General features: G+C 40.9%; 1 long non-coding RNA gene and 1 pseudogene across 1 annotated transcript; one reads left to right on the forward strand and one right to left on the reverse strand.

Moving 5' to 3' along the window:
• Positions 1-7,779: 7,779 nt before the first annotated feature.
• Positions 7,780-19,267, forward strand: LOC132539302 (uncharacterized). The gene is made up of 2 exons (XR_009550558.1): positions 7,780-7,927; positions 19,141-19,267. It is a non-coding gene; the product is annotated as an uncharacterized LOC132539302 (long non-coding RNA).
• Positions 19,268-30,075: 10,808 nt separating this feature from the next.
• On the reverse strand, positions 30,076-30,614 carry LOC103108017 (ATP synthase-coupling factor 6, mitochondrial-like; annotated as a pseudogene).
• Positions 30,615-72,089: the final 41,475 nt, after the last annotated feature.

A 72,089-nucleotide genomic window follows, 5' to 3' on the forward strand; every position in this document is an offset into this window, starting at 1 on the left:
GTGCTTTGCGCCACCTGCGCTTAACCCGCTGCGCTACAGCCCGACTCCCCAGATAATCTATTTTAAAATGTCATTTCAAGGTTATTTTACAACTTATTTGAAGGTGCATACACTAAAAGTCAAAAGTGAGGCATCATATGTTGCAATGAAAATAATGTTGCGGAAGTTGGGCTGTAGTGCAGCGGGTTAAGCGCATGTGACGCAAAATGCAAGGACAGGCATAAGGATCCCAGTTCAAGCCCCTGGCTCCCCACCTGTAGGGGAGTCACTTCACAAGCGGTGAAGCAGGTCTGCAGGTGTCTATTTTTCTCTCCCCCGTCTTACCCTTCTCTCTCCATTTCTCTCTGTCCTATCCAACAACAACAATAATAACTACAACAATAAAACAAGGGCAACAAAATGGAATAAATAAATATTTCAAAAAAAGATTAATAATAATAATAATGATGTTGCAATTATTCTCCTAGAATGGAGGAGAGATGCAAATGCTCACAAGACCACCTCCTTCATCCTCTGGGTAAGCACTGGTAAGCTCTGGATGGGTCTGCATTTTGAAAACGTGGACATGAGGGGGGCCAGGCAGTGGCACCCCTGGTTAAGCACACATAACACTAAGTGCAAAGATCCACAAAAGGACCCCCCCCCCCGTTCAAGCCCCTGCTCCCCCTCTGCGTAGGGGATGCTTCACAAGCAGTAAAGTAAGGAAGCAGGTGTCTTTCTCTCTCTCTCTCTCTCTCTTTCTCTCTCTATCTCTATCTCTATCTCTCTCTCCTGATTGTCCCTTCCTCTCTCAATTTCTCTCTGTCTTATCCAATAAAATGAAAAAACAAAAGAGGAAAAAGTGACTGCCAGGAGCAGTGGATTCATAGTGCCAGCATCAAGCTTCACTGATAACTTTGAAGGAAAAAAGAGAAAAAAAAAAGAGTAAAAATGAGGACATGGTCGTCTGGGAGGTGGCGCAATGCCTAAGGCACTGGACTCTCAAGCATGAGGTCGCGAATTCGATCCCCGGCAGCACATGTACCAGAGTGGTGGCTGGTTCTTTCTCTCCACCTACCTTTCTCATGAATAAATAAGTAAATTCTAAAAAAAAAAAAAAATGAGGACATGGTTGCTAAGGTAGCTTTTTGCTTTAAGCATTCTACATTAACCACTACTATATATCTGCATTATTAACCATCAGCACTAACCTTTATTATTCAGAAACAAAAACAAAGTTATTATGTAGAAGTAGAAATAAAATACTGTATGATGAATAAAAGTGATTATGTATTTTTAAAGAACACACAACTACTAAATGCAATCAAATTTAGCTGCTACTATATATTGAATTTAAGAAAGCAAATGAGAAAGAAAGAAAGAAAGAAAGAAAGAAAGAAAGAAAGAAAGAAAGAAAAGAGGAAAGAGAGGAAGGAAGCAAACGGGGGAAAAAAGTTAAACTTCATCAAAGGAGAGAAACTCTTGCAGGTCAGATAAATTGTTCTACAGAGAGGCTTGTAGATATTTTTATTTGATAAGAAAAACAGTATTTAGAAAGAAACAGGCTCTACTTTTCATTTATAAGAACAAGCAACTGTCAAAAAATAACTAGTGGTGACAATGTAAACATGTTCAGTGTTGTTCTCCCGAGACTTTTGATACATAGCAAATGCTGAGGTCAAGTGTCCAGGTGTGATCTAGAGTGCACTATTCACTGTCTTAAAGCTTCTTTAGAAAACACAAGTACTAGCTTTGCCAAGCTGCAGTCCAAGTTACATCTAATACTTTATGGGTAGAAGAGGAGGTGTAGAAATGATTGCCCTCTGAAAGGCAAACTTCAGCGGATGAATTCTTTTTTAGCTGTCTTCCCCCTCCCCAAGTCCTCTTTAAGAAATATTATGTGTCTTGGTAAAATGTCTTGTCTTTCCCTGATCACTTTCTGTAGTCTGCTTTCACCCAGCAATCAGCAGTGGCAATTTGCTTTGTGCTGTCAGGGAGTCCTGTCATCTCTCAAGGCAGGGGAATCATCAATGGCATCTCACTTCAACAAATTAGCCACAGTGTTTACACTGCAAGTCCTGAGGGCTGAGCTTTCTTGCATCTCAAGAAATTCCCAGGATTCTAATGTTGTTTTTTTTCAAGTGAGTACATTTTTTTTTATCCAGTGCATTTTACTTCTTTATTTTAGCATACATTATTCTCTGAGATCCTAAGCTATTTCTTTTTTTCTGTATCTCAGTCTATGTCTCTTACTCTCGCCCTCCCCCTACCTCTTCTCGTCCCGCCTATTGAAGCAAATAAAATTCTGAAAGTCAGGAGGCGTAAGAGAAATTCTGAAAGTCAGGAGGTGTAAGAGACATGCATTCTAGTTCTAATTCAGGCAAGTTAAGTCATTAGTTGTTCATCCTGAGGTGAATCACTTCTCCCTGAGAATCTTTTTAAAATGCAAGTGTAGAGGATGGGACAGAGAGATAGCTCATGTAGCCTGAGTGCCTTATCTTGCCAAAGTTCTGGGTTTGAGCCTCAGAACCACAAGGGAGCAGCAGGACACAGAGGAAGGACTCCACTGGATGATGGAACAGTGCTATAGCCTTTCTTGTGCAAAATCACAAGAATGAAAAATCAGCCCAGGAGCAGTAGACTTGCATGTGCACGAGGCTCTAATACCACAAAAATAAATAGAATAAGATTTATGTAGTACACCTTACTGTGAAGGTAAAGATGTAGGGAATTGGGCTTAGATTATTCCTAATCATGTCTGTAGTCCCAGTATATACCACTTCAGACTTCTCCTTGGTCATGAGTAGATAGGCATGAACTGTGATGAGACTTGGTGATACAAAACCAGTATGAATCAGTTGATTGATCCACTTTCAAGCAGGTTTTTTTTTTTTGTTGTTGGGGGGGGAAGGTAGAGCAGGAGTGGTTGGAAAAAAAAAAAAGATAGCCCTGAAACCCAAAACCTCTGCCTCAATTCCCACACAGAGCTTCTAATCCAGCTACAAAACTGTGGTACCATGAGACTCTACAAATGCCAGCACTGTTTTTATTGAACTGGCCCTTAGAACTAAAAAAAAAAAAAAAAAAAAAAAAAGGATGTGGTCTCAGCATTTGAAGCATTCATATTATGGGGGCCAAGGCTAAGGGAACAACATAGGAAAACATCACAGTCAGGGGTGACCTAAATAACTTCCTGAGGTTCCTTTTAGGTCCATGAGTCAATATATAGGAAGAATGAGCTTATTAATCAAAAAATGCTGATCTGCTCAATGTCTAATTATACCTGTCACTTTTGTAGCACACAACCCCAGCCTGTCATGGTTTCTCTCTCTGAAGTCCCATAGCTGTGTTTGCAGAGCAGTTTTTAGTTGATCTGTGTATTTTCTGTGTGACACATCTCTTTCACGTGACAGTTCAAAATTGTCCAGAGAAATACTAAAACCTCACTATAGAACAACCCATCAACCCAGACCACACAAACCCTCTCTCTCCTTCTCTCCCCCTGAGCCTCCTGTAAAAATTCCCAGCCATCTTTCAAGGCCAAACTTGAATCTTTCCTTCTCCAAGAAGCCTTTCTTGATCCCCTTCCCATCAGGCTTAATCCTTCCATTCCTTAAAATCCCCAAGCACTTTGTACCTTTATTATTTTAGCACTTACTTACCTGAGTCTGTCTTTTATTAAAGTTATTTTATGCATCTGTCTTTTCTATGACATGTTGAGCTTAGAGGGAGCAGTCTTATTTTTCTTTCCATTGTATGCATCAGCCAATAAAATGTTTTGCACACAGTAGGCACTTAACATTGCTGCATGAAGTGTGAAGTTGGAAAATGGGTGAAGCAGAAATGATGCATTATTCTTTCTCTTAGTTTCAATAGCAAAAAGTTGCTTTTTTTTTTGTATAATGGATTCTTAAAATCATGGGATCACTTATAAATACATTAAATAATGCAAAAATACTAAGACAGAAAACAAGTAGGTGGGGGTAGATAGCATAATGGTTATGCAAAGAGACTGTAATGCCTGAGGCTCTAACATCCCAGGTTCAATCCCCTGCACCACCATAAGCCAAAATTGAGCAGTGCTCTGGTAAAAAGAAATAAGAGGAAAGGAAGAAAGAAAGAAAGGAAGGAAGGAAGGAAGGAAGGAAGGAAGGAAGGAAGGAAGGAAGGAAGGAAGGAAGAAGGAAGAAAGAAAGAAAGAAAGAGGACGCAAATTAGCTTTGTAATTTGTTCGTATTGCACATTAAAATAAATTCAGCCTATTTAATTAGTGTCAAGAATGAAATTTGCCGGTAATACTCATTTAGAAGTAAATGCTCCTTTCATTCACCCAATGAATTTATTTATAACGAGTCACTACACACTTTAATTTGGAAGGAATGCATACTTTTAATGAAACACTCAGAGTATTTAATTAATCATTTACAACAAGCCATAAAAGACATGAAAAAACCATCTCTCCACTTAAAGGACTATTTCCTAGTATAACAAACTTTTCCATTCCTACTCAAAGCAAGCTGAAGTGATTTCTGTTACAGTATTTCATATTTGTCACTTGGTAATTTCACCATCTCCTCATTCTTAATTTCTCCCCTCTCCCTGTTTTTTTTTTTTCTTCTCTTTTGCGCTCAATCAATTAAACTAAATCAAAGGCTCTTAAAGTGATCTTGGTGTCTCTCAGCGTCTCTCCCCCAGTTCTGCTTTATCTAATGTCATAACATCATTCACATACACTTCTAAACATTCTCAGAAGTATTCTTTTAGATTTCATTTTTATAGATTTATTGAAAATGATAACATTTTTCCAAATTGTCTTTTTTTCACAGCTCTTTTGCACATAGACTTCTAAGCTGTTTACTAATGTCCCGTCTCCTTTGGATAAGCTATATTCCTTGAGTCAAGTTAAGAGACATGTTCGTTGTCCAAAATAACTCTTCTTTGTCCCTAGCCCACACACACAAAAGATGATACAAGTCATTTTCCTACAACCTAGGGTTTTTTTTCTTGTTTTTTAAATTTCTATTTATACTTTTTTATTTTCCCTTTTGTTGCCCCTTTTTTTATTGTTGTAGTAGTTATTGATGTCGTTGTTGGATAGGACAGAGAGAAATGGAGAGAGAAGGGGAAGACAGAGGGGGGAGAGAAAGATAGACAGACCTGCTTCACCGCCTGTGAAACTACGCCCCTGCAGGTGGGGAGCTGGGGGCTGGAACCGGGATCCTAGCAGGTCCTTGAGCTTTGTGCCACATGCGCTTAACTCACTGAGCTACCTCCCGACACTCACAAACTTGGTTTTAATCTGCTAGTTTAGAACAGTTCCATTTGGGGGGCCGGGCAGTAGCACCCTGGGTTAGTGCACATGACATGAAGTGCAACGACTGGCATAAGGATCCCAGTTCGAGCCCCGGCTCCCCACCTGCAGGGGAGTAGCTTCACAGGCGGTGAAGCAAGTCTGCAGTCTCCTCCTCTCTCGATTTTTCTCTGTCCTATCCAACAACAACACAGCAACAATAATAAGGGCAACAAAAGGGAAAAAACAGCCTCCAGGAGCAGTGGATTCATACTGAGCTCCATAAAGGGAAAAAATAGCCTCCAGGAGCAGTGGATTCGTACTGAGCTCCATCAATAACCCTGGAGGCAAAAAAAAAAAAAAGTTCCATTTGGGAATAATTCCATTTTTCTTTAAATCAAAGACAAAGGAAATGCACTTCAAATTTCTGACAGTGACCATTCATTCCACAATTACTTGCTGCTTATTGATCATCTGTTATAAGATAGGTACTGTCTTAAGTGGAGTTATATTTCCTGTTAGAGAAATCATCATTAAAATTTTCGATAAGATGCAGTCAGTTCTATGTCAAAAGTTTATATTAAAATTGCACATGGAAACAAAAGTTAAAATAATCTGTAGAATGTGAAGAAAGACTCATTCAGGATTTTTTCTTTTTTTTTAAATGTTTTAAACATTTTAAAAATATTTATTTATTTATTTATTTTCCCTTTTGTCGCCCTTGTTTAACATTGTTGTGGTTATTGATGTCATTGTTGTTGGATAGGACAGAGAGAAAAACAGACACCTGCAGACCTGCTTCACTGCTTGTGAAGTGACTCCCCTGCAAGTGGGGAGCCAGGGCCTCGAACTGGAATCCTTAAGCCGGTCCTTGCACTTTGCGCCACCTGCGCTTAACCTGCTGTGCCACTGCCCAACTCCCCTCATTCCGGTTTTTATGGAGAAATTTTAAAAAATAAACAGAGCTTCCAGCATTGAGGTTATAATAGGTGATTTAGAATTTGTGCCTGTAGAATGAAGTGGTCACCTTATTGAGCACACATACTACAGTGCTCAAGGACCTGAGTTCAAGTCCCTGCTCCCCATCTGCAGGGGGAAGGCTTCACTGTGAAGCTGTACTGCAGATATCTGTCTCTCTCCCTATATCCCCCTTTCCTCTCAATTTTTGTCTGTCTCCATCCAATAAGTAAATAAATCTTTCTTTAAAAAAAATTGTGCCCGCATAACAATTATATAGTATAGACTTTATGAGAGGAATGTTATAGCTGTGCTATATAGTTGCTTTCAGATGGAGAGGTGAGAGCAATCTTCCAGGAGGAGGTGGCACTAGAGGTCAGCCTGGAGGGGCAAGTAGAGCAAAGATGCAGGAGGACTGGGAGGGGGAAAGAAAAAACGAGAATGTGAGTCTTGATGAAGGTAAGATAGCACATGACGGTCTCCTTTTTTAAGCAGACATCAGATACTATAATGTTGCCTTTTGCTTTTTTAAAACTTTGCTCTACTACTAAATAGGCATGACCTAATCAGCCCTTGGTCTCTCCCCTTTGACTTTCTCATCTGGTACTAATTGGAAGAAAACTTTCCTTAGAGATAGAGCTTTCTTTTGGTCCTTCTTAATAGCTAGGGATTAAACAGGGGAATGACACCATCTGAGTGACGTGCTCATTTTCTCACATAAACGTGCATCTCACATTGTTTATCATGATGAAACAGCAAATGCACCAGGCAGGAATTCAGTTTTACAGAGTAGTCCCTATGCTCTTGGTCTTCACTCCCTGGGGGAGGGGGGCATAACACACTAATATAGATAGCTGCGGTGCTGATTACAATTCCCACTAGCCAGCCACATGTGGCTCCTTAAATTTAAACTAATGAAAATCCAGGACCAGCAACATAATTCACCTGAATAATGTGACTGCTTTGTCATGTGCGTGACTCAGGTTTGAGTCTGACCTCCACTGCATTGGGGGAAGCCTTGGTTCCATGGTCTCTTGCCTTTTCCCCTTTCCCCTATCTATCTATCTATCTATCTACCTATCTATCTATCATCTATCTACCTATCTATCTATCTATCTATCTATCTATCTATCTGGAAAAGTCAGCCCAGAGCAGTGGAGCCCCAGTGGTGACAGAAAAGAAAAAGTAACAAAAGAAAAATCCAATATAATTAACGCCCAGTTCCGTAGCCTCACAAGTCATGTCTCAAGCCTAGGGATCTACCTCAGTGGAAATGTAGATGTACGGCACGTCTAACTTCAGAAAAGTCCCATCCAGCAGCACTGTAATAAAATCTTACCACTTGGTGATTTCAGACAGATTATTCTATACCTCAGTTTCCTCGTCCCTAAATGGAATAATAAATAGCTCCTATATCAAAGGAATCTGATGAGAATGAAATGACCTAACAATTGTAAAGAGCTCCACACAATGGATTGCACAGTAAGCCCTCTATAAATGTCTTTCCATTTGCATATCTGAAATACGACAGACAGCCAAGTGCAAATAACATCCAACATGAGCCGTACAAGGGTGAAGTGATCAATGCCTCTGTTTTCCCACCAGCTGAGGCTCTCTTCCTACCTCTTCCCTTGGCCTCGACTTGTGTTTGTTTTGTTCAGCTGGGGAGACCACCAAGCAGGAGCTCTTCTCTATTGCACAGTGAGTGCTTGATAAATATTTATACTAGAAATAATAATGATGTATATGGAAAAGAATCGCTCCATCATCCTGGAATCGCAGCCACTGCCAAAAAGTAGATGACTTCAAGCAACTCGGCTGTGCTCCATGGCAGATTAGGAGAGGAAGTGAAAAACTCAACTTGTTTGGGAATTTATGATGAGAAATAGTTGTGGTAACCAAAGTCTCTTGGATTCCACCCAGACTGGTAATCCAACTTGGATATATTTTGGGTGTTTTATCATAATTTTTTTTTTAAAGTCTCTGCCTGAGATACTAAAAGTGTATGTGTTGCTGAATGGAATTCTTCCTCACTTTGTATCACATGGGGTTGATGGGCAGATTGTAAAGAGAGAAGCTGATGTCACTAGGGTATGTACCCAAACTACAGACATTAATTTCTCCTAGTGTGGGAAATGTTTGTACCTGTGCAGAATATATTATGTGTCAATGACAAGCATGACCCACATTATCAAATACTAGATGCCTTTTCCCATGCAATCTCGAAGCCAAGTTTGCTTTCTGTGTCACCTCTTACTGTCAGATTCTTATACTTCTCAAGCCTTGTAAATCACCCTTGCATCCAGGGCCCCTTCTATGGTCATCCCAGCTGGGCATTCTCATGTCCACTTCTGAAATCTTTGTGTCATGACCAACTGCCACCATACAGAATGTCTATGTGCTTGCATGTTTGTTTTTCCTGTTGATCTAATACATTAGCATCTTCTGCACCCAGCACAGTAGTTTAAACATTGCCTAATGTCTCAGGCTGCTGGTTGCCTACTCGAATATCTTTCTTCCCTTTTAGCTTAGACACAGAATCATGATCTTCAATTGGATCCTTCTTTCCTTTTTTTTTTTTATTATTTATTTATTTATTTGGGGAATTAATGTTTTACATTCAACAGTAAAAACAATAGTTTGTACATGCATAACATTTCCCAGTTTCCCATATAACAATACAACCCCCACTAGGTCCTCTGTCATCCTTCTTGGACCTGTATTCTCCCCACACGCCCACCCACTGCCACCCCAGAATCTTTTACTTTAGTGCCAATTCCATTTCAGGTTCTACTTGTGTTTTCTTTTCTGATCTTGTTTTTCAACTTCGGCCTGACAGTGAGATCATCCCATATTCATCCTTCTGTTTCTGACTTATTTCACTTAACATGAATTTTTCAAGGTCCATCCAAGATAAGCTGAAAACTATGAAGTCACCATGTTTTACAGCTGAGTAGTATTCCATTGTGTATATATACCACAACTTGCTCAGCCACTCATCTGTTGTTGGACACCTGGGTTGCTTCCAGGTTTTGGCTATTACAAATTGTGCTGCCAAGAACATATGTGTACACAGAACTTTTTGGATGGATGTGTTGGGTTCCTCAGAATATATCCCCAGGAGAGGAATTGCAGGATCATAGGGTAGGTCCATTTCTAGCCTTCTGAGAGTTCTCCAGACTGATCTCCACAGAAGCTGGACCAATTTACATTCCCACCAGCAGTGCAGGAGGGTTCCTTTGACCCCACAACCTCTCCAGCATTTGCTGCTGCTACATTTTCTGATGTATGACATTCTCACAGAGTGAGAATGTCTTTATTTGCATTCCTCTGACAATCAGAGACTTGGAGCATTTTTTCATGTGTTTCTTGGCCTTTGGGATCTCTTCTATGGTGAATATTCTGTCCATTTCCTACCCCCATTTTTTGATGGGGTTATTTATTGTCTTGTTGTTGAGTTTGGCAAGCTCTTTATATATGTTGGTTATTAAACTCTTGTCTTGTGTATGGCATGTAAAGATCTTCTCCCATTCTGTGAGGGGTCTTTCAGTTTGGGTAGTGGTTTCTTTTGCTGTGCAGAGCTTTTTAATTTGATGTAGTCCCATAGATTTATACTTGCCTTAGTCTTCTTTGTTATTGGATTCGTTTCATTGAAGATGTCTTTAAAATGTATGCCAGAAAAGAGTTCTGCCAATATTTTCCTTTAAGTATCTGATAGCTTGTCGTCTAACCTCCAAGTCCTTGATCCACTTGGAATTCACTTTTGTATTTGGTGAAATACAGTGGTTCAGTTTCATTCTTTCGCATGTTTCAACCCATTGTTCCCAACATCATTTGTTGAAGAGACTCTACTTTCCCCATTTAATAGTCTGGGCCCCTTTGTCAAAGATTAGATGTCCATAGGTGTGTGGGGGGGTCACTTCTGGGCTCTCAATTCTATTCCACTGGTCAGTGTGTCTATTCATGTTCCAGTACCAAGCAGTTTTGATGACAATGGCCCTATAATACAGTTTGAGATCTGGGAGTGTGATGCCTCTGGTTCTGTTCTTTCTCAAGATTGTTTTGGCAATTCTAGGTCTTTTCTGGTTCCATATAAACATTTGTAGCATTTGTTCTATTCTCCTAAAAAATGTGGTTGGGATCTTGATGGGGATAGCATTAAATTTGTAGATGGCTCTGGGTAGTATATTCATTTTGATGATGTTAATTCTTCCAACCCATGAACATGGAATATCTTTCCACTTCTTTGTGTCTTTTTCAATTTCCTTGAGTAGTGACTCATAATTTTCAGTATACAAGCCTTTCACTTTGGTTAGGTTTAATCCTAGATATTTTATTGTTTTTGTTGCTATAGTAAAAGGAATTGATTTCTGGATTTCAGTTTCTTCTAACTTAGTGTTTGCATAGAGGAATGCCACTGACTTTTGAATGTTAATTTTGTAGCCTGACACCTTACTGTATTGCCTGATGATTTCCAAACGCTTCTTGCTGGATTCCTTAGTTTTTCTATGTATACTATCATGTCATCTGCAAATAGGGAGAGTTTGACTTCGTCTCTTCCAATCTACATCCCTTTAATTCCTTGCTCCTGCCTGATTGCTAAGAACTTCCAACACTATGTTGAATAGTAATGGTAACAGTGGGCAGACCTGTCTAGTACCTGATCTGAGTGGAAATGCTTCCAGTTTTTCACCATTGAGTATGATGTTGGCTGTAGGTTTGCTGTCTATAGACTCCACTATCTTCAGGAATTTTCCATCTATTCCCACTTTTTGTAGTGTTTTGATCATAAAGGGATGTTGTATTTTGTCAAAGGCTTTCTCTGCATCTATTGATATGACCATGTGGTTTTGGGTCTTGCTTTTGTTGATGTGGTGGAACACATTGATTGATTTACATATATTAAACCAACCTTGCATGCCTGGAATAAACCCCACTTGGTCATGATGAACAAACTTTTTAATATACTGCTGTATCCGGTTGGCTAGAATTTTGTTCAATATTTTAACATCTGTGTTCATCAGAGAGATTGGTCTGTAGTTTTCTTTTTTGGTTGTGTCCCTGTCTGCTTTTGGTATCAGAGTGATGTTGGCTTCATAGAAGCTGTAAGGGAGTATTACAGTGTCTTCAATCTTCTGGAAGACTTTTAAAAGTAGACGTATTAGTTCTTCTTTGAAGTTTTTGTAGAATTCATTTGTAAAACCATCTGGTCCAGGACTTTTATTTTTGGGAACATTTTTGATAACTCTTTCAATTTCATTAGCTGTGATAGACCTGTTCGTGTTATCCGCTTCCTCTTTACTTAGTTTTGGAAGTTGGTAGGTATCTAGGAAATAGTCCATTTCTTCCAGGTTCTCTAGCTTGGTGGCATATAGTTGTTCATAGAAGCCTCGCATGATATGTTGAATTTCTGCATTGTCTGTTGTGATATCTCCTCTTTCATTTAGTATCTGATTTATTTGGGTCTCCCTTTTTTGTTTTGTGAGTCTGGCTAAATGTTTGTCGATTTTGTTCACTCTTTTGAAGAACCAACATTTACTTTCGTTGATCTTTTGTATGGTTTTCTCATTCTCAATGTTATTTATTTCTGCCCTAACTTTAGTGATTTCTGTCCTTCTGGTTGCTTTAGGGTTCCTTTGTTCTTCTTCTTCTTTTTTAATTAATGAAAAATCAGAGTTAAAAATAACTCTTTTTCAGACCACATATATCATGGCTTGAGCTCTGGCAATTGCATCAGATCATGTAATATTGGCTAAATGCTAAGGTTAGAGCCTTAGCAACATCATAAAGCTTAGTTAGCAAAGTCTGAGTACTGTCACCACTCTAGTCCAGGACTGTTGACTGGAGATTCCTTCTACATGAGAGAGAGATACATACCCTTCTATCTTGTCTTGGCCACCATTTTGATGGTATTTCCAAACACGTATGGTTGAAGTTCATCCAATCTGGGGCATACATCCAACTGTTATTTTTTTTATTAATTTGCTAATAGTTACTGTTGTTGAGCCAGATGTTGTTGTGCGCGGGCCGCGGAGAAGAGAGAGGGGGTCTGGAGCGAAGAGGAAACACAAATCTTTATTTGCGCTGGCACCTCAGAGATGGGTGCTAGAGAAGCAGGTTGGGCCACATGGAGGTAGCGAAAATGGCTGCCTCACGCAGTAACCTTTCCTGCGTCTGAACACTGGAGTGAAGCGCTGGCAAGAGAGTGAGGTGCGGAAAACGAAGGGTTTTTATAGGAGTAGCTTTCGCGAGAATGGGAAGGGGGAGGAGTAACCATAGCACTCCAGGATAGGATGATAACTCTCATGAGAATGGGAGGGGGGAGGAGTGACCAAAGCTCTCCAGATATCTCGGGGATCTAGACAATGCCCTGAGGGCACAACATGGCTGAACAGGAACTCCGAGAATGTCCCAACTCTCGCAGGAACTAGCAGTAGCCTGAGGGGACAACATGGCAGATGTGACTGCATCTGCACAATTTCCCAGCAAGTTACTATATGACTGCACCTACTTTCTGTTTTGTAGTAATTTATATTTTTAATCATTTGTTTGAATTAATGAAACTTATTTCAGTAAAAGTTTAGGTCCATAGCAACATTGAGCAGAAAACCCAGTGTTTCCATATAACCTTCCTCTCCCTCACCAAGAACAGCATCCCACACTGGTGTGCTATAGTCAGTGAAGTAGCATTGATGCATCTCATCAATGAAAGTCCACAGTTTCTATAATGTTTCATACATTCATATTTGTTTATACATTAGTCACTGTATTCTATAGATTTTGACAACAGTATGATGACATATATCCATCCATCCACATAGGAGTTTTACTGCTTTAAAAAACAAGTTGCTGTGCTCTCATTAATCTTTCCTTCCCTTTCCCAAGTCCCTGACAACCAGTAATCTTTTCACTGTGTCCATAATATTACCTTTTCCAAAAATCTCGTCTATTTAGACATGTAGCCTTTTCAGATTGACTTCTTTTATGTAGTAATATCCCTAAAAACTTCTTCCATGTCTTTTTTCTTTTCTTTCTTTCTTTCTTTCTTTTTTTTTTTTTTTTACAGAGCACTGTTCAGTTCTAGCTAATGGGCCTTTAAACCTGGGACTTTAAAGCCTGAACCTGGGACTTTAAAGCCTCAGGCATGAGTCTCTTTGCATAACCATTATACTATCTACCCCTGCCCTCTCCATGTCTTTTCATTTCTTCATGAAGCATACCATGGTCTGTTTTGTTTTGCTTTTTTGTCTCTTTAACTTTTTCCTTTTTTTTTTTCTTTCTTTTTTCTTTAGATAGCAATAGAGAGTTAGAGAAGTGAAGTGAAAAAAGCCACAAGGGTCTCTCTCTGCCAAAGTGGGTCTGCCAACATGTGAGTAAAAAGGCTCTCACATTCTCTTTTTCTTTCTCCCTCCCCACCTCCCCTGGTGTACTCCAAACATGTGGATGCTCTCAATTTTCCTGAATAGAGTTTAAAACCCCTGAAAAAAAGAAAGAAAGAAAGAAGGCTGCCAGGAACATATCAAGCTGGCCAGAGCCACACTTGTTTATTTTCAGGCAAATCTCTCTTTATCTAAGCAACAAAAGCAAAAAAAGTCATAGACAAAACACAATAAAAACACATAACAGGGGTCTGAGTGGTGGTGCACCAGGTTAAGTGCACATAGTATGAAGCACAAAGACCCACACAAGGATTCCAGTCCAGCTCCCCACCTGCAGGGGGTTTGCTTTACAAGCATTGAAGCAGTTCTGCAGGTGTCTATCTATCTTCCTCTCTCAATTTCTCTCTGTCCTATACAAAAAAAAAAAAAAGGCCACTGAAGCAGTAGATTTGTAATGCAGGCACCAAGCTCCATCGATAACCCTGGTGGCAATAAATAAATAAATATAACAACCATATAACACAAATCATGTTAAGATCCCACATAATAAACCACTTCTAGAGCACCCAGCAGACTTTCATAGCTGAAAAAAAAAACTTTTTTTCTGGCAGTATATTATTTCCTCTAACACATCTCAGATGTGAAAGCTAAAATTTTGTCCTCCAGAAGAAACAAATTTCCTACACATTATTTTCAATACTAAAGTCTGAATGTGCTGGCTGCATATCAACTCTGATTCTGTGCTTTGAGTTCAAAACAGCATTACTATTGATCAACAAGATGATAACTGTAATTTTTTAAAACTTTATTTACTTATTGGGTAGAGACAGCGAGAAATCAAGAGATGGGTGGGGAGAGAGTGAGGGAGAGAGACAGAAAGACACCTGCAGCCCTGCTTCATTACTTGTGAAGCTCTCCCCCTGAAGTTGGGGCCTGGTGGGTTGAATCCGGGTCCTTGTGCATTATAGTATGTACATTTAACCAGGTGTGCCACCACCTGGCCCCCAGTTTGTTTTTCTTTTTATAGAGACAGAGAAGTTGAGAGAGAAGGGAGAAATAGAAAGAAGGAAGAGAGGGGGTGGGATGGGGTAGATAATATAATGGTTATGCAAAGAAAATCTCATGCCTGAGGTTCTGAAGTCCCAGGTTCAGTCCTTCTGAACGACCAAAAGCCAGAGCTGATCAGTGCTCTGGTAAAAAAAAGAAGAAGGAGGAGGAGGAAGAGGAGGAGGAGGAGGAGGAGAAGAAGGAGAAGGAGAAGGAGAAGGAGAAGGAGAAGGAGAAGGAGAAGGAGAAGGAGAAGGAGAAGGAGAAGAAGGAGGAGGAGGAGGAGGAGGAGGAGGAGAGTAAGAAGGAGGAGGAAGAAGAAATCCGTAGCACTGCTTCATCACTTGTGAAGCTTTCCCCCTGCAACTGGGGACTAGGGACTTGAACCAGAGTCCTTGTGCATTATAATGTGTGTGCTCAACCAGGTGTGCTGCCAATGGACACTTCAACTATAACTTTTTTAAATATTTGTTTTAAAATAAGTTAAGTCACAAAGTATGATATGTGGGAGTCGGGTGCTAGTGCAGCGGGTTAAGCGCACATGGCACAAAGCACAAGGACAGGAGTAAGGATTCCAGTTCGAGCCCCCGGCTCCCCACCTGCAGGTGAGTCGCTTCACAAACAGTGAAGCAGGTCTGCAGGTGTCTATCTTTCTCTTCCCCTCTCTGTCTTTCCCTCCTCTCTTCATTTCTCTCCTATCCTACAACGACGACATCAATAACAACAATAAAAAAAAAACCAAGGACAACAAAAGGGAATAAATAAATAATAAATAATTTAAAAAAGCAAAAAAAATAAAGTATGATGTGCATTGTAAGCAATATAAGCTTATGGATTAGAGACTTCAAAAGAGAAATCAGAACAGGAACTTTTGAAATAAGCCACAACAAAATGTGAATGGCTGTGTTCCCACGGAATGGAATTTCTCCCATTCCTATTGTTGTACCATTTTCAGTAATCATTGTTTGGGTTTTTTAGTTTAGGATATTCAAGTAGATGATATATCAGCCTGGGAAGTCACTTAGCTACTAATGTGAAAAATGTGTGATGATGGTGTTGGGGATGTGGAGGCATTGAATTCTTCTGGAGAATAACTAAATTTCTTCCTATTTGATATAGTATGCTCTAACATTCCATACACATAACTGTTGGCATTGCTCCTGGTCAGCTAGTTGGGTTTCTTTTACCATACTGTAAAAAAAAGCACCAATAATTACAAAAACAGAAAATTACAAAATAGTAAAGTGAATAATGCTCTCCAAAATCAAGGTAAACAAACAAAAAGGTTGCAGCAAGTCAGAAGAAATATTGTGTGAATTAGAGAATCAAAATTCTCCTTTTCTTTCTTGTGCTGAATTGTAACATCAGTGGCTGTTACTTCCTGTCACAAGAATGGATGCTATAATACTTCTGACAGGTCATAAGATCTGTGTCCTGGGGGGGCAAGCGGTATCACACTGGGTTAAGTGTGCATAGTGCTCAAGGACCAGTGCAAGGATACTTGTTCAAGCCCCGGCTCCCCACCTGCGGGGGGGGGGGGGTCACTTTACAAGTGGTGAAGCTGGTCTGCAAGTGTCTTTCTCTCCCCCTCTCTATCTTCCCATCCTCTCTCAATTTCTCTCTGTCCTGTCCATCAACAACAATAACAACAACAATGGAAAAAAGAAAGGATGGTCAGGAGCCATGGATTCATTGTGCAGGCACCAAGCCATAGCAATAATCCTAGAGACAAAAAAAAAAAAAAAAAAAAATCTGTGTCCTAACATTGTAATAACCGCAGCTGATGAAAAGATGGGGACCTCTTAGCCAGAGCATTGATATAGAAGTGGAGGCAAGAGAGAAAGTGACTTATTATCAAAAGCACAGACCTGTTAAAGAATTAAGTAGGGCTGCATCAAAATTAATTCACAGATGATCCTGCTAAGATTCCTCTGAAATCTGTTAGCAATTTGGGCATAAGATGGAGCCAGATTTGAGGTTCCTTGTGGATGCCACCAGGGGCCCAGAAGCCTTCTTCTGCAATGAGTGAGAACTTCTCAGGATTCTTGGGCAGAAATGGCTCCTCTCTCCTGTCCAAATGGAAGCAGAAGGGAAGTCTTCCAGCACAGACAGCCTGCCTCCACTTGCCCAGATGATAGTCTCCCAAATCAGTGGCATAGTGATTCATATTCCCTTGATACTAACTGAATGGTATGCTGGTATTGTAATGTGGATCACCCCTGCAATGAAATCACATGGCAATTTCATGCAATGAGTTGTAAAGTGAAATCTGTCCACATAAAAGTGTCAGTTGGCCCACTTGAGATCTAACCCGACATAAAATGTGTTCAGGACTTCAGGCTCTGCCAGCATTAGCTAGCACATTCTCAGGCCACAGTCAAGCAACTGTTAGGTTTTCTACTTTTCACCAGGAAGCATAAAGCAAACTATATTTGTGAATGTCAGAGATGCAAGACAATCAGAGGTCACAGGCTATCTGTTTCTTCATGGTTCTGTGCTCGGTTAGAACACACGGCTATCATTTCACCAGATGCATTTAATGAGACAATTTTAGGTTGTAATGAAACAGCTATCTACAAGTGGTGTCAACCAGAAATCAACAGATTAACAAAAACAAAACAACAATAACAAACATGGGCCAAACAATATCAGCACAACTTCAAAATCTTTCTGACCTCCTACTTTGTAAATCCTACCACAGTGCTTTTGACTCTCAAGTTTGTCATTTCATAGCTGCAATCCAGCTGCCACAATTCTGGCATTATATTTACTCTGCTTTTTAATGTTTTAAATATTTATATATATCTAGATAAATAACATTTGTTCATTTATTGGACAGAGATAGCCAGAAATCAAGAGGGAAGAGGATGATAGAGAGGGAGAGAGACAGAGAAACACCTGCAACACTGCTTCAACAATTGCAAAGCTTTCCCCCTGCAGGTGGGGACTGGGGGTTCACACCTGGGTCCTTACACATTGTAATTTATACACTCAACCACGTGCTTCACCACCCACCTCCCCACATTATATTTATTTATACTTAGACCTATATCATAAAGCAGAAAAAGGGGTATCAGGAAAATTAAGGGAAAAAAAAAGATTTTCCAAATATCTATCCTCTTATCAAAAGGGCAACAGTTTCCAAAATGTCCTATCCCTAGGAATGACTCAGTAGGGATAGTGTAGGGATAGCTTGGTGTAAGACTGGAATACAGAACGAATATCTGAACATTTTAGTTTATCATGGGAAGTGTATTCTTCCAAGGAAGAGAAGGAGAACGGAGTTGTATAAACTTCAGTCTTTGCTATTGCCATTAAGTGCAAAAAAGATTGATGGAGGTCAAGAGGAAAAAACCTTCCTGACACAAATGTAATGTATGGGTTTTATTAGGATGTAGGTTTATCCATACCCTTGAGAAAAGATTCAACGTATGTTCTACAATGGGAAAAACTCACTGATCTGGTTGGTTCTGTCTCAACACAGACTATCATAATATGAAGTGATCAATACATTACAATCCACGACTATCTTTATATACTGCATGACAGGATTTGCTATTCTTTTTCTTGACCAACTCTCACAGTTCTGCTTTTTTAATTCTTCTGGTCCCAGATGGGACTCACACCATAAAACTTAGTTCTCATTCATTCCCTGGGGCCCAAATATTTTTCACTGACTAACTGGAGTTGAATATTTTCACAAAATTTCCCATAGAAAGATGAATAGTGAGAACCCACCCAGCTCAATAAAATCTGCCATCTCCTTTTCCAGGACCTTCAGTCATCACCAAGCTCAGAATACTGTGGCTGAAAAACACATTTTATTTTTCTGCTCAAAATGCAAGGAGCATTTAAAATAGCTGTTACTTCAAGACTGGGTTCATCCTCACTCAAGAGTCTCAATAAGTTAAGATGACCTTACCTTACTTACCTCTGGCTCTTTTTCATTTGCTTGAACAATGTGTTGGTGGAGAATTTTAAAATTCTTCCCATGCTAGGAATGCAAATATTCTTAGTTCTCATAAAATGATCTTCCCTTAATAAAAGAACAGAGAGATCACCCACAAAACAAAATACTTAGCCCGGGTTCAACTTGAAGAATTGAAAATATTTGTGTTATCTTGGTTTTCAATAGGAGTTGCCCTGTGGGATCAAATCACTATTTGTCAGAGCGAATATCCCCACCTCCTGTTTAGCCAGAATCAGATGTACCAGAGAAAAGGAAAAGGAAAATAAAGAGGGAAAGTCAAGCCTATTGCACCTGGTCCATTGTGTAATATCCCACGCTGGACTGAGAGGTGGGAATTCTTGCTCGCTCCTCCTTTCACATGTGATCAATTTACATCCTGGAACATGAAACTTCATTTTCTTGTGTCTTTTTTGTTGTTGTTGTTGTTGTTGTTGTTATAGTGAACATAGCTTTCAGTGCTAGTTACACTCACAAAATTGTCTAATCCTTCTTCAAATCTTACTCTCTTGTCTTAACAGCCCCCAGTGGTAGCAGATGTCACAGGCTGACTTGCTGGCTGCATTGAATAGAAGTTGGATGATTTGTGTCTCTTTTCCTCCTGTTTGGATACTTGCTATCTGTACTGTGAAAGACATTTGCTATCTTCGAACTGTAGTGAATCTGCTGTCTTCTTATCTGGAATAAGTTAAACAATAATAATTCTTCTTCTAGCATTTGCCAACAACAATAATAATAATAAGCATTAAAAATGTCCCCTGTAAGTCCCCTTGATTTTTGGGTAAATGGGTTTGAGAGTTTTGCGCACACCCCCCCTACCCCCTGACTGTCTCCCACTCACAAGCTGAGAACTGTGGTCTGTGAGGAAGTGAGCAAAGTGAAGTAGAAGCCAGATGCAATAAGCAAAATAGAAAGTTATTGAGATCAGCCTTGCCTAGGGTCTGTTTCAGCATAGTCTACTTCTTTTTTTTTTTGTTTTTTTAATTTTTTATTTAGAAAAAGGAAACATCGGGGTAGTCGGCCAGTAGCACAGCGGGTAAAGCGCACGTGGCACAAAGCGCAAGGACCAGCTTAAGGGTCCCGGTTCGAGCCCCGGCACCCCACCTGCAGGAGAGTCGCTTCACAGGCGGTAAGCAGGTCTGCAAGTGTTATTTTTCTCTCCCCCTCTCTGTCTTCTCCTCTTCTCTCCATTTCTCTCTGTCCTATACAATAACGACATCAATAACAACAACAATAACTACAACAACAATAAAAACAAGGGCAACAAAAAGAAAATAAATATTTTAAAAAATACTTAAAAAAAAAAAAGGAAACATTGACAAAACCATAGGATAAGAGAGGTAAATCTTCGCACAGTTCCCACCACCAGACCTCCATATACCATCCCCTCCACTGATAGCTTTCCTACTCTTTAACCCTCTGGGAGTATGGACCCAAGATCATTGTGGATGCAGAAGGTGGAAGGTCTGGCTTCTGTAATTGCTTCCTCGCTGAACATGGGCCTTGACAGATCGATCCATACTCCCATCCTGTCTCTCTCTCTTTCCCTAGTGGGGAAGGACTCTGGGGAAGTGGAGCTCCAAGGCACATTGGTGGGGTTGTGTGTCTAGGGAAATCTGGTCACATCCTGCTAGCACCTGGAACCTGGTGGCTGAAAAGAGAGTTAATATACAAAGCCAAACAAACTGTTGGACAATTATGGACCTAACAGCTGGAATAGTGCAGGTGAGGCATTGGGGGGTCCTCCATTTTGTAGATAGCTAGTAGGCATATTTTAGTTATATTTCAAAGGGCCTGTAGCTATACTAGTGGGGTTTTTTTTTTTTTTTGCCTGAACCTGAAATCTGATATGCAGGTGAATCCTAATTATTGTCTGATGAGATGATGTTATGGCTGGGAAAAGGACTAGAAAGCTGGATCAAGGAAGAGAGTAGCTCCCTAATATGGAAATAGGTATAAATATTACTGTAAATCCCATCAACTTAATGTGATATGGGGCCCATAATTAGCTTAGGAGCCTGTGTGACCTCTGCATCCCTCTAGATCTGAGCTCACATTCTGTGGTCATGAATAGGAACATTCCATGCTGCCCCAGTATCGACCCATCTTCCTCAGGTGTAGCATAGAGTATGTTGTTCATCCTCCCTTTGGAAGATGGAACATTCTCTACCATTGTTGATCCAGGTTGAGGGCAAGGTCCTATGGGGCCCCACAAAGGGGTCTACTTTGTTGTCCCTGATAGAGATGACTAGAAACAATGGAGAGAGGGATTTATTTGAGGTCTAGGCCCATCAAGTCTGTTTGGGAGACTCAGGACTCCCCGATTAGGGCCCCAAGCATATTCTACCTCTAATGACTACTCTGCCGTAGAGGAGTTCTATAACCAGGATCCAGGCACATGCTGCATACCACACACTTGTGGACTTCCAAAGTATATGTTTAAGACTCTAGGAGCTTTGTAAAAATTGAAAACTCCTGGTTTAACCCAATGTTTCTCAAACCCATTTATCCTTGGAACTATATTTGTTGGAAGACATTAACTTTTCGTGCAGCCAACGTTTGAGAAGTGGGTAGAAAAACTTCTTTTGTCTAAGTAGTTTTTAATCATTAGTTCCTGTTCTGAACTAAGTCCTATTTATGCCTAAAGGCCAAGAGTCGGTATACAATAAACCAAAGAATAGGGGCTGAGGGGACAGCATAATGGCTATGCAAACAGACTCTCATGCCTGAGGCTCCTAAGTCCCAGGTTCAATCCCCCGCACCACCATAAGCCAGAGCTGAGCAGTGCTCTGGTGTTTCTCTCTCTCTCTGCATCTCTCTCAATAAAATAAAATAAATAAAATAAAAAAATACTTTAAAAAACAATAAATGAAAGAGTAGTGTTCTTTCTTTATTTTAAAATATTTTATTGTTTATTAATGAGAGGGATAAGAGGAGAAAGAAAGAACCAGACATCACTCTGGTACATGTGCTTCTGGGGATCAAAAACAGGACCTCATGCTTGAGAGTCCAATGCTTTATCAACTGTACCACCTCCCAGACCACAAGAGTAGTGTTCTTGAAGTTAGAAAATCTTGGATTTAATTTAAGGCAAAGGATCAAGTTTAGTTTCTTATAGCATGACACAAAGGTATAAATATTCCTATCCATCAAGATTTTTCAGAAAACTATGCAAAAGTACAGAGAAGAGGATCTTATGAAAAAGTAAAACATTAGACAACTTTTTTCCCCATTAAATTCTATTTATTTGGCATTTTGAATATTTTATCTGGAATTCTTTGCTACTTATATAATTTTCTGTATTGGTTGAGAGAAGGTTATTGTAGAAACAAACAATCCTCAAACCTCAATGTATTTATTGTTTTATCTTTCCACGGACACTATTTAATCTAGAAGTTTCTGCTCAGATAGTTCTCTTGGGTAGTTCTCCTCTAAGCAGAAGCTTGGGAACCTAGGTCCTTTTTTGCAACTCTATCATATTGTAATTTCAAGATCACCCCCTCTTATGGATCAATATGGTAGAGTTGCAAGAGAGAGAAAGGACCTGGGTCAGTGGAGAAGCAATTACGAAAAGCAGACCTCCCACTTTCTGCACCCCATAAAGATCTTTGGTCCATACTCCCAGAGGGATAAGAATAGGGAGACTTCCGACGGAGAGGAGGGGATGTGGAACTCTGGTGGCGGGAATTGTATGGCATTGTACCCCTCTTATACCACAATCTTGTCAATCATTATTAAATTACCAATACAATAAAAATAATTTTTTAAAAAATCACCCCCACACTTTCTAAACAGCACTACCACACTTCTCCCATTTTGTTGGTCAGAACTAGTCATGTGACCCCCTCTGAGTACAATAGCCTTGGAAATGTGGCATTTCTGTGTCGTGGGGAAAGATGAGAAAGCTGCATACATTGATAGCATAATGTCAGGCACAAGGCATCATTTCCAATGGATCTACAACCCCATCCCTAACATTTGAGCCCTAGCACCCAATAAACGTTAATGCTAATAATGAAGCAATTTAAGTAAGTTTGTTTTTTGCCCTGAATTATTTACAGTGACCTCAATCAGTTAGCATTTGGGGTAAAGCACTCCTAAGTCAGTGCCCACAGTTACAGGGAAAATTGTCTTGTGGAAATACATCTGATGAAGGAGCAAGAACCCACATAAATATATCTAAACATCAACTACAGACTCTGCCAAATATTCAAAACCAATTGCAGCTGTGCAGAGGAAACATAAATCTACAGAGAATAAGAAAGGCAGTAAAGGAAGGGGATGAGCTGGACATCTGAATTAATTGGAGCCAGAAGATCATCAGAGGAGGCTAAACTTTAGACTGTGCTTTTCAATAGCATGTAATTTTCCCTATTACAAAAGGACAAAATGTAGAAAAATATAGAACGTGTTTTTTAAATTGTCCATACTCTCAATATCTATCTACGCTCATAAACATTGTCTCTTTGTAGATGGCTACAATATATTGTTTTGATAGAGAATCTTTCAGTCCTTTCCTATGCATTATCCCTCTGAATATGATATTCTACAGGCCTTATCTGTCTTCATTTTTTTTAAAAAAATTACCAGTATAGTTGAATAGATCCCTGTCTTCAGAATTAACTTACAACTAACTGGCTGCAGATTCAACTCTGATCTGGCATAGATGGCTTCTCTTTTTTTTAACCCCTAAAAATAGTATGTCATACATCTCTTCACGTTCATTATCTGTGTGGTTGTTCCATACTCCAAAAGAATTGTGATAGCGTAGACCAGCATTCACTGAGTTTTATATGAACTCACACAGAATCAAGTCCTTTAAATGCATCATCTCATTTAATCCTCAGAGCAACTGTTATACTGGTACTATTACTATTATCATGTTCATTTCATAGGTGATAAATCAGTGATTTAGAAGGGTTAAATAGCTTTGACCAGCATGGCACAGCTAGAAAGGAAAGAACTGGGAAGAGAACCTGAATTGGCTAACTTTAGAGCATAAACTCCTTCGTCTGTGAGGATGATCAGCCCTAGGAGTGCACTTAAATTCTCACTACTAGATTAGCCTTCATGGGAAGTTGACAGAGTAATGGATATGGCATGAGAAGAGACATGTATAGTCAGGAGGAATGGTTTATGTGATGGCTTAGAATAGAAAGAGTAAAGTTTTATGAGGGCTAATAACTTTTGTGAAGTTAAAATAAAAAAAAAAATTATGAGCTAGTATGTCCAGGGAGGTAAATTGGTTTAAAATGAGGAGCTTCAAGACTAAGTTCAGGATGTTTAAAAAAAAATTCTTTAAGGAGACAATGGGAGTGCTCCCTGATCATACAAAGAGGAGGAATGTCAAAACAATACTTGATACAGATGTACTTTGTTTCATCCTTTGATTTAGGAAACTGATTTTAGCTTACAGAATAAAGCTAAGATCCAAGTTTTAAAGGTCCTTCTGGAGACTTTTTGTCATAATTTTCTTCCAGTGCCATGTGTTCTCTGTGGGAATGCAAATTTCTTCACTGTAGTTTTAGAGCTTAAAGGGAATCTGAAAGGTGTGAACAGCCTCCACACAAGGCCACTTCTCAGAGTGTATTTCAAATCCCAGGTGAAGTCAGGGCAGGAGTGATGGTTGACAGGTAACAATGTTGACCAGAAATGTCAGGATCAACTATAACATGAGGGTTATGAGCACAAGTCTTGTCCTTAGACTTCCTGCTTTGAAGTCTTATCCTCACCATGTACTAACTGTTTGGCTTTGGACAAATGACTTCTCTGTGTCTCAGTTTCCCAGCCTGTCAAGTGGGATGATAGAAATACCTACTTCTTCAGGTGGCTGTGAAGATCAAGTGACTAGAAACAAGTAATAAATGTTATGTGACTAGTACCCTCCAAGTAAAGGGTATCTGCTTGATCATTTTTTACCTTCTACCCCCAGCTCTTGGACTACTGTAGGCACTCAGGAAATGGGTGTTGATTCAAACTGATTTGCCAAGGTCATATAACCGGACCCAGAGGAGCAAATACCTATTTGCTGCATATCCTGTACAGCATACACTCAGAGAGCACCTCTAACACCTTCCTGTTCCCCTTTGAAGTTTCTAGACAATTACACAAAGGTTTGAGATCAACATGGTCTTTATGGACAACACAAATGACTCTCAGACCAATGTTCCTTCCCTCCCCTCTCTTTCATGTACTTTTTTTTTTTTTTTTGCCTCCAGGGTTATCACTGTGGTGTGCCTGCACTAAGAATCCACTGCTCCTGGAGGCTATTTTCTTCCTTTTGTTGCCTTTGTTGTTTATCATTGTTGTTATTATTATTGTTGTTATTGCTGTCATTATTGTTGGATAGGACAGAGAGAAATGTTGATCTTTCAGAATGTTAGCACTTCAAGTAATATATGGATCAACCCATTGCTTTTGAGTCAGTTAATTAGAAACAATTTTGCCTGGGAGCATGGATCGACTAGTCAAAGCTCATGTTCATCAGGGAAGCAATTACAGAAGCCAGACCTTCCACCTTCTGCATCCCACAGTGACCTTGGGTCCATACTCCCAGAGGGATAAAGAATAGGAAAGCTATCAGGGGAGAGGATGGGATATGGAGAGCTGGTGGTGGGAACTGTGTGGAGTTGTACCCCTCTTATCCTATGGTTTTGTCATTGTCTCCTTTTTATAAATAAATTTTTTAAAAAGAAACACTTAATTTTAAGTTATCATTAGAGGTGCATATTAGGAGAAGATACCTGCTTTTGCTAGATATGAAATTAGGTTCAAGCCAGCCCTGGCCCCTACCACACTGGGGGGAAGTTTCAGTACCGTTCTATCTTGTTCTCTCTCCCACTGTCTGATTCTCTCTCTTTTATTATGCAGGCCTTAGCCTGGAGTGGTGAAGCTCCAGCAATGTCAAAATGATAATAAGTACATAGGGGTCTGCGACACCATGGGTTAAATAGTGCTTAGGCAATAGTCTGGGAACCAACTCCTATGGGTGACATTGTTTCTATGGGAAAATGCACTCTGAATTCCAGATAACCCAGTTTACCCACTAACTTTGGGGATATGATTCTTTCATAAATTGAAGGATGACTAAAAATACCAAATATTTTTCTGTATTTTTATTAATGCATTAAAGACACATTCTTTGGGTTTTATCTTAATCCATTGAAGTGAATTCTAGACTCTTCCTTAAGTATTGTTTTCCTGACCTGGAAAGAATGAAAAGAGGACTTGGGGCGGGGAGGGTTCTCCGTGAAGAAAGGGCCTGGCTATTTTAATTAGCTTAATATATGTAAGTTCAACTATTCTGAGACAGTAGACAAACAAAATCACTCATTTCGTTGACAGGTTTGCACAAATGATTTCGTAAGAGTAAACTGCTTTCAGGTTACATAGGACAGATGCATGTAGATTATGTGAAAACATTTTTTCCAGGACACACACTATGTGGGGATTTAACTGGAATATGTTCCATTATTCTTCATCCTCCACACAAAAAAATCATGGGTTCCTATTCACAGGATGATAGACAATTACATGTTATCAACTTTCTTTTCCTTTTGAGCACTTATTTTTAAAGGAAAGACAGTATTTTCTTTTACCATCAAAAGTTGGGTCCCTTGTGATGTTTTACACGAGAGAATGATGACCTGAGGAAACACATTTATGGTGAATGGTCCTTTTGAAACTTATTTGAATGTGGGCTCAAATGAACCCGGAACTGACCTGAAAACTTGAGTTTCAGCCACAGCTCCTAATTTGAATGGCTTTGTGCAAGTCACTCACCTGAGTCACATTACTTTTTATCTATGATACACTGAAGACTTTGGCAGCTGTGGTATGAAGTTCTCGTTCCAGCTCTCTGCTTTGTTTCTCGTGGAGGGCAAGTGTAGGGGTTTGGGGACACATTCTCCCAAAATCTTGTCTTCCCACCTCACATCAGTTAGGTGGAATGCAAAGAGAGGCTGCTAATAGGAAAGTAACATTTTCCCAGTTCACGTTAACAGAAAAGTTCCTTTCAACAAGCAGCAAATTAGGCATCTGTGAGCAGCAATGTATATAGCCCCAAATTGTTTCACTTCTTTCTCTCCTTTGTTGTCTCCCCACTCCTTCTCTGCCTTTACAAAGTAGATACAATTACTTCAAATTAGGAACACAGCCCCTGGGGTTAAGATATAACAATGGGAAATCTGCTGCCAACCCCCCCCCCCCCAACCACCACCACCACCCCTGGAAATTTGCAACTCATGGGCTATTGTGAAAATTTAAGCACTACAGGGGCCAAAAAGCCACTTCTGAGCCCAGCCGGTTGTCCCCAGTCCAGACCGTTCAGAAGGAAGGATTCTGAGGGTCTCCTGCCTCCAGCAGCCCAAATCTGGAAGCTGCAGCACCTGCTGAGGGAAGCCTTGGAGTGTGGGGAAGTGACTGCTGAGGAGGTCACACTGTCTCTCTCCCATTGACAAAACTACCAGTTTCATATTCTTTAATGTTCTTTTTCTGGATTTTTTTTTTAATGTTATGCAGGAAGGAACACTGGACCTCCTGGCCCAGTTTGTGATTACATGTATATCCTGCCCCTTCCACCCTTTGGAGAGAAAGAGGGGAGAGACACCACACTATCACACCACCATTAGTGCTGTTGCTGGTATTCCCATGTGGCATGGAGACTAAAACTCTGGACTTTATGCAAAGTTCAGGCATATGCTCTACTGGATAAACTCTTTCCCAGCACTTGCCTGAACTTTAAATATTTGACTATTTGAAAATTGCTTTCAGACACTTAGGCAGATATCGTGACTTTGTTCTTGTTAACTTTAATTTTTTTTTTTTTAAGTCTGACAAATACAGGGTAGAGTCGAGAATAGGAACTAAATGGGATGAAATGAGGGTGAGGGTACAAGGTTAGGGTAGGGTAAACTGAGAAGGGAGAAGGTACAGTAAAGAAATGATCAAGTGATCAAATACAATAACAAGCATATGAAGAAAGCAATAGACAAGCAAGCAAGTTAATATGAAATATGTGTCCTGGGCATCAGCCACAGAGCATTGAACTAACTGTTCAGCCATGTCCTCACTTCATGGAAATTAGAGTCCAAAGAGAAGAGATGTTAAACAAATAATTACAGGTATTTTAACAGTTTAACTGCAAGACAGCTGTTGTGAAGACATACAAGAGACGGGGGGGGGGGGGAGGGCGGGTTATGCACATAGTATGAAGTACAAGGACCTGAACAAGGATCCCAGTTCAAACCCCCTCTCTGCACCTGTGTGTGTGTGTGGGGGGGGGAATCGCATCCCAAGCAGTGAAGCAGGTTTGCAGATGACTATCTTTTCTTCCCTTCTCTATCTTCCCTGCCCCTCTCATTTTCTCTGTCCTATCGAAAAATAAAATTAGATTTGCAGTGCAGCCCCAGAGGTAACTCTGGAGGAAAAAAAAAAAAAAAGACATACAAGAGACCCTGACCTTATAACATAGGAGGTGATGATGTGGTGTACACCCAAATTTGGGTATTTTTACACCATATTCCAACTAGAAATCTAGAAGTGAAATTATTTTGCAATATGGTATACACTTTTTCCAAAGGAAACCTAAAAGCTTTACCCAACTCTACACCCCCACACGGGAAGCTCCCACCCTCCTTTCATCATCAGCCTGGGTGTTCTGTGGCTCTACTAACATCCTGAGAACCCCCCCGCCACACACACACACCTTAGGCTCACTGTGGAGCACCACCTAGAGTTTGACTAGCATATGCCCATAATCTTAGACTACAAAAAAATGTTAAAAACAAACAAACCCTATGTTATCTGCTGTAGCTTTGAAAATTAAATGAATAAGTAACCAAAATAAAAAAATGAGTGAGCGAGCAGCTAAATACTCAAAGCAGACAAAAAGAAGAAGAAAAACAAAACAAAACAAAAACAAAATATTCATGATCCCTGGCATCCAGAGTGAATTAAAAATGACTCCAAGTTTTCTAGGAAGAATGACTTTCTCTGCGCGCTTTCCAAGATTTGTTTTGCAAAGTTGCCAGGGAGAATTATAGACAATGAATTGAAAGTAACTAGTCTCCTGGTAACATCACATCCAAAATGTTTTACATCCAAACCTCAGAACTGGAAGTTTCCAAGAGGATGTCTATAAATAAATCAAATTTGCCTTGGTCTTACTTATAACCACCTGATAGTTTATTAAACAGTCTCTATTACTGAAATCCCTATGGCACTAAGATGGAATTAACTATTATGATTTATATAATGGGCTAATATTACAACCATTAAAGAAAAAAATTAACACATGAGGTTTGTCATTTGTAAACTAACAGGCAAGATAAGATATCCAGCTCCATGTTACCACATTCCAGTTAGCCTGATAAGGACAACCAAATACATTTCCAAAAACGCTATCATAATATATATTAAGATAAAGATAGAATTTATTATTCCTTCTTGCATTAGACATTGTAGGTCTGCTTCTAAATTCTGCTTCTAAGGTCCCTTCTGTTGCATTGCTTGTGGTCTATTTACATAATCATTATTTTGTTCACACTAGTTTAATCCCCACTGCTTCTGTTGCTTTTTCCTTCTCCCCACCCCCATCCTAGTACATCCTCTTCTGACCTGACACTTCCGCCTCAGGAGATATATACAGGACAGGATTGTGATTAGAGATAGCTAGCTTGCACTGCATTCCTCATCTATAAAGATTGAACTGCATCTCAGCTCAGCCATAAGTCCCTGGTCGTCTCTCTCCCGCCCGTGAAGCTAGCCCAACAAATCTGGCGACTGAAACAGGGACCGGCAAGACATATCCCTTCTTTATCAAAAACTCACTCCAGAGTTGGTGGGGGCGGGGGATGGAATCAGATAAAAAAAAAAAAATACCTTGCCTCCATCCCAACATTCATACCTTCTTTCCTTCCTTTCTTTCTTCCTTCCTACCTTCCTTCTTTCCTACCTTTTTCTTTTTTTATTATCTTTATTTATTGGATAGAGACAGCCAGAAATCAAGAGGGAAGGGGGTGATAGAGAAGGAGAGAGACAGAGAGACACCTGCAGCCCTGCTTCACCACTTGTAAAGCTTTCCCCCTGCAGGTGGGGACTGGGGGCTCGAACCCAGGTCCTTGCACATTGTAATACATGCGCTTAACCGGGTGTGCCACCACCCGGCCCCTCTACCTTTCTATCTACCTATCTTTCTTTCTCTCTCTTCCTTTCATTCATTCTTTCTCTCTTTCTATTTCAAGTTATTTATTTTAATGAGAAGCAGTGAAAGACCAGAGCAGCACTCAGCTCTCACATACATTGTACTGGGAATCAAAGCCTCAAACATGCAAGCCCTGTGCTCTATAGCTGGGCTATCTCTCTGTCTACATTCATTTCACTTAAAGGTCTGTTGAACACTCATTGTGGTCATGTATAGATAAAGGAAGATTCTGTCCTGGGTACTTAATGGTCTTGCTATAGAAGGTGGAAGATAGCAGATGCCAAGGAAATGGATATGACAACAGTGACCTTTTTTTTATTTTTCATTATCTCTCTTTTTTTTTTTTTTTGACAGTGGTGAAATGTACGTTCCAACGTTGTAAACCTAATCCAGGACCAATTACCAGATAAACCGTACATCATTTCTTCAAGACTGGGGTTTGTCATAGACTTCAAATTTGGGTTCTTCAAACGTGAAGGTAGGGAAGTTGTTCGTGTCTGCTTTGTCAAACATTTGCTTAAGCTTAAAAAGCTCCTTGTCCAAATCTTGTTGATGCTCTGGACCAACATTCACCGGTCCTGCACATGACTGACTGTCACTTACTTTTGTGTTCTCTAATCTTGTCCACAAAGAGTTTCTGTACAGGATCAAGTTCCTTATTAAATGCCACTGCTGTAACACCGATGTTTTTCCTCAAATGGACAGAGACTGCAGAGTGAATGAGTGAGGACAACCGGAAGAGCCCCTGAAGATTCATGGTGATTGTTACGGACAGGAAGTGTCTCGGAGGCAGTCTGCCTCATTATCTCTTTTTATTTGTTGGATAGAGACAGTCAGAAATCAAGAGGGGGAAGAGGAAATAGAGAGGGAGAGAGATAGAGAGAGACATCTACAGCACTGCTTCACCACTCGCAAAGCTTTCCCGCTGTAGGTGGGGAACAGTGACCTATTTCTGAATACTTATCTACAGAAAAGGAAAGTCCAGGGAATTGAAAGCACTACTGAGGATATTCTGACTAACTTGGAGAAGACAGAAAAGGTTTTGTTATGTTTTGTTATGTTTGTTATGTTAGAGTGCTATGCATGAATGTGTCAATTTCTTAGAAGACGCAGTTAAACACAAACATAATTACAAGTACAGAAAAATGAAGACACCACTTTTACTAAAACTTTTCCATCTGCAATATAGTCAAAAGAGACATCATGAAAATCAGTATCAGGATATCACTTGTAGGAACATAAAAGTGTTTTGAACTTTGATTCAGATCTCATATACTCTCATAGCTCAACCATTTTGCACAATGTCTAGCACATAAGTATTCAATATTTTTTGAAATTTTAAAATTATTTTTATTTATTTTCTTTTGTTGCCTTTGTTGTTTTATTGTAGTTATTATTGTAGTTGTCATTGATGCCATCATTGTTGGATAGGGCAGAGAGAAATGGAGAGAGGAGGGAAAGACAGAAAGGGGGAGAGAAAGATAGACACCTGCAGACCTGCTTCACTGCTTGCGAAACGACTCCCCTGCAGGTGGGGAGCTGGGGGCTGGAACCAAGATCCTTACTCTGGTCCTTGCATTTTGCGCAATGTGCACTTAACCTGCTGTGCTACTGCCCAACTCCCTCAGTTTTTTTTTTTTTGAAAGCTAATTGAATTCTTAGCAAAAATCCTGTTATACACAGTAAAAGGTAGTCAATAAGTATGCATTTCAGTCATCCACAGTTAACCAGCTATGTCATGCTCTCTTCAAAGCTTTCATTGAATTTCTCCTTATTTTTCCTACTTCATCAGATTTCAATGCTTCTGATATTCCCACCATAATCTGATTAAATTTGCTTCCTCCCACTCTTTAATATGCACTGTCTTTCCCACTTTAATTAGGTTGGTTTAATTTGCAGTTCCATCAGCACATTATGCATTCCCACTTGTAAACATTTTTTGTTTTGGCTTTCCCCATCTAGATTTATTCTCCTGTCTCCTTCCCCTTCCACCCCTCCCCCATCTTTTTTTTTTCAAGAGCTATTTTCAATTTGCCATCCTTTGCCTGTCTAATCCATTATTTCTTTGTCTCCCCCCGTTGGCTCCCTCTATCCCCCCTCAATTTCAAACCATATATGACATATTAATGAAAATTAATTACATACCCCCAATATTTCATTATGATGAAGACTAGTCTTGTCTTACAACTCAACTAGACTCTAAACTCATAGTGATTTTAGTTCGTGTCTTAATCCTCTATTATATAAATGTAAAAATACCCACAGATGTGGCAAAGAGATTTTCAATAAAGCAGTGGTAGAGATAAAGTAGAGGGAGCTGGGCAGTGGTGCATCCAGTTAATACATAGGACTATGCACAAGGACTCACCCAAGGGCCCAGGTTTGAGCCCTCACTCCCCACCTGTAGTGGGGAAGCTTCACAAGTGGCAAAGTAGGTCTGCAGGCATCTATCTTCTTCTCTCCCTCTCTGTCTTATCCAATAATATAGAAAAAGAAAAAGAAATGGGGGTGGGTGGGGAATGGCTGCCAGGAGCGGTGGATTTGTAGTGCTGTCACTGAGCTAAAAACAAACAAAGGAGAAGAAGAACTGAGTCCAAGTCATGGGAAAATTTGATTGTCAAGTCAAAATATTGGCTTTATTCTTTAGGTAGAAATAAGAGCATATGCAACCATATCAATCAGAGGCAAGCCTTTTCCAGAGTATCCTTTACATATCCAAAAATGTATCTGTCTTTGACTTTCTTCATAACAGCCTCATCATTATTAGTCAAGAGGTTACCAAAACTTAATTATTAGCAAAAACCATGAAGATGAAAAAATTTTGACAATATCATCTCTGGATTTCATTATCTTGATTTCCCAGCCTCAGTAGAGATTCCCAAAGGTGATCAGTGAGACATTATTAACTCAACGCCCTGCACTTAATTCCTCTTCTCTATATTATTGGGCAAGATTCAATAACACTGTTTCTGTAAGATTTCAAAGAGTCTGTTTTTGAGAAAAGTTGAAAGGGCTGCCGAAGGTACTCTTGATTAAATAGGGCAGAGCAGCTAAACAGAAGAATTTGGAGGAAATAGTAATAAATAGATAATGAAAAATAAAATAATGCACGTCACATCATTTATTTGATTAAATCTTTCTCAAGGGACATCAATTTCATTTAAAAGTTTACTAACAGGGGCTAGGCGGTAGTGCAGTGGGTTAAGCGCACATGGGGCAAAGCTCAAGGACCAGCATAAGGATCCAGGTTCAAGCACCCCTCCTCCCCACACCCCACCTGCAAGGGGAGGTAGCTTCACAAGCGGTGAAGCAGGTCTGCTGGTGTCTATCTTTCTCTCCCCCTCTCTGTCTTCCCCTCCTCTCTCCATTTCTTTCTGTCCTATCCAGCAACAATGACATCAATAACAATAATAATAACCACAACAATGACAAAACAACAAGGGCAACAAAAGGGGAAAAAAATAGCCTCCAGGAGTAGTGGATTAGTGGTGTAGGCACCAAGCCCCAGCAATAACCCTGGAGGCAAAAAAAAAAAGTTTACTAACAAGAATTTTTTTTAATATGGTGTATAAAATAAAGTATATGATCAGACTTTAAGGCAGTGCCTGGCATTGATGCCAGATAGATTTGGGTCTGAAATTGAGATTGTCTACCTATTTGCTGAGTGACTTTACATAAATCATGTTATCTTTCTCAGGTTACATTTCATAGTTATTGAGAGAACTATGAATGAAATTATGTGTCCAAGAGCCTAGAGCAATTAGCATTTGGTAAATTCTTGATATATGATTAGTATCAATTATTCTGTTTGATATCTCAAATAGTATAATCTCTATTTTAATGACTGATGAAACTACAAGGAAGAAAATGATTTTCTGTTCCTCTATTAGTGCTTATAGACCACAATTTACACCGAATTATGCACTAAGAGCTGGAAGGAAGTTGGGAAAACAATTTATAAATTATCTGCTTAGAATTTTAACCTAGAGTTACCATGTGCTAGCACTATCCTAAAGCTACATGAACATCAGCATATTTAAGTATAAAGAGCAATAAAATGATCCAGCTGGTAAAATCCATCACAAGCACAGAGTCCTGAAAATTATCCAATCTGTCCTTGTGCTCAAATGTAAACAAAGTACACAGTATTGGAGACTTAGGGGTGGTGCCTCCAGACTATTAAACTAGCCTAGTACTTTCTCCTGGGGTGACATGAGGGGGAGATTAGACTGGGACTCCTGGAAAATACTATCTGCCCGTGGCTATGAATATTAGAAAGCACTCCTCTTTGAGACATTGGATCACAGGTGACCTCTGGTGCTGCTATGTACAACTTTTTCCCCCAGACAAATCCAAGTATACTGTTGGGTGGAGAGAAAAGGCTTCAGATTCCAGTGATGAGGTGTTTTGGTCTCATGCGACCCTGTGAAAGGACTCAGGTTCAAGCCCCTGGAACCTATCTCCAGGGAGGAAACTTAGCCAGTGGTGAAGTAGTACTGTTGGTCTCTCTCTTTTTCTCCTTCTCTATCTTTTCCCTTCCCCTCAATTTCTCTCTTTCTCTGTCAGACAAATAATATTTTTTAGAAGAAATTTTTAATTAATGATGCCATTTTCACTAAGAAATTCACTTCCAGTTACTGTGTCTCCTTCACTTTCTTATACTAAAAGGATAGGTGAGGGAGTTGGCGGTAGCACAGCGGGTTAGGCACAGGTGGCACTAAGTGCAAGGACTGGAGTAATGATCCCGTTAGAGCCCCCAGCTCCCCACCTGCAGGGGAGTCACTACACAAGCGGTGAAGCAGGTCTGCAGGTGTCTTTCTTTCCCCTCTCTCTGTCTTCCCCTCCTCTCTCCATTTCTCTCTGTCCTATCCAACAATGATGACATCAATAATAACAACAATAATAACTACAACAATAAAATAACAGGGCAACAAAAGGGAATAAATAAATAAATATAAAAAAAAAAAAGAATAGGTGAGTCCTTCCCACCCCTGAAGCATATTTCCAAAGTGCCTCGTATTTCATTTCCCATATGAATACTCACCAGGAAAGTGCAGGATAATCCACCCCACCTAACTTGATTTTCAGAAAGTTGCTGTATCTCCTTTTTTTTTTTTTTTTTCAAATCCTATTTATTGATTTATTTTTCTTCTTCCTTACCTGGTACAATGAAGTTTAATCTTTTATTTGAAAGGGAGAAGGAGATTAAGTAGACCCTGAGAGTACGAGAAATAAAGCTTCCAGTCCCAGAATCTACTAATTGAACACTGCTGGGGATATTAATCACGAGGGCTTATTTCCCAAAGAACATCAGAGCACATCTGGAAATTAAATAAAAAATAATAGGATAGTTCAAACAAACTGACATTTTCCAGAGAATTCCTCAAGACAATTAATAAGATGCTGCCCACAGAGGCAGAGAGAAACTTTGATTCTGTTCTGCCTAAACAAGCCTTAAAAAAAAACAAACTATCAAAATTCACCTCAAATAGTTTGGTTTTTATTAACTGCCCTCTCTTGAGGGGCTCCACATATAGAACTGGAATTTACCTTCTTTGTATTTGTTTCATTGGGTCTGTTTTTGTCCAAACTGAATGAGTGGCTATTTCTAAGGGGTCTTCTTGACACTACATAATTCTGACAGCCCACGTTACACTGAGCCCGAAGGAAGGAGACAATTTGCTTGGGAGGCAAGGATGTGGAGACCACATCTCTCCTGAGAAATACTCTGATTAGGTGACTCTCACCAATGAGCCAAGGTCAAAATTAACCCTGGATCAGGCTCTCCCAGGACAAGAGTGAGGCATTCATTTGGAGAAGATCTTCTTTGTTAGCGAGATGGTTATTAGGCAGTGCAAAGGAAAAGAGAGGAAGTGACTTCAACATTTTCCTTATCTATGAAAAGCAATGATTACTCCCTGCGGTTTGGTATGGCCCCCTTGTCAAGAATTGTGGAGTGGGGCCAATTGGAGGGAAGAATAGGGGAAAAGCCAAGTCTAGCCTTTGCGGTACCTCCCCTCACTTCTCTTCTCTTGCTGTCTCTTCCCACCCTCATGCACCATTAATTAGCAAGTCACCAAATGTTCTAAGTCACCCAACTCTGACATGGGTAATATGAGATAAATGACATGCCCCAAAATTCACATGACAGACAGCTATCACTTCCGAGTATGACCTTATTTTGCAGACGAGGTCTTTATAAAAGAGCTAAAGTTAGGTTGGGCCCTAACTCCACATCACTAGTGACCTTCTGAATAGAGGAAATCTGACATCCAAGAGATTGTTTCAATGGATAGGTCACTTGCCTTACCATGCCCAGGTTGAGTCCCAGTTACCACATGGAAGTGATATAGCACCAGAAGCAGCTCCAATGCTGTGGTTTCTCTCCCTTTCTTTATTTATCTCAATGGGAAATTGACCTGTAATGGTGACATCAAGCATGTCTAAAGCTCAGGCTCTGGGAGAAAAAAAAAAAAAAAAAAAAACAGGCAGTCGAGTAGCACAGCGGGTTAAGTGCCACGTGGGGCAAAGCACAAGGATCAGTGTAAGGATCCCAGTTTGAGCCCCCGGCTCCCCACCTGCAGGGGAGTCGCTTCACAAGCAGTGAAGCAGGTTTGTAGGTGTCTTTCTCTCCCCCTCTCTGTCTTGCCCTCCTCTTTCCATTTCTCTCTGCCTTACCCAACAATGACATCAATAACAACAACAGTAATAACTACAACAATAAAACAACAAGAGCAACAAAAGAGAATAAATATTTTTTAAAAAATCAAAGTGTGGGGGGGCCAGGTGGTGGTGGACCTGGTTGAGAGCACATGTTAAAATGCACAAGGTTCCAGGTTCGAGTCCCTGGTCCCCACCTGCAGGGGGAAAGCTTTGCAAGTGGTGAAGCAGTGCTGCAGGTGTCTCTGTGTGTGTGTGTCTCTCTCTCTGTGCCCCCCCACTTCCCTTTTGATTTCTGACTGTCTCTATCCAATAAATAAATAAAGATAATAAAAAATTTTTAAAAAATCAAAGTGTGGGAGGGCACTTGGAGGAAGACATGGACACAAAGGAGCAATACCATGTAAACACCAAAAGGGTGACCAGTAAGCCAAGGAGAGGGGCTGAGAAGTAGAACTTTCCTTTACGGCATTTAGAGTCTAGTGCCTTAGCCACTGCGCCACCTCCCGGACCACTTTACAGCACTTAGAAAAGGCAAACCCTGCAGAGACCTCCTTCCACACTGCTAGACCCCGGAATTGTAAGGTATTTCTGTTAAAAGTCATTACCTCTGTGGCAGCCATAGCAAACCAGAACACAGGACTGCTGTGTAATTCCACCTCCTGTGCATTTGGTTTCCAACGTGTGACCCTCCAACCTTGGCACTTCCTTTCTCTGTCTCTAAGATTTATATAATCATTTTGCTTGTAATATAAAGTCCAGCAAATATGCTGTGTAACACATGCAGATGGTTCCGTGATCGTCTCTTGCATTCCATTCAAGACTTAACTCTCATCACCCCATCTCTTCTCTCTATTCTAGCCCTATTGATTTACTCATTTCCTGAAAGAAAACTTGGCTCTCTCATCTCAGAACCTTTGCACATGCTTATCTCCCTCTCCTCCTCCTCCTCCTCCTCCTTCTTCTTTCTCTCTCTCTCTCTCTCTCTTTCCCTCCCTCATATGTAGATAGACATAGATGAAATGGAAAGGACCACATATTCCTCAGAATTATCAATCTCTAGGCAACAAGCATATTAAATCACTGAGAGAGGGATGTGAACTGCTGGTTTGTGTATTCTCCTTCTTAGATTTATTTAAATAATTTCAGAAGGGAAAAAAGTAGTTTCATCCTACAAGATATCCAGATTACTCTAGGTTCATGCTATACTTGGGTTCACATTAAAATAGAATTGCATAATGTATTTATTCTGGACAATAGAAAAAGAGCAAGAGAGAGGAAGACAGAGTGCTGTGTAGCTCAGGACATGATAATGCTTTTCCAAGGAACTTTAATAATAAAGGACCTTTCCAAGTGGAGGAAAAGTCCCCACAGCAAGAGTCTGTTTGCAACCCAGTTCTCTCTTGAGTTTTCCTCTCCCCCCCACCCCCCATCTCCATCCATAGAAACCTCCCCGCAAGGGACACACCTTTTGGTGTCCTTGGAAAGCTCCCTGCTTCCCAGGGAAAAAAAAAAAAAACAGATTCTCTTCTGGTCCTGCTCTCAGGGCTGACACACTTTCTGCTCATAGTTAGCCTTTCTTTCCTCCCCCTTTGCCAGTGTTCAGTCCAATATGCCAATTGTCCTATACTTCCATGACTTCAGACCTTAAACATTTTAACCAACACTGGAGAATTATGCAGAATGCTCTCTGAAAAATAGTCTATAATCTCTTCCCTGTCACCCCCCACCCCCACCCCAGCTCACTAGGGCGGTGATTTCCTAAAAGAATTCCAACAAATTAGTTAGGGATGACTCCCCTTCCTGAAATGATGTTAGCTGTCTTTAATCAAGCTTGCTTTTCCAACTGTTCCCCATTTGATACCTTAAAGTAGTTACAGAGTCCTTCCCTCTGACTGAAGCTGAACTCACTGGCTTATCTTCCTATTCCAAACATATCCACAAAACATATCAGGGAGGGGGTTTGGGTGATGAAGGGGCAACAGATTCATTTTATCTTTTAACTTATCCTACTCATTTTATAGATGGGATGGACCTCTTCTTTTCTTTTCCTCTCTCTTCCTCTTTTTTTTTTTAATTTTATCTATTTTATTTTTTTGAGAGCGATGCAGAGAGAGACACACAGAAAGAGAAACACCAGAGCACTGCTCAGGTCTGGTTTATGGTTGTGCGGGGGATTGAACCTGGGATTTTAGGAACCTCAGGCATGAGAGTCTGTTTGCATAACCATTATGCTGTCTCCCCTGCATTTTTTTTCTTTTACTTTCTTTTCTTTCTTTCTTTTTTTTTTTGTAAAACCCAAAGGTAAATGTTTAAAATCAGAGCCCTAGAAAAAAAAAATCTCAAAAAATCAATCTTAGTACTTATAAGAAAATGTTAGTCTTTCCACACATTTGAGCAAATATTTAAAGTTAGCCCATCTTTATTATTTGATGCCAATGGCTTGAATCCCATACACTAATCATGGTTGGTATTTACTTGGTGCTTGCTATGCCAAATCTCAACTTCTGATGTCAAAAGGTTAAGTTATAAATACCCGCTATTAGATAGCTGTAAAATATTTGCCTGAAGGCTTTGATAGTTTAAAGCTCTCCATTCTACATATATACAGATATGTATATCCTTGCAGCTATGTATATTTTAAGATACATATGTATCTCCACAACACCTCATGTGTGGCCATGATATCCATCACATAAACTTCTGCATTTTCCAAACCCTGGGATACAATTTCAAACCCTATATAAACTAACTTTATACCACACATATGCGCCACACTGGACTCCTCACCGGGGATGGCATCATTATTTCCATACAGTCTGACTCACAGCCCAAATTCAGGAGAGGGTCACCAGGAAAAGATGTTTTAAGACCAGGTTTTCAACCTGAAACTCTCCATGGGAATTTCCAAAATAACTAATACTTCAGGGGGAAAAAAAATACTTCAGAGGAGAAAAAAAAATTTAAAAATGAAGAAGGACTGAAAACCAGACCCAAAACCAAACAAAAGGAGAAGCATTAAAAAGTTATGTGATGAAGTGGGATGCTATAAAGTTTTTATTATGACTTGTTTGGAAAGAGCTGGCTTAACAAATGCAATCATCCTCTATTCAAATGCAGAGCAATAAAAGGTTTTACAGTCTACTATCACATGCCATAATCTATGTGGAATGGTTACGTCCAATCAGGTCTTAGGAAAAAAAAAAAAAACACTTTGTTTGCTCTTCTAGGAAAGCTAGCTAGCTCTATAAAAGAAAAAAATAAAATAAAACTAAAGACAAAAAAGAAACTCCTGTAGAGGTGTAGGGGTGGGGAGTTGTCTGGAAATTTTATCAACTGAGGAAAGGGCACAGAAAGGAGAGCTGTCTCCTTACCTGGAAAAGAGAAAACTGGCAAGGGCAATGAGAACTGTCTTCACATATTTTCAGGGAAATTTTGAGGAAGAGTTAAGATTTTTAGAGTTATGATGTGAAATTATGAACGAAAGAACCAGGTTCAGGTGGTAAATTCTGTTGTAAAGGTATGGGGTGTAGATTTGACCAAATAAAGCACCTCTGACATGATAGTTTCTCAATAAAGAAGTGCTTTGCCTTGGGAATTAATGAGTTCCTTATGTTTAGAAAATAAGACAGAGGCCGAATTAACCTAAAATAGGAGTGATAGACATGGGGAGGATTTCTGTAGCAGGTGAACCGTAAACAGGTTGGCTTGTGTGGTATTTTCTCCACATCAAGGAATATGTAATTCTTTTCTCTTTCCTTTTTCTATTTTATTTCATTTCATTTCCTCCAGGGTTATCACTAGGCCTGCACTATGAATCCATTGCTCCTGTGGCCATTTTTTCCCTTTTATTGAATAGGACAAGGAGAAATTGAGAGGGAAGGGGAAGATAGAGAGGGGAAGACAAAGAGAGACACCTGAAGACTTGCTTCACTGCTTTGTGAAGTGACCCCCACCCCACAGGTGGGGAGTCGGGGCTCAAACCAGGATGCTTGTGCAGGTCCTTGCGCTTTATACTATGTGTAGTTATCCTGGTGTACCATTGCTGAACCCTCTCTTTCGGGCTGCGCCACAGAGGAGAGAGAGAAAATCTGAGCGGAGAGGGAACACAAATCTTTATTCACGTGGGCACCTCAGAGTTGGGTGAGAGCACAGCGGTTCGGGCCACGTGGAACTAGCAAAATGGCCGCCTCCCACTACACGCAGCAACCCTTCTCTGTGTCCAAAAGGGGCAAAAAGAGAGAGAGGGGCAGAAGCAGAAGGGCTTTTATGGGAGAAATTCCAGAAGTGAACAGTCAGGACAGGATTGGCTAGGAAACAAGGCACTCTGGGAGTAGGGTTTCTCACGGGAATTGACAATAACCCGAGGGGACAACATGGTGGATGTGACTGCATCTGCACAATTTCCCAACACCTCTCTTTTCTTTCTCTTTCTTTCTTTCTTTCCTTCTTTCTTTCTCTCTTTCTTTCTTTCTTTTTCTTTTTCTTTTTTTTCCAGCATGGCTTCTCTGCTGCAAAATTACTTTTTCAGATAGAGCGACAAAGATGGGCAATAGGTAGATAGCATAATGGTTATGTCAAGAGAGTCTCTTGCCTGAGGCTCCCAAGTCCCAGGTTCAATACCACCATAAACCAGATCAGTGCTCTGGTGTGGTGTGGTGTGGTGTGGTGTGGTGTGGTGTGGTGTGGTGTGTGTGTGTGTGTGTGTGTGTGTGTGTGTGTGTGATAGAGAGAGAGACTACAGCATAGAAGTACCCTTCATGTATGACTCAAACCTGAATCACACATGGCAAATCAGTGCATTATCCAAGTGAGCTGTCTTGCTGACCTGGTATCCATAATTCTAAAACTGAAATTTGCAACAAAATAAATCTAAACTGACAATTGGAGCTATTCCCTCTCTGTAAATTTGAATATGAATCTAAATAAAATGTTCATTAGAAAAAGTTAAATGGTAAATTTGTTTTCATTGTTTTGTGTTTCCTATGAAAGAGGGTGTTTTCTTTTTTAAGAAACAGGAAATGACAAAAATGGTCTCTCTGTCAATCTCAAGTTTGGAGTAGAGAGCTTTCCTATTGTTTATTCACACCCCTTTTGTCAAATGTTTTCAAGGAATCAGGATTGTCAAAATCTGAAGAGAAATATGTTGTAAAGTGTTTTAGTTTATGTTATTCCTTTTTACCTCGGATTCCCTTCTTTCCACCCAAATCACACATCTACCAGAGGCTCCCCTCATTTTTGACCTCCACTCCTTCATTTAGTTCTTCTGTGTCCTCCTAGCTTCAGGTCTTGCCTCCCATCGCTTATTTTCCTCCAGATGTAAAACTATTCTTAAAGCTTAATAGGAGAGCCCAAATGGGCTCTCTGAAGGGATAAGGGATAAGAAAGTCAAAGAATAGCTAAGTTAATCTCATTATCTCACTCATTGTTTATCCTCAAATTTGCTCCAAACTGCCCAAGAACAGATTTCCTCCTTCATCATTTAAAATGAATCCTTTTCTTCTACTTTCTTGCCAAACTCACTTCATGACACAAGAGACTCAGAGATGGAAGAGGGCAAGGTAATAAGCCCAGGATGAATTTTATCCTTAAGTACCTCTCATTCCTCAGGATCCCCAAAGACCTGACAATCTATATTTCATGCCCCTCTACCTCACCACAGAAAGTTGGACTCTGGGCCACCGTGAAAGGAATGCAATGTAAAAGCTGAGGTAAACTCCAAAACCGATCATCACCTCCATCAAGCATTAGCATTTCTATCACATGCTATATGGGTCAATGTTAGATTACTCAGTCTAGACAGGGAGGGAAAGGGGGGGGTCTTCCTGTAAATGATATTTCCACTCATTTCCTCCCTTTCCTTAACTTCCTTCTTGGGTTTGCATTTGGGGGTACTAAATTTTCCCTTTTACATAGAATGCTTCCTATTCCATCCCATCAGAATCTGTTTCAGGAGGAAGTTCTATAAGGAGAAAGTCTGACTCACAAAACGCTAAGCAAGAGGCACACAACTTAAGTTTCTTTTTGGCTTTTTCCATGTGAACAAGTTCTGAGCTAAAAATATCAGATGTGACTAGCACAGGACCTTACCTTAAAGGAGATGGTGTCTTATTCAGCAAGCAGAAGACAGAGGGACATACTGACTAAGACAAGCCACCACTACACACGAGTAACTGGCAACATAAAGCATTTGCCTTTTGGGTAGTTAGCTTACATTTAATATCTCATTTACTTCCCACAACAACATACTAGTTTCATCATGAAGAAGAAAATTGGAATCGAAAATTAAGATGTAGGGGAGTGGGGCAGTAGCACTGCGGGCTAAGCGCAAATGGCGCAAAGTGCAAGGACTGGCAGAAGGATCCCGGTTTGAGCCCCGGCTCCCCACCTGTATGGGAGTCCCTTCACATGTGATGAAGCAGGTCTGCAGGTGTCTATCTTTCTCTCCCCCTCCTCTCTCCATTTCTCTCTGTACTATCCAACAACAATGACTACAACAATAAAACAACAAGGGCAACAAAAGGAAATAAACAAACAAATAAAAATCTTTAAAAAAGAAAATTAAGATGTATGCAAGACCAAGGCAGTTCTTTAGGTGACTTGACCCTCATGTTTGCCATGATGCCCCAGATATTTGTCAAGGATAAACAGAAAGGTAGGAACTGTTTTCATTTTGAAGGAATCCTCTACCTCTTTCTATCTCTGTCTAGGGATAATGCATTTCTTCTTTCTTGCAACCTGAGAGGAGAGCTCCATGTTATTGGATAACTCCTGGCCAATGGACTCTTTATTCAAGTTTGATTGTATTTTTTTGCTGTTTCTTCTAGTTCATCCTTCTCTAAGGAGTCTATGCTTGAACTTGGTGGGGGTGGGGGGTAGAGTAAAATACAAGCATTTGCTTCTCACTGAAAGGGCAGCTGTCCACTGAGTTCACATAGTAACTTGAGTAGGTGTGTTACTTAATACACCACAAGAAAATGCCCACCCCAGAGTATAAAATTGTGGATTTAATAGCCCTCCTGCTGCTGCTCGGCTGCCTTCCAAAGGCCCGCTGAATTGCTTCCTCTGCAGGCGAGACTTTCTGCCAGAGACTTTTGGTTGGGGCGGGGGAGGTTTGCTGTGGCTGCTGATATGTGGAGAGAGGAGACAGGTGGCCACACTGCAATCGTGGGATGTTAAAGTTGATTTGGAATATTTTTCCCCCAAAGGGTGAACAGAGACTTAAGTAAAGAAAGAAAGCCTGTTTGATACTGTGCCACCAATGTTCCTGTGCCTCTGGAGGTGTGCTGGCTCCTAGCCAGCTTTCCACACTCAGAGACCTACATCCTCTAAAGACTCATTCTGGGAAGACCTTGGCATGTGTTGGACCTTTACAGAAGTTTGTTTAACCAAGACCCCTCTCCCAGCCCTACCTACCCACCAGCATCAAGGAGGTGGCTTCATGCAGGGCAGAGCTGCTCGTTTCGTAGGGATGATCACCTTTTCTTCTCCCTCCATCCTGAATATCAAGGAATAAATGGTGTAAGATGTGACAATCTAAGGAGGCAACAGGTCTTTTTATTGTTGACTTAACACATAGGAAAGTCTAATGGTGGCGAGCTTTTTCCAACTCACAAATTAAATCGTCCTCATTGTGGAAAGCAGAAATGCTTCCTTCATGAACTTTAAGAATTCAAGGGCTGGGGTGAGTGACTTAGAGGTGGAGACCATGCCTTGTATGTGAGAGGCTCTGGATATAATCTCTAGCACCCTATAAAATGAGAGCAATGCCCTGGTTTCTCTATATATACACCTATCTCCACTAAAAAAAATACATAAATAAAATTCAAATTCAGGGTACACCCAGTTGAACACACACATTACCACATGCTGCCAGGGAGCAGTGGACTCAGTGCAGGCACCAAGGCCTAGTGATAATGCTAGTGGCAATTAAAATGAAATAAAGTTCAAATGCAGGCATCACCACCCTGTTTTTAAAAAATATTATTATTTTTTATTTGATAGGACAGAGGAAAACTGAGATGGGAGTAGAGATAGGGAGGGAGAGAGATATACCTGCGGCACTGCTTTACCACTTGTGAAGCTTCCCCTCTGCAGATGGGGGCCAAGGACTTGAACCTTGGTCCTTCTGCATGATAATGTGTGTGCTCAGCCAGGTACCTCTGCCTTGGCTCCTCACCATCCTACTTTTCAAAAGTTCACATTACTGTGTACCTCTTCACTTTGATGGACATTAGTACTTTTCTCACTAAACAAAAGAAATTCAAAGGGGAATTTTGCTTTTGAGGCAAAAGGCCAAAAAAGTACTCAGCATTTGTTTTGCAGTAGCCATTATGCAAGCAGCGGGCACCTCACATAGCAGCAAGAGAGTGTCACCAAGGCTCTAGCCCAACATTACTTGACTCAGGTTGGGTATTTATCACATCATCTCCGCCTTTACTGTATGTTAGTGCTGGCTTAAGTTTCCTGTGCTATCCAGTTAGGTAAATTATCTTGTGGGTCTGGGAGTGCTCAAAATAATTTCCCCATAAATTAACAGTAATTGCTTCTTTCTGTCATGCAATTTCAGTTTGCAAAAGCTTTTGTAGGACTATCCTATTTTTTTGGACAAGTAAAGGAAACCTGTGACCTTTGATAAAATTCACCTCCTCCTAAAGACAAGTCATCTTTTAAAATAGCCTTTGGAAAGAAGTAAGAGATGTTTTGACAGTCCAGCAAAAACCTAAATCATATGCTTTGTATCCATGACTTTGTTTTCACTCTTTAATAAGGGTTCTGATGTTCAGACCCTTCTGGCAGTAGGAGCTCCTTAGCTTCAGCCGTGTTGTTCTCTTACTGTGGTGATCTGTCAGAGTATTCCTAGAAGATTTGTACTAGCTCCTACTGAGACTAGGACTATCATTGTATAGACTTTTTTAAAGTGTTTTTTTTTTTTTATCAAGTACTGTTTTAGTTAATGAAGCCAGGCTCATCCTCCTGTTTTTGGAGCTGCCATCTTGTCAGTTAGCACTTCTTTATGATGGGAGATCTTTGTTTTTCCTCCTCCTCCTCCTCCTCTTCCTCCTTCATCTTCTTCTTTTCTTTCTTTTTCCCCCCTTTCCCCCTCCTCTTCCTCCTCCCTTTTCTTCTTTTTTTGTATGTTCAGTCAACATCTGAATTCCTCTTCTTCTTCTTCTTCTTTTGTTTTTTCTTCCTCCAGGGTTATCCCTGGAGCTTGGTGGCCAGCACTACAAATCCAGTGCTCCTGGTGGACATTTTTTCCCATTTTTATTGGATAAGACAGAGAGGAGGGAGAGGGAGAGAGGGAAAGAGAAAGACAGAAACCTGCAGACCTGCTTCACCACTTGTGAAGAGTCTTTCCTGCAGGAGGGGAGCTGGGGGCTCGAACCAGGATCCTCGTGCTTCATACTATGTGTGCTTAACCAGGTACACTACTATCCAGCATCTGAATACTCAACATCTGAATTCTGCATCCACTACTCAACATCTTAATTCTGTACCCATGCTTAGAGACTTCCCTGTTTTGGGATTCTTAGTGAAATGTCAGGTTACTAACAGAGAAGCTGAAGAGACTGCAAATTCTTTTTTTTTTTAATATCTTTATATCTTTATTAGACAGAGACAGCCAGAAATTGAGAGGGAAGGAGGTGGTAGAAATGGGAGAGAGACAGAGAGACATCTGCAACACTGCTTCACAATTTGCAAAGCTTGTTTCCTCCTGCAGGTGGGGACTGGGACCTCAAACCTGGGTCCTTGAGCATTGTGACCTGTGGGCTCAACCAGGTTTGCCACCACCCAGCCCCAAGATGGCAAATTCTTTTCTTTTCTTTCTTTTCCCTTCCTTCCTTCCTTCCTTCCTTTCCTTCTTTCCTTCCTTTCTTTCTTTCCTTCTTTCTTTCTTTTTTACAGTTAAGACCCAAACATGAGCCAGTTACCCCACCAAATGCACATACTGCATATTTTAGATCTGAAGACAGTGAGTTAAAGAACTTTTTTTTTTTTTTGGCGAGGAGATTTCAGGCAGTAGCAACAACTCCAAGAGGCCAGCAGGGTCAGCAATGCCTGAGGGAGCTTCCGAGGGGCAGCTGTGGTTTAGGGTCCTGGGCAGCTGTAGTGTCCTCCCTGGAGCAGTCCACAGTGCTAGATGGGCATTGCTTATGGCAGGAGAGTTCAGAAACTGTACTGTATGTCATCTGGAAGTTTCATAGACGGCTCGAAATTCCTTTGGTAGAAGTTTTCTGACTGCTGCTTCAACTAAAACTAGACTTAAAATAATAGCAATGAATTCAGGATAGATAAAAACATTTCAAACTCTGAGTCACAAAGGACTGGGGAGGCTTGATAGATGGTGATGACATTTTGGCACTTTGGTGATAGACATGTTGTGACAAATTGCTTCTGAAGAGGTGTGGAGAAAAACCCTCCTGAAACATACACGCAATAAAGCAAATTAGTGTTTCCTTGATTAAAAATAAGAATGAGCACTAGATGCTTCTCATTTCAAAATGAATCTTTTTTGATCTCTTAAAATTGCAGAAACTTGGGCTGGGGAGACAGCATAATGGTTTTGCAAAAAGACTTTCATGCCCAAGGCTCTGAGATCCTAACTTCAGTCCCCAGCACCACCATAAGCCAGAGCAGAACAGTTCTCTGACTCCTCTCCCCCTCCCTCTCCCTCCCCTCTCCCTCCTCTTCTCCCTTCCCCTCTTCTTCTCTCTCCCTCTCCATCCCTCTCCTCCTCCATCCCTCTCCCCCTCCTTTCTCTGCTCTTTTTTCCCTCTCCCCTCCTCTCTTTCTGTGTCTTTCCCTCTGTATGTGTCTTGTTAAAATAAAAATAGATAAAAAAATTTTTTTAATGTAGAAACTCATCTTGACTGATGTCCTTTCATTAAACACAATGTGTCATTTGTATTTAACTACTTTAACAACACATGAGCATACATGAGCATAGAGTATGTGTGTGAGCACATGCGTGTTATGTGTTTATGCGAAATCAGGAATCTAGAAAGCCAGCTCTGAACCATTAACAAATGGCATGGTAGAGGGGAAAAACAAAACTTCTGACCTAAGAGCCAGAAGTTCATGATTCCAATCCTGACCGTTATCTTACTGGGTGACCCTGAGCTTGGCCTTAGTTTCATCATTGATAAGGTAGATAGATACCTGTCTTGGTTTAGTCCTGCCCTTTCCCCAATAGACATCAAGAAGACTAAATGAAAGGACACCGAAATTAAAATATCGACAAATAAATTACTTATCTTTCTTTTGAAAAAATAATGAGTGAACCCCTGGTTCTTGTACATGGCATTGTATGTGCTCAAGCATGTGTACCTCTGTAACTTCCATTCAGAGGAGCCAACTTCGAGCCTAGAATCTTCCTTGGTATCTCCTGTTTCCTACCATAATGAATCTTTTTGCCCTTCTTCCCCAGGGATAATCCTGCCCAGCCACCATTTTCCACAATAAAGATGAAGAGCTGTTTCTGATCTTCCTGTCCAGGTCCATTTCCTCTTACTATATGTGTACAGCTGTGTATTCCTTTCTCACTGTGTCACTCGTTATGTCTGAGTTGCGGTGGCCACGTGCTAATAGCCAATTTGTATACCATTAAATTCACAGAGCCTAGTCCACTGAGTAGGGCAGACTGGGCACCAGATCAGTCTTTACCAAAGAATAACATGAGAACACAGGGCAGGCATTCAGCAATAGCAGGTCGGTCTCCTCCTTTGCTGCAATGTAAGATGGAAGTAAGATGGGTTCTGCAGAGTACCAGGTTCAATTCCTGGCTCTGAGACCTCCCTGCTGTGTGACTACAAAAGTTTCTTGGGCTCCCTGCAGCTGAGTGGTTTCAACAACAACTACAAAAATGCTGATGATCGTTAACTATCTCACACAGCTGTTTGAGAACTGAGTTCATACAGGCATGGTACTTAAGAAACTTTCTATTACATTAATAAATGCTTAATAAATATCAAAAGTGATATTTTTAATTCTTTATTCTTTAAAGATTTACTTATTTGTTTGTTTTTTTCTTTTTTATTTGTTATTGGATAAAGACAGAGAGAAATTGAGAGAGAAGGGGAGATAGAGAGAAAGAGAGACAGAGAGATACCTGCAGACCTGCTTCAACACCTATGAAGTGACTCCCCTGCAAGTGGGGAGTTGGGGGCTTGAACCCAGATCCTAACCGGTCCTTGAGATTTACTTATTTGTTAACAAATGAAAGAGACTGCCAGAGCATCACTCCAGAACTTGCAATGCCAGGAATCTAACTCAGATCCACATCTGTGTAAGCCCCATGTTCTACCCACTGTACCACTTCCCAGACTACTTTCTTTTTTCTTAAAAGCCATTTTAAAATTCATGATTAATTGTGGTTTATGAGATTGTAAGACTACAGGGTACATTTCTACCCCTCATGCGCCACCAAAGTTCTGTGCCCTCCCCCCAGTGATAACCATCACAGTTCTCACAAAGCTAGACCACTTTTATTTTGTACTTTATAATGAGGTTGCAAGAATGGCTTTAGGTAAAAACAGATATGTGGGCTGAATGGTAGGAAATTGAAAACAGCTTAATCTGAATAATTCTATTTGCTGAGCAAGTTGGATGAGAATGAGAGAAAGTTTTAATGTCAGAGGGGAGAGGTTAAGTGTAAACACTGAAGTTACTGCTCCAAAGTTCTGCGTGCATCAGTCTTATAATGAACTCTGCCTATTACCACTCTCCCAAGACTCCTTTGTGGGCATGCAAATCCAACTTGCCTCTTCACAGGGTGAGTAGTCAGTCATTTTCCAAATGCAAGAGTGGAAAGGTCAAAGCCTGAATACATCTCAAAGCACTAACCTCCTGGGTAATACCAAGGCCTGTGAGCTTCCTATAAATCTGGTTGACACCAGATAGTCAATTAGGAAATAGCTTATGTATTCTAGAAGAATCTGGCCCCTTTGCAGTAGCTCTTAGTTTCTCAAAGTTCTGAGATTTTTATTGTATCCTCAGGATGGTCAGCTCTGTTTCCTTAATGTGCATAACTGCAGACATCCGTCTGTTGGGGCAGACGAACTAACCTGTCACTGGGTGATGGATGTTTTCCTATTGCTCTGCTGAAGAACATTAAGTTAAGCCTTTGCTTCAGCTCCACAGATAGTTGAGACAACAGATGGCCTCTTTCCTGTCCGCCCCCCCCCCCCAATTCTGGGGAATTGCTTCAAAAGGAGGTTCAGAAGAGTGACTTTAATTTCTTGATGACTTAAAATAGAAGAGGCAAATAAAGAACTATTATTATGTGTGACAGGGATCATAGTGACTGACGAGGGTATAGCTGGAAGAAAGGAGGGCAAGCTTGGTCCAGTTGCCTTCTTGACCTTACAGTAAATTTATTTGATTGTGAATGAGGAGAACTACAGGGTAGATGCAGGGAGCCAGAGTAGTTTGAAAAAAGTCAAATTCTATCTAAAATACTTGGCGCTGGTTAGTATATTTTCTGAGGACAAAAATGCCATCTTACTCAAACAATTGCAAACCCATTTTAAAAGAACTACGGATATGTTTTAATGAATATTAACTCCATCCTTTTAAAATATCAAAATCAGGGCCAGGTGGTGGTGTACCTGGTTAAGTGCTCACATTATAGTACTCAAGGGCCCTGGTTCAAACCCCTGGTCCCCACCTGCAGGAGAAAAGTGTCACAAGTGGTGAAGCAGGGCTGCAGGTGCCTCCATATCTCTTCCTCTCTATCTCCCCACCCCTCTCAATTTCTCTCAGTCTTTATCTAATAAATAAATAAAATAAAACTGCCTCTTAAAAAAATAAGAAATATGAAAATCAAACCTGAAACTCTGTGCTTTTTTTCTGTTTGTTCACTGGCAGTTTCAAGCCATATAGATACATTTGTTGTCATTTACCCTGTTTCTAGGGATTTCTACAAATTAGAGCTTCGAAACTGTCTTAAAGAAAATACAATTAGAGCCTTTGTAATATATGTCTACTTTGTTTCTGATCATATACAGCAGAGCAACATTCATCTCTATAATCCTGCTTCATATAAAAGTTGGGATCAAATCATCAGCAGTTTATCATTATTATCTTTATGCAGAGGTATAAATTCCACAAAAGAAATTTAAAAATTCTGTTTATATTTCATAAAAAATACTTTGTTGGAAGTGGGGCGGTAGCGCAGCAGGTTAAGCACACATGGCACAAAGCACACATGGCACAAAGCACAAGGATCAGCATAAGGATACTGGTTTGAGCCCCCGGCTCCCCACCTGCAGGGGAGTTGATTCACAGGCAGTGAAGCAGGTCTGCAGGTGTCCGTCTTTCTCTCCCCCTCTCTCTGTCTTCCCCTCCTCTCTCCATTTCTCTCTGTCCTATCCAACAACAACAACATCAATAATAACAATAATAACTACAATAATAAAGCAACAAGGGCAACAAAAGGGAATAAATAAATAAATGTTTAAAAAAATATTTTGTTGCCTTTTCAATGCTGCATTTTAGGGGCTCCTCAGCTGGCATGCAGGGTTCCTTGAGGTAATAATGTACCCACTGACTGAATGAGATTTGCTCTTCATAAGGGTCTCAGGAAAATGAATGAAACTACATTGTTGCAGGTATTTGACATTAAAGAAAGAACCTATAACACAGATAACCTCTGTCATATATCTTTAAAGAGCATTGACTAAGTCCAAGGGCATGAAGTGCAGACTCTGCTCTCTGTAAACCCCCCAGACCTACTCACCACCCCTACTCAGGTGGCAGAAGATTCTCGTACAATCTGCTCGAAGATCAAGGATGCAAAGGGTAAATGCCTGAGCACATGCTTTGCATCATGAAGGCAGATGTTGTTCATGCATCTTTAAATAAATCTCCAAAAGTATTGCAGTACAAATCATCTGGCATTGGGGAACTTCAGTTACTTTATTTATTTATTTATTTATTTTTCACTTGAAAGTAGAACCAAGAGTTCGGCCATAAAAAGACAGACCAACGCACGGTGATCAGCAGTTTAATTCCTTTAATACGAATTCAAGGTGCGACTAGTGCCCTGTGGATGTGAAGAGAAACATGAATTCCATGAGCAGTATCTTAGGAACTGGGAAAGTAAGACATGACAGTAGTTTCCAAGTAAGAATTTAACCTTTGAGTTACAGTGAGCGGGTGCTACAGGAAGGATACCAGGAAGGTATTCTTGAATGTTAGAACTTGGTAGTTTGGGGACTGGGTGGGTGGTAGCGCAGCGGGTTAAGCACACGTGACCACCAAGCGAAACAACCAGCCTAAGAATCCGGGTTGGAACTCTGGCTCCCCACCTGCAGGGGTGGTTGTTATACAAGCGGTGAAGCAGGTCTGCAGGTGTCTATCTTTCTTTATCCCTATCTCCCCTCCTCTCTCGAGTTCTCTCTGTCCTATCCAACAACAACAGCAATGGCAACAATAATAACAACAAGGGCAACAAAATGGGAAAAATGGGGGGAAATGGCCTCCAAGGAGCAGAGGATTGTAGTGCAGGCACTGAGCTCCAGCAATAACCCTGGAGGCAAAAAAAAAAAAAAACCCAAAAAACAACTTGCTAGCTCCCTGATACATACTAGAAAACACAGATACTCACGAAGTCATGGATGTCCCACCTAGATATACTTCTTCTTCTTCTTCTTCTTCTTCTTCTTCTTCTTCTTCTTCTTCTTCTTCTTCTTCTTCTTCTTCTTCTTCCACTTCTTCTTCTTCTTCTTCTTCTTCTTCTTCTTCTTCTTCTTCTTCTTCTTCTTCTTCTTCTTCTTCTTCTTCTTCTCTTTTTTACCCCTTTTGTTGCCCCTGTTGTTTTTATTGTTGTTGTAGTTATTTATTTTTGTTGTTAATGATGTTATTGTTGTTGTATAGGGCAGAGAGAAATGGAGAGAGGAGGGGAAGGCAGAGGGGTAGAGAGAAAGATAGACACCTGCACACCTGCTTCACTGCCTGCCAAGCAATTCCCCTGCAGGTGGGGAGCCTGGGGCTTGAACTGGGATCCTTATGCCAGTCATTGCACTTTGCACCATGTGCACTTAACCCGCTGCGCTACCACTCGACCCCCTAGGTATACTTCTTAAATAGCCTATGTGCAGAAAATTGTAATGTATTCTTCCATCTAAATGCCAAAAGAATTTGGGTTTTATAAGCAGAAGCCAAGATCATTTCATTTAAATTTAGCTCTTGTATCTACTCTCCTGAAATCAGAAATACACCTTTTGTTCTGGGGGGGGAGACCCTTCCCCCCCAAAAAAAAAAAAAACCTGAAAATTTAATTATACACATCGTATCAATTAAGAGTTTTGGGTTTTGTTGTTTTGGTTACAATCAACAGAAAGGGATTTTGGTTAACCTGAACAGAGAAAAGAACTCAATGGAAATGTTTGGGTAAAGTAGACAAACTGGAGAAAAATTTAAACAAGGGCTCAGAAAGAACAGGCTTCAGAGACCTAAGTACCAACAGTGGATGAAGCATATAGCAGGCCCTTCAATAGGATGGATTTTATTGTCTGATAGTTCAAAGACTTGCAAAACTGCAAGGGGGGGGGGGTGCTTCCTGAACATTGCAGGCCAAATGGCAGAAGCAAACAAGGTGGTCTTCTGGTGTAAGATCTTGATTCAGTCCTTCAGCCTAATCCTTCTTTAATGACAGCTGTCAGCACCACACTGGGCGTGACTGAAAGCTGGGAGGGAACAATTTCCCGTTAACATCCCAATAGACTAGATATGATCACAAGGTCCTGTTCTTAGTCTGTTAAAATACGAAATTAAGGCTACAGACCCTTCCCTTCCCTGCCCTGCCCTGCCCTTCCCTTCCCTTCCCTTCCCCTCCCCTCCCCTCCCCTCCCCTCCGCTCCCCTCCCTTCCCTTCCCTTCCCTTCCCTTTTTTCCTTTTTATTGAATATGACAGAGAGAAATTGAGAGAGGAGGGAAAAATAGAGAGGGAGAGAGAAAGATGGACACCTACAGATCTCCTTCACTGCTTGTGAAGCATCCCCCCCCCCTCCGCCTGCAAGTAGGGGGCCAGGGCCTCCAACTGGGATCCTTGCGCAGGTCCTTGCACTTCGCACTATGTGAGCTTAACCCTGTGTGCCACCACCTGTCCTTTCCCCCCTTTTTTAAACCTATAATCACAGTTATTTATTTGAAACTTAGAGATCCTTTACGGATTGCTGTTCAGCCCAGTTCATTGCTTGACTTTTATATATGGTCTAAGGCCACACAGAATACATCTTAGCTTTCCATAACCACTGGAAGTCTAGACTTGCTGGGTCTTTGAGAGAGTCCAATATATAATAATTCTCTTTCTGACTAAAACTTGAAGCAATTCAAAAAATAGAAGTAACTAGCAAGCGAAGGCAAAAAGCATCTCTTGGTTTAGTGATAAAAATCGAGCAAGAAGATTGTGACTTGATCTGGGGGCAAGGATCACACCCTTAGCACTCAGTCCCTTCCTGACAGCATGTAATTATGTCAACCTTCATTGTCTCAAGGAGGCAGACTGTCCCTGAAAAAACGCAATACAGGGAGTCGGCTGTACCACAGTGGGTTAAGCAAGCAAAACGCAAAGACCTGTGTAATGATCCCGATTGGAGCCCTGGCTCCCCACCTGCAGGGGCATCCTTTCACAAGTGGTGAAGCAGGTCTGCAGGTGTCTATCTTTCTCTCCCCTTCTCTATCTTCCCCTTCTTCTCTCCATTTCTCTCTGTCCTATCCAGCAATGACGACAACAATAGTAACTACAAAAATAAAGCAACAAGGGCCACAAAAAGGAATAAATAGATATTTAAAAAAAACACATTACATACAGAAAGAACAGAAGAGGGATATGGAGAGATAGTACAGTGGTAATGCAGCAGATTTGCATGTCAGAGGCCCCTGAGGCTACAGGTATAAACCCTAGCACCACCAAATAGTAGAACTGAGCAAGGCTTTGGCCTTGATCTCTATTTTTCTCTAGAGAAAATAAATAAATAAATATTTTAAAAGAATAATAAGAAGAAACAGAAGAGAACACCAGCTGCCTAAAGGCATCTCATTTCAAGGTTTTTGGAAAGGAAACAGTTTTTATTTCCAAACTCAAAATTAGATAATTCACTGGACTTCTCTCGGTGAGAATTTACTGAGAGGACAAAGAACCACCTGAGTATTATTTATTTGTTTGTTTGTTTGTTTGTTTTTTACTTGACTCTAAAGTCTGAATCTAATGGTTGGGTTGTTTTTTGTTTGTTTGTTTTTATTAATGAGAGAGATAGAAGGAGAGAGAGAAAGAACCAGACATCACTCTGGTACATGTGCTGCCAGGGATTGAACTTGGGACCTCATAGCTTGAGAGTCCAACACGTTATCCACTGTGCCACCTCCCGGACCACGGGTTGTTTTTTTTATCACTTTACTGGGATATTAATGTTTTGTAGTGTAATTGTTAACATATGGATACAACTTCTCACCTCTTCATGGCTTCCCTAACCTAGGTCCTCATCCACCATAATATTCCAGGACCCTAACTGGCATATGTATTCCAATATGACTTGAAAACATGTCTTGAAGATATTATTCTTCTCTGCTGAATTGTCCTTGTCTTTTATTAATTATTGCTAGTCCATATGCATTGGATCTATACATCCATCTAATTCTTGTATTTATGGTTGTATTTCAGTAGTTTCTATTCTGTTCCTAATCTGTTTGTCAACGTTTATAGCAAAGTCACAGTGTCCTGATTACTTAAGCTTCATCAGGAGTCTATATAAAGGTCTTACAACAAGTCTTTTTTTAAAAAAATTATTTATTTTCCCTTTTGTTGCCCTTGCTTTTTATTGGTGTTGTAGTTATTATTGTTGTTGTTGTTGGATAGGACAGAGAGAAGTGGAGAGAGGAGAGAAAGACAGAGAGGAGGAAAGATAGACACCTGCAGACCTGCTTCACCCCTGTAAAGCGACTCGCCTGCAGGTGGGGAGTGAGGGGCTCAAACTGGGATCCTTAGGCCGGTCCTTGTGCTTTGCTCCATGTGCATTTAACCTGCTGCGCCACCACCCGACTCGACTCCAGTCCTTTCCTTTCTTCCTGGTCATTACATTGTTTCTGCCTAATACCCTTAACCATATATCATAAACCCCATGGTATATTGCTATAATTTTTATTTAAAAATTAAATATTTAAAGGAAATAGTAATAAAACAAATCATATATGTCGCAATAGTCTCTGTCTTTGGTTCTTATTCTTTTGAGTGAATCCATATTTTCATCTAGTAACATTTTCCTTTGCTTAAAAAACTTTCTCTAGCATTGAAAAAGTCTGTATTTTACTGGTTTATTTTTCCTTCGCTGTTTTAAAGATGTTGTTGCACTATCTTTTTTACTCATATTGCTTCAGATAAGGAAATGTTATTTTCCTTATCACTGCTTTTGAGAAACTGTATTGTTGTATGTCTTGGTGTTTTGTGTTTCTGTACTGGAATCTACTGAGGCTTCTAGGTCTGTAGATTTATTTAATTTTATTTTTGCCTCCAGGATTATCTCTGGGGTTCCGTGCCTGGACCATGAATCCACTGCTCCTGGAGGCCATTTTTTCCCATATTGTTGCCTTTGTTATTGTTGTTATCGCCATGGTTGTTGTTATTGCTATTGTTGTTGAATAAGACAGAGAGAAATTGAGAGAGGAAAGGAAGACAGAGGAGAGAAAGATAGACACTTGCAGAACTACTTGATTGCTTTCGAAGCAACCCCCTGCAGGTAGGGAGCTGGGGGCTCGAACAGGGGGATCCTTACACTGGTCCTTGTACTTTGTGCCATGTGGGTTTAACCTGCTGTGCTACCACCCAGCCCCTGATCTGTAGATTTTTAGATATATTGGCTTTGGGAATTTCCAGCCATATCTTCAAGTAATTTCATTCATCTCTCATACCTCTGTGTCTTTGGGAGGATCTCTGTTTACAAGTGACTGCTAGAATTTTCTCCCAGGGCTGAGGCACTTACCACTTTTCAAAACCGATTTTTTTTCTCTTTGTGTTTCACCATAGTTTGCTGCAGTTGCTGTGTTCTCAATTCCACTCATCTTTTTCTCTGTAATGGCAAGTGATCCCTTCATTCTCTCCACAACTGTGGAATGTAGGACCTCCTTCTCAGTTGTTTGTATTTTTACCCATGCTGTGGAAAAATTTACTGTGAGCATAGCTTATTAAAAGGCATTTTCATTATACTATCTTGTTCATTTCAATTTTTTAAATTTTTGACTGGACAGAGAAAAATTGTGAAGGAAAGGGAACATAGAGGGAGACAGACACATGCAGCCTGTATAACAATTCATGAAGCTTCCCCCCTGCAGGTGGGAACTGGGGGCTTGAGCCAGGATCTTTGCACATAGTAACATATGCACTTAACCTCATAGGTTATTAAGAAATTATGGAAATAAAGATTGAGAGCTGGTGGTGGTGCACCCAGTTAAGTGCACATAGAACTATGTGCAAGGACCCATGCAAAATCTGGGTTTGAGCCCCTGGCTCCCCACCTACAGAGGGGACAACAAGTGCTGAAGCAGGCCTGAAGGTGTCGATCTTTCTCTCTCCTTCTCTATCTCCTCCTCCTCTCTCAGTTTCTCTCGGTCCTATCCAATAAAAGTAGAAAATTTAGCCACCAGGAGCATTGGACTTGTAGTGCTCACACCAAGCCATAGCAATAACACTAGAGGCAAGAGGGAAGGAGGGGAAGAGAGAGAGGGAGAAAAGAGAGGGGAGGGGGAGACAGAGAGGATGAAAGGAAGATTAAGTACATTCCTGGAGACTTTTATTTTTTTATATTTATTTATTTTCCCTTTTGTTGCCCTTGCTTTTTATTGTTGTTGTTACTGATGTCATATCCTTGTTGGATAGGACAGAGAGAAATGGAGAGAGGAGGGGAAGACAGAGAGGGGGAGAGAAAGACAAACACCTGCAGACCTGCTTCACCGCTTATGAAGAGACTCCCCTGCAGGTGGGGAGCTGGGGGCTCGAACTGGGATCCTTGAGCTGTCCTTGCACTTCTCTGTGCTACCGCCTGACTCCCTCCTGGAGAGTTTTATAAATGGTCAGTTTCTAGAGAAGAGAAACACCCTGAATGTCGGGGGCTTCTTCCCTCCCATTCTCAGTGGTTTGCTAATTCCCTCAGTGGAGGGCTAGCCTGGTCTCTTATAATCCCTGGCCCAGCAGGTAAATGTGGGTGGGCACTTTGGTGGGTCATAGCTCTCAGGTACCAAGTTATGAGTTCTTAGGTGATCAGTCACAGGTTCCAAAGTGACCTTATGTCAGCTGCTGCACACAATCTCAGGACAAAAGACAGCTCGCCCAATAGAGAGTACACTTTGCCAGGTTTTAGGCCTTGGTATCAAGCCCCAGCAGGCCAGTTAGTAGCACACATTATGCCCGGAGTTCATTGCCAGGTACTGTGTTAAACTCAAAACGAGTGACATGGGATAAAGCACTGGACTCTTAAGTGTGAGGTCCCAAGTTCAATCCCCAGCATATCAAGAGCCCGGGTGATGTTCTGGTTCTTTCTTGCTCTCTCTCATAAACAAACAAACAAACCCTTTAAAAAGAACTCAAGGGAGTTGGGTAGTAGCACAGCGGGTTAAGCGCACGTGGTGCAAAGTGCAAGGACTAGCGGCGTAAGGATCCTGGTTCGAGCCCCCAGCCCCCCACCTGCAGGGGAGTCGCTTCACAGGCGGTGAAGCAAGTATGCAGGTGTCTTTCTCTCCTCCTCTCTGTCTTCCCCTCCTCTCTCCATTTCTCTCTGTCCTATATAACAAAGACAACATCAATAACAACAACTACAACAGCAATTAAAAAAAACAACAACAAGGGCAACAAAAGGAAAAATAAATAAATATAAAAAACTTTTTAAAAAAAGAACTCAAAATGATTAGCAAATCTAATGTTGTTCCTTACCACCTTTGGGACTTACCTCCCCTTTCCTTGAACTGAATAAATAACTTATCCTATTGCACCTAGTTAAGCACACATGTTATAATATAAGAAGGACCTGAATTCAAGCCCCTGCTCCCCACCTGCAGGGGGAAAGCTTCATGAATGGTAAAGCAGTGCTGCAGATGTCTCTCTATCTCTCTATCCCTCTTGACCTCCCCCTTTCTCTCAATTTTTGGCATTCTCTATCCAATAAATAAAGATAACAAAGAAGAATAAAAGAGCAAAAATCTTTTTAAAAATAAAATAACTTATCCTATTCAGTGTGGGAATATGCATTTCCTATTTGTCATTATTGCTTACAAAAGCTTCTTCTGGTGTTGTGACACTCCACGTGGTACCAGGTTTCAAAACTAGGCCACACTCATGGCAAGACAGAAATCCTATCTAATGAGATAACTCTCTAAACCCCTCCCCCATAGTTTTTGTTTTAAAATAAACAAACCACATTCAGGAAATTTTTTTCAAAACTCCCCTGCTGGGCTAGCTTCGTGGGCAGGAGACAGATGACCAGGGACTCATGATTGAGCTGGGAACGCAGCTCAATCTTTATTGAGCGGGAATGCAGTGCAATCTATCTAATCCTTCTTCATTAGAAAACCCTGTCCTTTATATCTCCTGAGGCAGAAGTGTCAGGTTGGAAGAGGAAGTACGTAAGATGGGGATGGGGAGAAGGAAAAAGCACACGCAGAAGTATCAAGCTTCCATCTAACTAGTGGGGATTAATCCATTGTCCTGTAGGCAGGGTGGTTCTCAGGTAAAGCAGTGATTATGTAAATAGACCACAGCATTAAGCCATGCAAGTGAACCTAACGTGACGATCAAAACAGAAGGGGTCTTAGAAGCAGAATTAGAAGCAGACCAACACGTCCCCCATGCTTTGATGCTTTTTAGTAGTCGGAAATTTTCCATCTGATTAGAGTCCCAAATAAATGGCATGGCATCTAAAGACATTGTGCAATATGTCTTTCCAGTAAATATTTAATAGGTGAATCACCTTGAACAAAATAGTACATGCATAAAAAATAATACATATCTGGAATTTAATAATTTTTTTCCCTACCAGGATTATCATTGAAAATTGGTGTCTGCACAACTCCACCATTCCTGGAGACTGTTTTCCCTCTTTCTCTCCCTCTTTCTTTCCTTCTTTCTTTGTAATTATGTTCTCTCTCTTTCTTTATAATTGAGGGTGGGAGTCAGAGAAATAAAAAGGAACCAAGAGGGGGCTGGGGTAGATAGCATATTGGTTATGCAAAAGAGATCTTCATGCCTGAGGCTCCAAAGTCCCAGGTTCAATCCCCTGAACCACCATAAACCAGAGCAAAGCAGTGCTCTGTTTCAATGGAAGGAAGGAAGGAAGGAAGGAAGGAAGGAAGGAAGGAAGGAAGGAAGGAAGGAGAAGGGGAAGGGGAAGGGAAGGGAAGGGAAAGGAAAGGAAAGGAAAGGAAAGGAAAGGAAAGGAAAGGAAAGGAAAGGAAAGGAAAGGAAAGGAAAGGAAAGGAAAGGAAAGGAAAGGAAAGGAAAGGAAAGGAAAGGAGGGGAATGGAAGGGAAGGGAAGGGAAGGGAAGGGAAGGGAAGGGAAGGGAAGGGAAGGGAAGGGAAGGGAAGGGAAGGAAGGCAAGAAAGAAGAAAGAGGGAGAGAGAGAGAGGAAGGAAGGAAGGAAGGAAGGAAAGAAGGAAGGAAAGGGAAGGGGAGGGGAGGGGAGGGGAGGGGAGGGGAGGGAAGGGAAAGGAAGAGAAAGGAAGGGAAGGGAAAGGAAGGGAAGGGAAGGGAAAAGAAGGGAAGGGAAAGGAAGGGAAGGGAAGGAAGGAAGAGGGAGAGAGAGAGAGAGGAAGGAAGGAAGGAAGGAAGGAAGGAAGGAAGGAAGGAAGGGAGGGAGACAGACATCGAGGAGAGACCCCTGCAGCACAGCCCCACTGCTCATGAGGCTCCCTCACACCACAAGTAGGGACTGGGAACTTGAACCCACCAGGTCCTTGTGCGTGGTAATACGTGCACTCTAATATGTATGCATCACCACCTGGCCCCAGGATGATTCTATTTGTTATGTGTAAAAAGTTACACATTTCCATAAAAATGACTTCTCAGAATTACAGGTAACTATGACAATAAAAGATAAAATTGAATAAAGCTGTCTCTGTATTCCAAAATGGCAAAGGAAATTTTTAAAAAATAAAGCAATTATCTGGATAACTCAGACAAAATGCCAACTGTTAAGAAAAAGAAGGCCCTTTTTCCTGCCCCAAATTCATTTGAGCCATCCAATAACATGACCCACTAGAGTGGAATTTGGCATTAAAGAGGCTTGTCTTGGCTTCATTCCAGTGGGGTTTAGTTACTGGATTCCTTAAAGGACACTATTCAGACATGGCCTCTCATGTAACTGGGTTCTAAGGCATGAGTTTCAAGAACCTTGACATCACCATGTGACTCCAGGGTAATAATAATCCATTAGATTGAATTATCCAGAAACTAATTTGCATGTCAGGTCAACATTCTGGGTTAGACACAAACAAAATGTATCACCCGTCGTTTGTTGCATAGCAATTACATCCAAATCTCCAGACATTTTGCCTGCAAAGTCTGTTAATATGCCAGTTCCTAGAGGGTGTAGATAGAAACAAATGACAAAAGATGACAGTGGTTTGGTAATCCCTCACTCACCCCCCTTGCCTTCTGCAGTCCTGGTTCTTCTGAACTCACATTGATTACTGCAATAACTGTACTCATTTAATAAATGGTAGAAGTCACAGCACTCAAACCGCCCATAATTCCAATGATTTTCCATGACTGTGGTTTGCTCCCTAGATACTCACATATCAAATGAAGAAAACAGAAGGATGTGTTGCAGAAATAGCAACTGTGACCTTATTTTTTTTTTCTTTTGCATGCTTGCTTGCCTAGGGTTTCCACAGCTTTGCTGGCCATGTCTGAGCAAGGTTGTTCATAAAATGACCTGGGGCTGGGCATTCTGCCCATGTGCACACCTGGCAGATCGAATCCTCCCATCCTTGGGAACTCGGATGCATGCTGAGTTCCCATTTTCTATGCCTGCAAAACAGACATGGACCAGCTGGCCTGTGCTGACACAGTTCACACTCGTGGGGGGAACACCACTTAAGTGTTCTGCATTTGCTCATTATTTATCAATGGGGAGATAGTTCTCCAGGAAAAAAAAAAAAGCACCTCCTTTGTCTTTTGACAGAAAGTCATCCTTCCGGGGGGTGGGCGGGGGGGTTTGACCTAGGAAGGAAAAGCTGATAATTCATTTCCCATGTGTCAGTCCCATGTGCAAGTTTTCATTTTAAGTTTGAGTTCAAATACAAGAAATGAATTGTGGTCCTAGGAGTACCAGATAGTTGGGTGTTTTCCTGCCCTCATATGATTTTAATATCTACGTATTGTCTCTCCCGGTGCAAGTCGTTTTTATCACTGGCTTAAGCACATACTATTGTTAAAGGAGCCATTGCTTATCTGACTGTGATTTCATATTGGAAATGATGTGTAACATCATCATCAATGCTACCTATGTTGAGTATGTTCATGGAAATAAAGTTCTTTGCTTTGTGGAACTCAGCTGAGCATGAGGACTCTGAGGAAGTCAAGTAGAAAATTGGACTCTTCAATAATACAATAGCAGAAGAGATCGTCTTATACCTGTCCTGGTCTAGTTTCACGATTCTACTTATCTTCCAGCATTGCAGGATAAATCATGAGAAAAATACAAAAAGGAAAATTTCTATACGTTTATCTGAAGTTTAAATTTTGGCAGTGCTTTGTCTCCTCTCTTCTTCTGTCTCCTCTTGTGTTCTCTTCATCTTTTTTCTGTCTTGTCAGATGGAATGTCAGAGTCTCTCTTCTCTTTGAATTATTCATGTTGCTCTTATTAATATTTATCCAAAGGAAGCTTATTTTTGTTTAAGTTTTCTAGCCACAAAACAATGTGCAATGGATATGTAACTGATACTTAGTGATTGTCCTGGAAATAGACCTCATTACAATTATATATAAGAGATATTTTAAAATAACCAAAACAGGAGGCATATTTATGCCCTTGTAAAGATAAATAGACTTATTTATAGGTGGAGAGGCATTCCATGAGATAAGCTAAAATTAATCATATTGCCGAAGTTTTCAAAGAGGTTAAAGTCCAAATTAAATATAGAAGGGCAAACCCGTTTCTTCCTTTTGTGTATTTTAATGAAGCCTAGAAAGGCTAGAGAAATATTTATATTCTTTTATTCATAGTTCCAAGATTGCCTCATGTCTCAGTGTATTTTTTTCAGATCTCTCATTTAAGTGAGGGCACTTCAAAGTGAATATGGGTATTCTCAACTACTCATATCTTTTAAGAAAAGAAGAATTAATGAGACTGGAAATTTAAAAGCAACAGATGTACTGAAAGTGTGATTACTGCCATGACTAAGACATACATACGGGGGAGTTGCACCACTTTGTGTAGCTTTAGCTGAGGGCTGATTATATCCTAGACAAACTGGAGTTCCACCCAGAACAGCATCAAGACCATCTTTAGGAAATGACCATGGATTTCCCTGGGAGCATGATAGATAAAGAGTTGTGTGACTGTAGACATAACTGTCTGGCAGCTGTGCAGTTAACAAGAGTTCCACCCCTGCTAAGAATTGTGGGAAATTCACTTGAGGATGACTGTCATGTGCTGTGTGGTGAGGGTGGAAATCATGTTCCTAGACACTTTCTGTATTACTCTGATGATTCTGGGCGGAGGGTGGAGGGAGTCTCCACCTAAGGGTGCAGAACATGGAGAAACAACTGAAGTCTTGAATCCAACGTCAGAAATAGATTTCCAGTTGTTCCACTTGTGCTGAGGTGAGAGCACTTTCATTCTGCACCCAGATGTTTTTTCCTCTCCAGCTAGTTCACTCATGATACCTCCAGCAAGAAAGCAACATCTTTAGACAGTGGCTGAGGTAAGGAAAGAGAGAGAGAGAAAGGGGGAGGGCAAAGCTGAATTTTAGGCACTGTGGTGTACATGCTGCTATCATTGAGTTATGAACTATTTCCTTTTAATGCAGTTTCAAAAGATGACTTCCTCCATATGCAATTAATTCCACATATAACTACAAGGAACTGCATATTTTCGAACAGTTGTGTCATCAGTATGAATGTTTAAACAATCTCTGTGGTCTCTTTCCCACAAACTGATTTAACATGTATATAAAGAGGCTCTTGGAATGAGAACTTTACATTTGCTTCTGAAACTTTGACGTCTGTTTTCAGTAAATACTGAAGATGAAACTTCCCTCATTCATGCCTGAAGCACTGGCCAATTGCAACTGAGGAATGTAGTTGCAGGGCTTCTCAGGAATACATTCTCTAGTTGTGAATCTATCCCCCCACCTCAGGCCATGTCAACAGGACCACAGTTGAATGACTATGAGATAAAGTGTTCATGGTGGTAGCTGGTTGAGTTGGGCACAGATTATCTAAATACCAGGACAGTTGGACACCTGTGTTCAAATTCTAGGGGTTACCGCTTAGCTCCATCTGGGGTGTTTCATTTCACTCTTGTGGCTCTGGTGTAAGTATTAATAGCCTACCTTTCAAAAGCACCTCAGTTGAAGCTAAAATATATATCTCCCCCAACCCTTACTAAAAGCAGCACTTAATTCAGGTTTCTGTCTTGGCTTTTTATGCGTGCAACAGTGTGAGTTGAGATCCTAGTTCTGGAATCTCCATACCCCCATCATCAAAACTAATTGTGAAAAAGAACTTAGAAGTTCCTGTGAACTCAAATATATATGGTATAAAAATTTATTGAAATATTAAGATGTATTTCCCTGGCCCACATACCTATGTTTGCTTGTTTTCCTCTTCTTTTCCCATTCTATGTAAGAATCAGTTCCTTTTGTGTTTCTTTGCCTCAGGGATCTTTGCAAAGTGGAAGGGAGAAGCCCCAGAATTCTGTAACTCTACCTGTTTTTGTCACTGTCTAAAGCCATAGAAAGAATATCGTGTGTCTCAGACTGTAAGAAAGAAGGCAAAATATTGCAATACTAAGTCATAATGGAAACTCTCCTATGTCATGGGGTACAGGAAGAAGTAGACCCCTCAGGTAGAATCGGTGCCCAGTGCAAAAAAAAAAAAAAAAAGTGAAGCCCTAGAGCCAGGGAAATAGTTCACTTGGATAACATGCTGCTTTGCCATGTGTACAACCCAGGTTCAAGCCCTGCTCCCACTTCATTGAAATAAGTTTTGATGCTGTGATCTCTTTCATTCTTTCTCTCTCCACCTCTCTGCCTTTCTGTCTGTATCTAAAGGGGAAAAAAAGAAAGAAAGAAAGAAAGAAAGAGAGAGAGAGAGAGAGAGAAAGAAAGAAAGAAAGAAAGAGAAAGGAAGGAAGGAAGAAAGAAAAGAAAGAAAGAAAGAAAGAAAGAAAGAAAGAAAGAAAGAAAGAAAGAAAAAGAGAAAGAAAGAAAAGAAAAAGTGAGGCTGAGTGGTGGTGCACCTGGTTGAGTGCACATGTTACTATGCACAAGGACTTGGGTTCAACCCACTTACAGGGGTAAGCTTTACAAGAGGTGAAGCAGGTCTGCAGGTGTCTTGCTTTCTTTATCTATCTATCTATCTATCTATCTATCTATCTATCTATCTATTTATTTATCTATCTATCTATATCTCTCTGCCCCTTCAATTGCTCTCTATCCTAGCAAATAAAATAGATAGAAAAAAAGGGGGGAATGGCTGCCAGGAGTGGTGGATTTATAGTGCCAGCACCAAGCCCAGCCCCAGCCCCAGCCCCAGCCTGGTGGCACTTAAAAAAAAAAGAAATGTAGGTCCAGGTAGTGGTGCATTTGGTTAAGTGCACATGCTATAATTCACAAGGACTCAGGTTTAAGCCACTGGTGCCCAAATACAGCACTGTAGGTGTCTCTCTCTCCCTATCTTCCCCTTCCCTCCCAATTTCTCAGTCTCTATCCAAAAATAAATTAATTTAAAAAAGCTACTATTAGGTCATTTGTCCAAATTTCAGAGCAACAAAACAAGTTACAGGTGCTTCTGAGTGAGACCTAGTGAGAGTGCATGGATCACATGGCCACTAGCTATGCCTGCCTGACTTCCTGATGTGCTTAGAGGAAGGTGCCCTTTTCCAGGCTACCTAGCCCCAGAGGAAAACACCAGTGATCCCTTAAATTATTGGAGACTAGAGGCCCTTCCTCAACTATCCTCACTCCAAGTCAGTCTTTGAGGTCTCCGAGACCCTGGGAAAAAGAAAGGGCCCAGTAAGACTGAGAAAGATATTCTTGAGGGGCGCTGGCGGTGGTGCAGCAGGTTAAGTGCACATGGTGCGAAGCTCAAGGACAGGCATAAAGGTCCCAGTTCAAGCCCCCCGCTCCCCACCTGCAGGTGGGTCGCTTCACAAGTGGTGAAGCAGGTCTGTAGGTGTCTATCTTTCTCTCCCCTTCTCAACAACAGCAATGACAACAATAACAACAACAACAAGGGCAACAAAATGGGGGGAAAATGGCCTCTGGGAGCAGTGGATTCGTAGTGCAGACACCAAGTCTCAGAGATAACCCTGGAGGCATAAAAACAAAAAGAAAAAAGAAAAAAAATGCTCTTGCATCTTAGAGGAAGGATGAAAGTTGAGGGTCAGAAAAACAAGATGATTCAAAGACATGAAGAAATTGATATGTTTTGCACACTTCAAAATGTACTCTACATATGCTTTTATGAATATTTACGTATATGAGCCCAAATGTTTAATATATGATCCACATTATAAATATTCCTTTGAGAGTATTTTTCTGCATGGACTGGAATGGCTGAGCTTCTTAAAATATGAGTCCATGAAGCAGAGGAGAGGATGCTGGTTTTCTTGGTAAACCTCCCCAAAATACCCACAGACTTTCTGTTGCTAAGACCTTTGATCTGCATTGTTTGTCTCAAGAATCTTCCTTATCCATTTTATGTGTAAATATGCCCTGGGGAGTCACTGAATGATAGGTATTTAACTTCTTATTCATGACAGTGTATTTTTATAGATTTTTTTTAAAAAAATTAATGAGAGAAGAGAACACCAGAGCATTGCTCTGGCTTAGGTAATGGCAGGGATTGAATTTGGGACCTCATGCTTTTAAGTCCAATACTGTCCTGCTGCCAGGGCTACTACAATAGATGCATTTTAAGAAATTATGATACTTTGTGCTGATGTGTGCTATCTGAGCAAGTTACTGACTCTGTAAAATACCCACTTCCTGAGGGAGATTTTCAGGGATTAAATAAGATGACATATGAATACACAGCACCTTTAAAAGCCTAAAATGTTGTTGGGTCCCAGGCATGACTCTGCCGTTATAATCATGTTATGGTGGTCCATTTTCTAATAATGGGTTACTTCCAACCACGACAAAGTTCTTGGAAAAATTTTAACGTTAAGGAAATTGGCTTGTCATCTAAAGGGCGAGTTTTCACTGATACCTCAAATGCCAGGGAACCACAAAGCAGGTTATCACATGCTGTTGACAGTCACTCTTGGCCAAGGGCATACACTAATGCAGCTGAGGATGAAAATGAAATTCTCTGTGAGATTCTGGTCTTCGGCTGTGACTTAGGCATTCCTGGAGGCAGCTAAGGGGTCCCCCATGCATGTGGTCTCAAACCTACTTCCTACGTCCCCAAAGGAAACTCTAACTATATGTGCTTTATAGATTTGTCATCTGATTTATTTTGTTGTTGCTGTCACTGGAACTCCATTGCATCAGGCCTACTTTTTCAGATAGGAGGAGAGATGGGGTCAGAGAGATAAGGAGAGAAAGAAAAGTAGCACAGCACGGACGTTTTCCCCAATATGTTGAAGGCTGGACTTGGACCTGGGTTGCAGACACACTATCCAGGCGAGTTATCTTGCCCACCCTAAATAAGATTTTGTTTGACAAAAGAACTCTGCAGTTAAAAAACAAAAAGAATGTTTTAAAAAATGATTTGTCTGGCTTCTGTAACTGCTTCCCCACTGAACATGGGCATTGGCAGGTCAATCCATACTCCCAGCCTGTCTCTCTCTTTCCCTAGTGGGGCAGGGGTCTGGAGAGGTGGGGCTCCAGGACAGATGGTGGGGTCGTCTGCCCAGGAAGTCAGGTTGGCATCATGGTAGCATCTGAAACCTGGTGGCTGAAAACAGAGTTAAGATATAAAACAGAACAAATTGTTAGCTAATCACAAACCTAAAGGCAAGAATATTGCAGATGAAGATTTGGGATCTCTGTTTTGGAAAAATATAGTAGGTCAATTTTAGGTATATTCTGCCTTCTGAACCCCACAATAGTCCTGGGTCCATACTCCCAGAGGGCTAAAGGATAGGAAAGCTTTCAAGGGAGGGGAGGGGATACAGAGTTCTGGTGGTGGGAACTGTGTGGAATTGTACCCCTCTTATCCTATGGTCTAGTCAATATTTCCATTTTATAAAAATTTAAAAAATCATTCATCTGATCTACTCCTTAATTCTTGAGTTTATGAAATTCAGAACTAGAAGCTAGTGTTTGAGTGAGCACCACACAGGTAGTTGGTGGAAGAGTAAGTTATAAACTAAGGCAAGCTCCCTGTCCGATGCGTACTTCCTTCCTGCAGGCTGATTCTCACAGAAGGATGCAGGTGACACAGGGCGAAGTCAGCTGTACGGAAATAGTAGCTTCTCTAGGTTTGATTTAATCTTGCTCTGAAATAAAGGAAATAAAGACCATCTTGCTAAGTAACAGCCTTTTCCAAAGTGGGGGGGGGGGGTAGTTCACTAAATTCACTATAAGCCTTCTTTCCAGACCTTTGCCTTGAAGTAAGACACATATTGTTCTGTTATTGTTGGGACTTCACTAGTCTGAACTTATTATTCAGATGGAGAGACATACATAGAAAGACAGAGAGAGAGAGAGAGGGAAAGAAGTCACAGTATCGAAATTTCCGCAATGCAGAGGGGCCAGGCTTGAAGCAAGGTCACGTGTGTGACAAAACAGATTTCTTCTCAGGTGAGCTCTGCTGGCCCTTCACATAATTAGTTTTGAAAGTAGATATTCTTTGTTAAAATTTTAAAATTTATTTACTTATATCTATTTATTTTGGATAGAGACCAAGAGGAGTTGAGAGGGAAGGAGGAGATAGAGAAGGAGAGAAAGAGATACCTGCAGCAGTGTTCACTACTGGTGAAACTTCTTCCCTGCAGGTAGGTAACGAAGGCTTGAGCCTGGGTCCTTGTGCACTGTAATGTGTTCACTCAATCAGGGGCCCCACCAACTGCCCCCCCATAGCTCTTCTTGTTGAAGACAGCTAAATATGAACACTTAATACTATTCTCCTTGCTAAAGATTCCATGCATGCAAACAATAAACAGAACAGAAATAGAGAGACAAGTCAAGAGTTACATCCCCAAACCACAGACTGTTAAGAACACCTGCCAAATGCTATGGGCATCAGCAGAGATGAGGAAGGTGCTCAGCACTGACAGATGCCTCCTTGGATCTCAAACTGGCTCTGTATTTTGCAAAACTAAGTTAAGCAGCATGAAAGAGTCAAACCAATAACCTTGTGCTGAGAGAGGAGAGGGAACGAGATCTGACAGAGATGGGCACTGTCCCGAGGGCTGCTGCATTTGGGAGAGGGTAGGAGGTGGGTGGGACTACAAATATTTCTCTGTGCTTTTCTGGTTTTTTTTTTTTCTTTTATTTTGAGAGGGAAAGGAAGATAGGTAGAGGGAGAGAAGGGAGAGAGAGAGAGTGAGAGAGAGAGAGAGAGAGAAATGAAGGAAGTAGGCAGCACTGGAAGCTTCCTTCAATGCAGTGAGAGGCAGACTTCAACCTGGGTCATACATGGCAAAGCAGTACACTATCCAAGTGAGCTACTTTACAGGTCCTGAATTATTTTTCCTATGAGTGGGGCCAGGTATGGCATACATGGTTAAGTGCACATAGTACTGTGTGCAAGGGCCCATACAAGGACCTGTATTTAAGCCTCTGCTCCCCACCTGCAGGAGGACCCTTCAAAAGCAGTGAAGCAGGTCTGCAGTTGTCTCTCTTTCTCTTCCTCTCTTTCTCTCCCTCCCTCTGAATTTCTCTCTGTCCTATCAAAAGAAAGAAAGAAGAAAAATAAAAGCAAAATGGTTACCAGGAACAGAGGATTCATAATGCCAGCACAAAGCCCCAGCAATAACCCTGGTGGCAGAAAAATAAAAAAGAATTGTATGAGAGGGGCCAGGTGGTGGTTCACCTGGTTAAGTGCACACATTACAGTGTGCAAGGACCCAGGTTCAAGCCCCTGGACCCCAACTGCAGGGGGAAAGTTTTGTGAGTGGTGAAGCAGGAATGCAGGTGTCTCTCAATCTCTCTTCCTCTCCCCCTCTCAATTTCTCTCTGTGTCTATCTAATAATAAATAAATAAATAACAAAAATATATTAAAAGAATTGCATGAGTACCTTTCTCCAGAACAAGGGACACTGTAACAATAAGTAAAAACTTAAAATCCAAAATGACTGGTTTTATTCACTATGAATATAGAACTATGGATTATGGGCTAATAGCTACATCAGAATTTTTTTTTTTTTTTGCCTCCAGGATTATCACTGGGGCTCGGTGCCTGTACTACAAATCTATTGTTCCTGAGGGCTATCTTTTTCCATTGTTATTGCTGTTGCTGTCGTTGTTAGATAGGACAGAGAGAAATTGAGAGAGGAGGGGAAGACAGAGAGGGAGAGAGAAAGATAGACACCTGCAGACCTGCTTCACCACTTGCAAAGTGACCCCGGGCCAGATGAGGAGCCAGGGGCTCGAACCGGGTTCCTTTGCCGGTCCTTGAGCTTTGCACTATGTGTGCTTAACCCGCTGCGCTGCCGCCCAGCCCCCATCAGAACTTTTCTTAGAACTGATTTTATTTCTCTATCTCTCTCTAAAATAAATAAGAACATTATTTTTTTAAGGATAAAATATTTTTCAGAAAGGTGAGACATTTTTAAAAAGGATACAATTGTAGGTGCTTGCCAGAAAGGTTGAGGTGTCTCTGGCAATGCAGTTTCCTAAAAATCTTCACTGGCTTCTCTTCTGCTTGTTCCCTATCAACTACATGTGCAAGTAAGCATAACTGAAGGTGTGTGTGGATGGTCTTTAAGCCTGAAGAGTCCCTCTTATGTCTGACATCCATGCTTTCTCCTTGCCAAGCCATTCTACTAGAAATCACAGCTTTTTATGGTGAGACAGCCTCTCAACCTCAAGTTCTCCTTGTACCTGGCATTTTGTTGGCAAGGGAAGTTGCAGAGAACTGTTGCCCAGTGAGAAACAAGCAGAGGGCTTTACTAGTTATGACTACCACTTTGAAATCATAGTATCTGCTTCTTTGGGAAGGCAAAGCAACACTGGAATTTCTCAGCTCTTCGAGGTTCTTCACCTTAGACCTTAGGTTGTGGCCACAGTGAGTACTGGCTGACTAACCCTAATAGTTGGCAAAAAAAAAAAAAGAAAGAAAGAAAGAAAGAAAAAAGGAAGAAAAAAACCTGGCCTCTGCCCAATGTCACACCGCATTCCTGAAGTCAATTCTACATTTCAGACTCTATAGATTTAGCTCTCTTTAGTGAACCAGATACTTTAAAAAATGTTCTTTTTTCTAGTTATAAATTAGAAAGCTATATTCAGGCTGGTTTAAGCAGAATTTAGGAAGAGTCATTGGTAGCATCATGACTCACTGGGAGGTTTGGTAAGAAAAACAAAACTCGGGAGTTGGGCAGTAGTATAGCGGGTTAAGAACACTTGGTGCCAAGCGCAAGGATTGGCTTAAGGATCCCGGTTCAAGCCCCTGGCTCCCCACCTGCAGGGGAGTCACTTCACAAGCGGTGAAGCAGGTCTGCAGGTATCTATCTTTCCCTCTCTCTGTCTTGCCCTCCTCTCTCCATTTCTCTCTGTCCTATCCAACAACATCAATAACAACAACAATAATAACTACAACAATAAAAAGAAAGAAAGAAAAAGAAAACTCAGTGATAAGCTCTAGGGCTCCTGAGCCTCACACAGATGTCATTACCACTCTCTTTTGCAACCCCCTTCACCAGCATAATGGAAGCGCAATGTTCAGATCCATTCTGTTTCCTTGTGGTGCTGACCTCTTCTAAATCAGAGTTCTCTGTGGGTGTGATTGATGGATGGATCTCTGATCACACATACCTGCTCTCTATTCACAAGGGGCGCTGGGAAATTCTTCCCTGAGAAAATAAAACTCATAGCATGGGAAACTATGAAAATATAGAACAGGGGGTTCACAAAATATCAGGTACCTGCTAAAGAAAACTATCTTTTGTCATTGCTGGAGCTTTACCACTCTGGGAAAAACTTTTTCCCCCAGGCAGAGAGAACCACTACTGCACAGAAGTGCCACAGTACTCCTATGTGCTGTCCTGGGGGCTCAAACCTGCATTAATTACATGGCAAAAGGAGGAACCCTCCTTGGTGAGCTGTCTCACCAGCCCCATGAAGAAGACTTTTTAAGTGATCAACGTTCTCATTAGAGTTCCAGAGAGATTCATACTTTAAAGATAATAGGTAGAAATGGAGGGTGAATCAAAGAAGTCAAAATGGGATTTGATGCTTCAGAGGAGGCAACCCTCCGGGGTCCCCCATTTACCTCATGAAGCC

The sequence above is a fragment of the Erinaceus europaeus genome, chromosome 7, assembly GCF_950295315.1.
Source record: "Erinaceus europaeus chromosome 7, mEriEur2.1, whole genome shotgun sequence".
NCBI lineage: Eukaryota > Metazoa > Chordata > Mammalia > Eulipotyphla > Erinaceidae > Erinaceus > Erinaceus europaeus.